The sequence below is a fragment of the Lactuca virosa genome, chromosome 5 (genome assembly GCF_052849685.1).
Source record: "Lactuca virosa cultivar CGN04683 chromosome 5, Lactuca_virosa_CGN04683_v6, whole genome shotgun sequence".
In the NCBI taxonomy this organism is placed as follows: Eukaryota; Viridiplantae; Streptophyta; class Magnoliopsida; order Asterales; family Asteraceae; genus Lactuca; species Lactuca virosa.
Window position 1 is genome coordinate 448581762 of NC_136430.1, and position 72089 is coordinate 448653850.

Here is a 72089-nt window from a genome sequence, read left to right on the forward strand (position 1 = left end):
TTGTCATAAAGTTTATCCCAGAGCCCAAAAGTAGTTGTTTGATCCACGACCTCCCTTAGTACTTCATCTGTCAAGCTCAATAGAATGGCACTATGTGCCTTCGTCAGAATGTCCACCTTCTTTTCATTTGCCTTGTCCTTTTGCAGTTTTGCTTCCCCTTCCAGTGTCGCTGTACATCCTTGTTGAACCAGAAGATCCTTCATCTTCACCTTCCACAATGTGAAGTCATTTGAACCATTGAATTTCTCCAAACCAAACTTGTGAGTAGAAATCTTCAATCATAGGAATACAAACCACAACTCTGATACCACTTCTTAGGAAGTAAAGCGGATAACTAGCAAAACTATAAGCACACAAAACACAATATTTATGTGGTTCCGTCAAGGTGACCTACATCCACGGGCAGGAGGGGGTATTCTTTTATTTCAGAGCTATCAAACAGAGGTTACAAGTACAATCTCATAGAGATTCACCTAGGGATGAGCATGGTGCGGTTTTAAGGGAAAACCGAACCACAAACCGCATGGTGCGGTTTTTGGATTCATAAAACTGTTGTGTGCGGTTTTTCAATGGTTCGGTTTTGCGGTTTTTAAATGCGGTTTCGGTTTGTATCGGTGCAGTTTCGGTTTTAAACCGTGTCTAGCCTTTGGTGCAGTTTTTTTTATGTTTAATGGTGTAATATTTTTGATACCTTGAAAACTAAAAACCATGTTCATTTAAGCTTGTATGGTGTGACTTTTTTTCATTTTTGAAACCATTTATTTTAGCCCAAAACAAAAGTACATAAGCAAAAATTGTAAGTGGCTTAAAAACAACAATGCAACTATAACTACTCTCACAAACTAATAAATTAATAAATGAACTTTGGTTGAATTTGAATTTGTTATAATCTTATAAGACACATTCAACTAGTAAGTTTGGCTAATGTCCTAATGATATGCAATTCCTTTTGCAGCCCACATAGTCTTACACAAACACAAAGTACAAACGAAGATGATTCCCACTAAACTTGTTTTCATCACAAAAGAAAAAGCTAAATTCAAATTCTCATAAAAATCCATCGAATGTTTTTTCCATTATCCACTTGAATCTTGATCACCTTAAATCATAAATATGAAAAAAAAAACATAAAAAAGTTAAGGCAAAAAGGCAAACAAAAAACCACGATAACCCAAAAAAAAATATGGCAAAACATGATATGTTACTTACGTACTAGCATGTCAACCCATATCTTTTTGAACATCATTGGAAGATTTTTTTTCGTTTTGAAAGTGTATCTACATAGAAAAATATGATGATATTAGTATGTATTTGAAATATGAAGTTAAAACTGAACGCATACAGATTACGGAGAAAAGATCACCGATTTCTATAGCCGCCAACTTCTCATTCAATTCCTCTATTTGTTTACTCGACATAGTATCAATTAGCTCAAGATCTGCTGGTGTAGACCGTAGCCAATACATATTAAGGCTTCAACAGTCTCAGTGTTAAGTGAACTTCTATACTTATCTATCACACGACCACCGGTACTAAATGTCGACTCTGATGCAACTGTGGAGATCGGCATTGCCAAAACATGTCTAGCTAGTTTAGACAATATAGGAAATTTGACTGCGTTTGCTTTCCACCACCCCAAAATATCAAAACTATCGTGTCTTTTTTCTTTTACATTTGCTAAATATATATCCACTTCACTCTTCGTCCCTTGATCTGCACTATCAAACTTGTCAAACTCGATCTCCAAGTCAATAGTTGTGTCACCAAAACTACTTGAAATGTCACTAGAAACACCACCTTGTTTGCTTTGTACTTTTTTTTCTCTAATTTATCCTTGTAATGGTTAAACAATTCTTGAAGAGTCTTCTCTACCTTTTCTAATATCTGTTTGCCATTCTTAGAATTTTTACCATAGATTGTTTCAATGCAAAAACTGATATACCGAAGTTTGAAGCGTGGATCTAAGACAACCGCAACATACAACAAAAAATTCATGTGATCAATGTCTTCCCAATATTTATCAAATTTGGTTTTCATTGACGTTGCCATATTTTTCTTTTTTTCATCCGTACTCAAGCACATTCGAGTGATAGTGGCTTGCATTTTCACAAACTTGGAAAAAAACGTATTCGATGTTACATACTTTGTACCATATATATTGGTTGGAACATCCGAGAAAATTTTCAAGTACTCAATCATATTCCTATATTAAATACAAATAACAATTATAAGTATCCAAATAATTATTAAAAACAATAACTTTAAAAAGTGAATCATACCTTGCAGTCTCCCAATCAGATTCACTTGGAGCACCAATGACTTTAACTTTTCTTTTCCTTTTTCTTGTGTTCCCTTCACAATAATCAGTGACTTCACTTCGAAAATGAGCTCCATAATTTGAATCTATCGTGTAAAGCCTATTGAGAAAATAAAATACACACTAGATATTAGTTTTATTAGTTAATGAAACAAAATAATATAAACAAATAATAGACAAATATACCTGTCAAAGGCTTGTTCATACTTCACTGCTGTTTCCAACATTAAGTATGTTGAATTCCATCTAGTATCAACATCCAAGCATGGCTTTTGTTTACATTTAATAGCTGCACGAGCAACATAATCTTTAAATGTTTATATCTAGCCGGTGATGATCTCACATACGTCACGGCGCCTCGAATTCTAGTAATAGAATCAAATTCTTCTTCCAAGCCATCTCGAACCACGAGATTACTGATATGTGCACAACAACGTAGGTGCAAATATTTACAGCCCAAAATATCGTTTGGTCCTTTTAACATCCTCCTCAAAAACCGGATAGCTCCATCATTAGAAGATGTGTTATCCACCGTGATAGTAAACACATTATTAATGCCCCACTCTCTTATGTATTCATATACAAGACTCCCAATGGTTTCACCCCTATGGTTATCTATTGGACAAAAATTAAGTATCTTTTTTTTAAAACCCAGTCATCGTCGATCCAATGTGTCGTAAGGCACATATAATTATAATTCTGAACCGATGACCAAGTGTCGGTGGTTAGACACACTGTCTGGCCTTTAAGTTTGTCTTTTACCTCTATTGCCTCTTCTTCATAAATGGATAAACAATCCCGAGCTAGAGTCCATCTTGATACAAACTTGAAGTTTGGATTCAATTCCCAAACAAACTCCCTGAAACCCTCGTCATCGACCACACTAAACGTCCGATTGTCCTTAATACACATTTTTGCAAGGGCTAGTCTACACTTCTCTTGGCTAAATGAATGTGTAGCCAATGACCCACTACCACTTGCCCCCTTATTTGTTGGCTTAAAGCTCAGAGTTGATTGTTTCTTTAAATCGGGCTTTTTATAAAGAGGGGAGTTCTTACATACATTTGTTAAGTGACTGAGCAACGCTGAAGTACCATTTCTAGTATTAGATGACATTAATGTACCACAATATTTGCATTTTGTTTTCTTCACGCCTTCTACATTTGGAAAATGATCCCAAACAATGGATGTTTTCCTATTTGTAGGCGTATTTTCCTTTTCCTTGTCAACTTTATCCGCTGGTGATTCTTCAACTGTAACAGGTTCTTGGTTATCCGTATCTAAATCAATTACAGGTTCATCACCAGACATTGCTACTTGCTAGTCCCAAACTAAAAAAAACGAAAACCAATATTAAACATATTGCATTGAAATAGAATGCCACCAACAAAAAATCAAACACATTGCATTAAAACAGAGGTTTATCAGCAAAAATTAAACAAATTGCATTGAAAAAAACAGAGTACTAACATTGCTAACTTATACCATGTGATGCTTATTGCAAAAAATTAGAAACACATACAACTTATTACGTTTCACTAATTACATTGACAAATTTAACACACTGATCTGAAAAAAAAAATCAACAACAAAAATCAAACACATTGCATTGAAATAGAAAGAAACAGATCACTAGCCACTACTACTTTCTACTATATGATTCAGAGAACGACAAAAATCCATCAACAAAAGTCACGAACTAAAAATTCAGAAAAAATACATTGAATGATAAAGGGTTAGGATCGAGACTTTAAGTGCAAGTCGCAACAATTCAGCAAAGAGTTACGGTTCATCAAAAGATTAGTGAAATTAGAAAAAAAAAACCTGTGGACTGTGATGAAGTCGTGACTGTCGTCGGAGCTTGGAGTCGTGATGGAGAATGGTCGGAGGCTGGGAGTGATGTCGCAACTCGCAAGACGCTCATAAACTATTATGATTTCGTGTGTAACAGAAGCCAAAAGGTAGGAGGCTAGGAGCGAAGGTAAAAAAAGAGTAAAAAACGACAGGGATTGGGCCTAGTCGGTAGTCGCCTGAAGGTAAATTGAATTCCTTTTCAATATGTGGAATATGGATTAAATTTTGGGTTTAAGTTTTAACCTAACGTCAATTCGTCAAACTCAAGTCAACATTTAATATATATATATATATATATATATATATATATATATATATATATATATATATATATATATATCACTTTATACACCTACGGTGCGGTTCGGTTTTGGTGGACCGGTTTTTGGATAAAAACCGCACCGCACCGTTGACCTTCGGTTTTTGCAAAAACGAAATCCACACCATTGGTTTTTGCATCGGTTTCTGTTTTTCGATTGCGGTTTCATCGGTTTTTTTTAGTCGGTTCGGTTTTTGCTCACCCCTAGATTCACCTATCACTCTAGAATACAAGATACAAAATGACCTAGCATGCATCCCTATTTATACTTGAGGGATCAGACCTAAAACCCTAATGGCCAAGCCCGTTGGCACATGAAAGGTGTCAACCAATCACAATCCGCCATGCAGCATCTTCTGGAACATTCATCCATGTCATACAACCCATGAGCATCAGTAACACACATGATGAAGCACCTTGTGCCATAGTGGAGCAACATGATGTATAAGTGGCGCATCATGAACACTAATGGCCCAAAAACCATCATGGTGGCACAACATGGAGTAATTCTTGTGCAATACCAACTTTTGAGCATCCTTGAACTATTTTGAGCATCATAGAGGACTTCATAGTATACTTGGCTCATCAAGGACCAAGATGGTCCAACCTGCGCCATCATGGTGCAACATGAATATGGATTGTGCAAGAGACTTCAAGTGTGGCGCAAGAACATCAATATTGGAGCAAGAATACCACCATGGCGCAACAAGAACATGCATGGTGCAACAAGGCCATGCATGGCACAAGAGCAATCACCATGGCGCAAGAGAAGTACCCCTTGGCGCAAGAGGGAGTATCATGGCGCAAGAAGAGATGCCATGGCGCAAGAGCATCGTTCTTGGCCCATCCCTTTAACATATGGCGCAACAAAGTTCCCTTGTTTCTTTATATAATTACCAAGTGCTCCAAACCTTTTCCAGTTGCTCTAAACCCCCTTATGTATGATCTGTTCCTTTGTCCGACAATCTATTCCTTTCTTAGATTACTCGTTCCTTTTACACATGTTTCATGAACCCCAAGTGCTCCATTGAGTTCCAAGTGCTCCAAATGCTCCATGAACATGATCCAAATGATTGAGTCACATTTAACAGTTTCATCTAACTAAACGAAAGTCTACTAAATTAGCTACTCATGGTAGAAAGTAAACACACAAAATCATAAAAAAGTGACATGATTGAACTAATGCAAACCGATTACGATGTGTGATCATCGAATACTCAATCTTCAAACGTTCTTTCTCCCAAAAGATTGTTTTTCGTTCTTCTCTGGCATCCGATTTCGACTATTACTCCAGAAAATCAGATCCCAACCTCTCTAAAAAACTCCCAAAATAGATTGTGCAAAGGAGTATTTATAGTTTCCTTAAATCGTCCCTCACATCGTGAAAATAAGGGTCTCACGTCGTGAGTTTAGTATCAATCCTTATCTGGCAAGGAAACTTGGCTTCCACATAATAGTCTTCTAGAATTTTTGCTTCTCGCGTCGTAGGGTTATAAGGCTCACGTTGTCAGCTTCCTTCTTTCGTAAATGATCAGGAATTTCCTCATAAACACGACGTGTTGCTCTATTGTCATGTCGTGGGAGTGTCTTTGCTTGGTTCTTCTTCTTTTTAAGCTCCATTAAGCTACCGTTTCAGCTCCGGTCCTTCCAGGTTCCAGTATTTGTCACTTCTGGTCATTTTTCTTCAAGAATGTCCTATTTGGCTGCAAAATGTAATTTAATTCAATAAGTATCAAATATCTTTTCAATTATCCAAAATATTGATGGGTTTTGAGCATAACAACATATGCTATGTGTCCATGCAACCCTAAATTAATTGGATCTAAGTTTTCTCTAATTGAACATGCAAACAATGAACACGATACAAGAAACCCTAGGATCTATGTATTATAATCGGAATTCACAGAATAACAAGGTTAGAATTCATACATTTATTGTTATATTGTAATAACAATGATTCCTTGTAGATCTCAAACTTTGAGAGCAAGTGTCACAAGTGTCACACCTCTAATGGCTCACAAACACACTTAACTAGAAGATGATTGTGAGAAGGAGGAAGAAGGAGGAGATTTTCGGATTCTTTCTCTTAGAATTGAAAATGCCAAAATCCTTAATGGTGAGGTCTTTATATAGTGCAACAAGGATGCTTATGGATAACCATAATCTGAATAAAATATCATTATTTCAAATATGGTAATTATCCACATCCTTTAATTATCCATATATGATAAGATATTCTAAAATTCTAGAATTATCTTACATATATCTAACAATTTCATCCACCACCTTCCCTAGGAAGGTTCTGGACTCTTTTGTTCAACTATTGAACAATTGCACTTTAGTCCCTACATTTTCAATTAATTCCTTTAATCCCAAAATTAATTTCAAATCAATTTCTGATTAAATATCAATCAATAATATGATTTCTAATTAATTTATTATTTCCATAACATATTAATAAATCATCTATATCAATTTATTATTCCAAACAATAAATTCTTCCCCTTTCTCAACTAATCATCATGTCTAGTTGTTAGTGTGAAGGCAGCCCAAAAGGACTTTGCTACTATTAATTCAAGTACACACCAAATATAGTTATGGGCTTAGACACCTAATCCAATAAATATAACTTAAAATATATTAAAATAATGCCTCAATATATGTATAAATATGACAATATCAGCAGCACCATCAACGGTCAAGAAGTCTAAGAGCTAGAAACTCTATAAAAAGACATGAGAGTTACGGTTATCACCTACGGTGGAAAGGTAACATGCAAATTCATTATATAAATCCTTGTTTTGTTAATGATTCCAGGACGTAATCATCCTAAGGGGAAGATAATTGTAACGCCCGCAAATTTCGGCCAATCAATTTAGAGATAATAGGTGTTAAAATTGACTTTTTGATAGAAGATTATTTAGGATAAATAATCCTAACCAATTTATAGTATGCGTGGCACATGTTCTAAACATGCATACTATGCTTCTCTATGGTCCTTCCTTTGTGAATATATCGATTGGACATTATTCCAATGATACTCATTTCACAATTCCAAATTCTTATTAGAACATATATGAATTCCAAATTCTTTTCACTTCTAAATGTGTTAGAATTCAACCTTACATGCAATATCCTTTTGTGATGACGTGGCATCAAAGTCACCGAGACTTAGCCAATGATGTCACAAAATACTCCACCAAAACTTTGTTACTTAAAAAAGTTTCATGGTTATGAAGTCTCAAATTCAAGATACAGTTCTTGAACACCTTCCTTGCATTAACGTTTCTATCTCACATGTAGATTCTAATCATCAACTCCCATTATGGAAACATTTCCATATTCCCATATGACTATTAATTATGATCAGAATTATCCCAATCTGAAACATGTCACTATGGTCCTTCCAAATTTATACTTCCAACTGTCCACAAGTAACCAATCTTTAGCGAACCTCAGATTGTCCTTTAACAGTTGTTTAACAACTCTAGTCATATCCAGTTCTAGTCATTTTCCCTCTTAATGCTCTAGGAATTTGAAAAATCAGAACAAATGAATATTATATCATATGTGATCAATCCTATATCTGAAGCATATGGGATTCGATACATAATGTCTTACATAAAGACATGATACTTGATCAGTCTCTTGCTATAATATTTCCGTATATCGAATTTCCTATGTTGAATTATTTCAACACGATATTCATATATGTACAAGACTAAGTTTTATTAAACCTTTCAATCTAAACTTTTAGATTTGAAATGAAGTATAAGTGCCTTCTCCCCTAAATCCTTATGTAGTGAAACAATTACCAAACTTTGTAATTTGCAAATTTTCAAACTTCATTTCCTGCAAATAGTATTGCTAACTTGCAATACTTAGCATAACAATTATGCTCCCACTAGCATAACAATTATGCTCTCACTTGCATAACGATTATGCTCCCACTAGCTTTGACATATACCCAGAAATCAACTGGACTTTTAGAAATCAATACCCTTTGACATTCTTACTAAAGTTCAAATTTCTGATACGTGATGTTTCGATTAGTCCTCGACTAGACTTCTCAAGCTTGTACACCTTTCATTAGATAGCATATGTGTGTGTTTAAACCCATTCATAACTTACAACTATAAGTCCTGAATGTTCAAACTATTTCTTGCCATTTCTCACAATTCGAACTATGAAAAGAGATGCTGTAATCATATACGAATTTTGAGAACACAATTATCACAACTGCTAACCATAACGATAGTAATCATATATAAAATCTACTATCGAAAGTGTTTCCTCATGATCATTTTCATGAATTAGAGCGAAACCTTTTGCCACCTAGATTTTATGGTGTATATGTTCCCATCCATATGAATTTGTCACTTCAAACCTACAATCATAAGATAAGGTTGAGGACAAAACCAAAATCAAATTTAGGTTTTCTTTCATGGACAAAACTTTACTAGTTCTTAATTTATTTCCTTCTGGTAGCACAAAGGCCTACCAATGCTTCCATGTTGTTAAGCAACTCACTTCCATTGAATAATGTACCATTACTGACCAATGTGCATGCCTTTTGCAGTCTAATGAGAACCATAGAACTCACAAGCTTTGCCAACTCAACTGGAAGATGCACAAAAATAATATTGTGTCAACTTAACACGATAGTTTATCAACCTCAGGTCGTGTGCTAGTGATAACTAACAGGTTTATTCTTGATTGACTCTTGAAACCTCTCTAAGATCAATAAGACTCCCACTGACTTCTTGACATATAAGTTTCTTTCTTCAAGAAACATTCCTTGAAAAACAAAAACAAATATTCAAAAGTTAGTGTGGATTCTTGTCAAGAAAACACTTCATTGAATTGGTCTTAGTTTATCTTTGTTTTAACCAAAACATCACAACTACCACTTTCAAATGTGCTAGAGTAAGAAAACATTTCTACTCCACATTTCATGAGGTGTTATAAACCTACTTAGTTTGAAATAAGGTTCAAGATACGATTTGTATGACTCTAAATTCGATTAGAAAACGAAGTATGACTCATCTCTCGATTAAACCATTTCAACAATATTTGATTCCTCTTCTTAGTCGAATCAATCTCACTAAGATGTTCTTCGAGGATCAATGGCGACAAGGTTCCACAATCATTAAGATGATCATAAAACATGATACTAAAGTATTCTCCTTTCCTTTTAGATTGGAGAAACCTTTATCTTTCTACCTATTAGATTCCTCATATTCGTTCTGTCACTCTTAGAAATCTTTTCAAAGTATCAGAATTATGTTTAATCTTATAAACATAACCATAATTACTAAACCATCAGTAAATCATGACGAATAGACTTATCATCTTTTGTGGTGGATCTTGGATAGTCCATATCAACATGTACTATATCCATTAGTCCTTCACTTTGACTCACATAAACATATGATCAACGAATCAGTCTTAATCTTCCAACGATCAAGATTCTCATACATCATACAATTCAAATTGTATGACTCCAGGTTTCTATCCCACTGAAACTTGGGTGATGAGAATTCCTTTTCACTAGGTTGATTATGACATTTCCATAAATGATACAAATAAGAATCAAATCCGCATTTAACATTGCTAATAATAGAAATATAACCACCAATTTTCATAAATTCCATTGCAAGGAAATATAGAGTAAATAAATTAAAAATTCACTTTATTGATAATAAGCGGAAAATTTTTGTCTTTACAATGCAAATATATGAAAACTATGTTTCTACATATTTCCTAAGCAATCTAATAACTCCTAAGCAACAGCTCTTCTAACTCCGTAAGCAATCACTGCTTCATTCTGGTCAGCGGTGGAACAAATTCATGGATTATGCAAAAACATTCATCTCGTCTAGATGTACTTCAAATGCACAACATTCCTCCAAAGGTATTATTATTTCATAAAACATACTTTGAATGTACAACACCACTTTATAGGTATTAATACACTATTTGCGATATCACTTGATATGTATTATTTTACGATATACATCGATCGTTATTTATGAAGTTATCAATGTCAACTATCGTAAGTCTCCTTATCACCCCGAAACATTACATGCTAGTTCTAATATCGTAGTCATACGCTTAGAATCCTGAACACATAAGGTTTCAAGATCCGGTCGGCAACAGACCATAGATCCGCACAAATAATGGCATATATGTCAAACATATAGCATTTAGCACATAAAAGCATTTTAGGCATCTTTCCTAAAATATAGTAGTGCTCGTGTCTAAAATATGGTAGACACTCATCTCACGATCATCGCTTAGCATTCTAAGTTTAAGTCTAGAAATCCTACAAATTCCTAGTTCGCTTAAACTAATGCTCTGATACCAACTGTGACATCCCCATTTTCACGGCCAGGAAATACCGATTTTGTTTATGCTTTTATAATAAAATCAGAGTAATCTTTCAAATAAAAGTGATGCGGAATTTGTTCCCAAAACAAAATATGATAAAAATTTATCAAAGCATTTCTTAAAGAAATGTATTTTCATTTCATTACAAACTTGGGATGTCAACATCGATACAGATCAAAAGCATAAATAGTACAATATAGGCCTTACAACATTTACTTACATCTACTGGCCTATAATCCAAAATCCCTCATCATCATCCAATTATGCTCTTGTTCCACTACCTGTAATAAAGAAAGCTGAGCACATAGGGTTTTCAACCCACAATAAATAAATTTATTAATTTCATCAACCAACAATAAATTTATTAATTTTATCAACCAACAATAACCCTGATTATCCGTTCCCGTTATCCTCACTTTACGTCCCTAAACACCTATCATAAGGGACCTAGCCTAAGGATCATCATCGGGATGGACAATACTGCTAAGGGGATTCCTCAGCCATATATGTCCTTAAGGCAACCATGAGGGGGATGGAGTACACCGGTGAACACATCGTTCACAAACACCTACAAGTTGCGAGCCTACTAGCGTTCCACTGGACTGTCTAGAAAGGTTCGTGGTCGTCATCTATACTCCACTAGATGACTGGAACATCAACAACTTCGAGGCCTCTCATCATTTTTATTTCATCACACATCAACTATTTCATCTACCCATGTTTTACCCAACATATTTGTAGATAAAAATACATATACAGTTTAAATCATTCTAAACATGTATAAAACATCCATTCAACATCTATCTCAAATAAACAAACAATATATATACACATAGCACGTATTTAATATAAAATACTTCATATCTATGTGTAAGATAAAAGTGACTATACACTCACTCGATAAGATGGTGATTGGACGTCACTTCGTTCCTTAAAACAATCTTTTTCGATGAAACCGGGAGGTTTGCTCAAAAATCGGACTCTGTGCGGGTAGAGTTTCAACTCGAAAAACTCTTTTTCTCGCAGACTTCGGGCTCTCCGGGGCTTTCTTCTAGTGCTAGGAAGGTACCCTAGGCTTCGGGGGGTGTAGTGTAGCTTAAGAGAAAGTATAGGGTGAAAGGAATGAAAATTTTGTAAAATAATTCGGGGCAGGCTCGCACCCCTTTTATAGGTGGCCGAAGCCTCTCATTACGTCGGGCGTAACTTTGGTACGCGGGGCGTACTGCTGTATGCTGAGCGTACCTTCGTACGCTGCGCGGAGGAGCGGGGGTACTTCGGACGTGTCATCAACGTGTGAAGCATGCGAAGGGTGTGTCGTGGCCACTTCTGGACCAAGCAAAATGTGAAACCGATGGGCGTAAGAACCTCGTACGCTGGGCGTACCCCTTCGTACGCTGGGCGTTCCTTCGAATAAGCTTTAAAGTGTGTGCCTCGAACTTCAAAAATTCATAACTTTCGCATACAAGCTCCATTTTCGACGTTCTTTATGTCCACGTGTAGGTAAGACCGTGATCTACAACTTTCGTTTAGACTCCGTCAGCTAATTTTGACTTTATTTTTTAAGTTATATTTTTAACAGGCCGGGACAGGAAAAATCCGTTAAAAATTCATAACTTCTTCATCCGACGTCCGTTTTTGTCTGTCTTTTTACCGTTGAACTACTATCGACGAGATATTCGATTCTCGTTTAGGTTGTGTCGCCTAAAAATCGCTTGATCTATAATTCGAATTCTGGGCTGCTTACTGTTAAGCCAAATCTCAGAAAATTCATAACTTCCTCATACGAAGTCAGATTTGGACATTCTTTTTATGCACGCTCTCGGTTTAACGTATACTATGACTTTCATTTAGATCGCTAAGGCTAAAAAGCACTTTATCGTAAACTCACTTTTTACGTCACACAACGTCGTGTCGGTTCTGTCGCGAAACTTCGACAGGTCATAACTTCTTCGTTATAACTCGGATTTCAGCGTTCTTTATATCTCCGGAATCCTTGTTACGACCACTACAACTTTCTTTGTAGATATCAGGTTTGTTTAACATTTTACTTTTTACGCTTATTTTTATCCTTAATTTATTATATCATCATAATTAAATATAAGGTACATAAATTCACATAATTCATTCTTATTACTTCAAAACGCGTTACAATAGTTGACCCAGACTATTACATCATCTTTAATGCTTAGCCCAGAAACACGGGCATTACAATTCTCTCCCCCTTAGGATGATTCCGTCCCCGGAATCATACATCAGCAAACAAATGCGGATAGCGACTCATCATGTCACTCTCTATTTCCCAGGTGAGATTTGGCCCATTCATATGTTTCCATCGCACAAGCACTAAATCGACCACCTTGCGTCGCAACTTCTTAGTCTTACGGTCAACGATTGCCTCTGGTTCTTCAATTAGCCTCTTGCTTTCATCCATCCTTAACTCAGAAATTGGAATTATGCCGGGAACTTCTCCCGTGAACTTCCTCAAATAACACACGTGGAAAGTGTTATGAATACCATCTAGTTCTTCTGGTAGTTCTAGCTTGTAAGTTTGGTTCCCAATCCTCTGAAGAACTTTAAACAGTCCAATAAACCTTGGACTCAACATTCCCCTTTTACCAAATCTTATAAGTCCCTTCCATGGCGAGACTTTAAGTAAAACCGAATCTCCAACTTCGAATGTCATCGGTTGTCTTTTCTTATCAGCATAGCTCTTTTGACGATCCTGAGCTACTAACATCCTTTCCCTAATCACTTTCAGCTATTCAGCAGTCTGATGAACTATCTTGGGTCCCATAAACTTCTTTTCTCCAGCTTCAAGCCAACATGACGGCGTTCGACACTTTTGTCCATACAAAGCTTGATAAGGTGTCATCTTGATGCTCGAGTGAAACTATTATTGTAAGAAAATTCTACCAGAGGTAAATGTTCATCCCAGTTACCTTGGAATTCCATAGTACATGCTCTTAGCATATCCTCCAATGTTTGAATCGTTCGTTCGCTCTGACCATCGGTTTGCGAATGGTAGGTTGTACTTAGACACAACTTCATACCCAATTACTCTTGTAGACTTCTCCAAAACCTTGACGTGAAATGACTATCACGATCTGATACAATCGTTAAAGGAACACCGTGAAATCTTACTATCTCCTTCACGTAAGCATTTGCAAGTTTATCCATAGACCATTTTTCATTGGCTGCTATGAAGTGTGCACTTTTATCATCTAATTAATGTGTTGGTTAACCATACACACTCCATTAATCAATAATAATTTACTAGACACCCATTGCCAACAATATTAATCCCATATTAGTGTGCCGGTTAACCACACACGCTCCACTAATGACCAATAAGGTGCAATGTGCAATTTCATGGGTTAGCATCAAATTTACATTTTTTTCCAAAAGTAACTAAGAGTGGGATTTTAGAAAATAGTTTAGTTACTTTATCATTACACTTTTAATGAGGATTAATTGTCCTATCAAACCCGTTCGACTAACGAACCTCCACCATACAAGAGAGCGGTGGGTAAGAATGGACACCCAATGACGGTCATTTTACAGGCCACTTCCTTAAACTCTTCTTATAGTGTGACTTCGTGAATGAGGCGTATTAGCGATTCGACTGACCTTTTCTTATACATATAGTAAATATTAAACTTTTAATCTTACATATAGTATAGGGTGTATTTTAAGCATTTTAAAATACGAAGGGTTTAATCTTTTAATAAATTAAATTTAAACAAATTATGGATTTATTAATTATCCTTTAATTAATCAATTAATTAAATTATTAATAAAATCCATAAGGATCAATTTTAGGGTTTGCATTTTAAATTTAAAAAAAAAAAACCCTTTTAATTTTAAATTTCAAACAACCCCAAAAAAAATTATTATTTAGTAACAAAGTATGGATAAATTAATTATCCTTTAATTAATCAATTAGTTAAATTACTAATCATATCCATAAGGATAATTATAATAAAATAAAATAAACATTATCCAATTCATAATTATCTCCTAACATTAAGGTTATATTTAATTATCTAATATTACCAAATAATTGAATTATGGCGGATAAAATAAGAGAAAATTACCAAATATCAACCAAATAAATGAAGTTAGGCAAGAAAATCCGAAATCAGGATCTGACAGTGCAACTCGTCGAGTTGCATGTCAACTCGTCGTGTTCAAAGACCAACTCGACAAGTTCGATGAACAGAATGTCGATTATGTTCCCTTCTCCTTTGAACAAGTTCACAATTACATCAATTCAATAGAAAACTAATCCTAGAATCTGATACCACTGATGGGTTTTGAGCATAACAATATATCATATGTGTGCATGCAACCTAAATTGATTGGATCTAAGTTTTCTCTAATTGAACATGCAAACAATGAACACAATACAAGAAACCCTAGGATCTATGTATTATAATCGAAATTTACAGAATAACAAGGTTAGAATTCATACATTTATTGTTATATTGTAATAACAATGACTCCTTGTAGATCTCGAACTTTGAGAGCAAGTGTCACAAGTGTCACACCTCTAATGGCTCACAATCACACTTAACAAGAAGATAACTATGAGAAGGAGGAAGAAGGAGAAGATTTTCAGATTCTTTCTCTTAGAATTGAAAATGCCAAAATCCTTAATGGTGAGGTCTTTATATAGTGCAACAAGGATGCTTATGGATAACCCTAATCTGAATAAAATATCATTATTTCAAATATGGTAATTATCCACATCCTTTAATTATCCATATATGATAAGATAGTCTAGAAATTCTAGAATTATCTTACATATATCTAAAAATTTCATCCACCACCTTCCCTAGGAAGGTTCTGGACTCTTTTGTTCAACTATTGAACAATTGCACTTTAGTCCCTGCACTTTCAATTAATTCTTTTAATCCCAAAATTAATTCCAAATCAATTTCTGATTAAATATTAATCAATAATATGCTTTCTAATTAATATATTATTTCCATAACATATTAATAAATCATCTATATCAATGTATTATTCCAAACAATAAATTCTTCCTCTTTCTCAATTAATCATCTTGTCTAGTTGTTAGTGTGAAGGCAACCCAAAAAGACTTTGCTACTATCAATTCAAGGACATACCAAATATAGTTATGGGCTTAGACACCTAATCCAAAAATATAACTTAAAATATATTAAAATAATGCCTCAATATATGTATAAATATGGCAATATCAGCAGCACCATCAACGGTTAAGAAGTCTAAGAGCTAGAAACTCGATAAAAAGACATGAGAGTTATGGTTATCACCTAGGATGGAAAGGTAATATGCAGATTCATTATATAAAGCCTTGTGTTGTTAATGATTCCAGGACGTAATCATCCTAAGGGGAAGATAATTGTAATGCCCGCAAATTCCGGCCAATTAATTTAGAGATAATAAGTGTTAAAATTGACCTTTTGATAGAAGATTATTTAGGATAAATAATCCTAACCAATTTATAGTATGTGTGACACATATTCCGTACATATAAAGAACACTAAAATCCGACTTCGTATGAAGAAGTTATGCTTCATCGAAGTTTCACGATTAAACTGGCATGGCTCTGCGTATCGTAAAAAGTGAATTTTCGATGGATTACTTTTTAGACTAAGTGATCCAAACGAAAGTCGTAGTAGTCGTTAAACCGAGAGCCTGTATACAGATAACGTCCAAATTTGGTTTCGTAATAGGAAATTATGATTTTTTGAAGTTTCAACGCAACAGTATACGGCTCAGAAACCTCGGCTGAAACCCAATCATGTAGACCTGTGACATCCGATCCCGATCCTTAACCAATGTTCTGCTTCATAGGGGTCCCTATTATATTAAATATCACATAATCGTCATCACCTATCCCAAAAGTCCTTTGATGCAAACAGGTTCCTGATAAACTAAATCCTTATCTTTATGAGACAACACCTAACATAGAAGGCACCTTCCTTCGTGTTCTAATGTGGTATAACCACCTTATTGTGGGCATCATTTCTAGCTATAGGGTATTTAATCTTAATAACGGTTTCAAACTGTTTGTCGATTGCCTTGGTCATCTTCTTCTTCAATTTGACAACTAAATTCGGATACTACATCGAGCTTACTTCACAAATTTACCTTAGTCGGACTCGATTTGTTATGACCAATGAGGTTGGAATAACATGTATTTTCTTAGTCATCACCGAAACAATGGTAATAACAGATGTACCGGAAAACAAATTTATAGTGTTATCCATACTATCAACCTAACTATCAGTGCCTCAGTAACTTTGTGATTCTTCCTGATCTAAGTGTAAGTCATGTGCTTCGGGTAGTATAGGCCTTTACTACCTTTCACACCTACTCATACTTGTCCTAAAAATTGTCTCGCAGTTTCGAAGTCACTTCCGAAACTACACACGATAACCACCAAACACACACACACACACACACACACATATATATATATATATATATATATATATATATGTGTGTGTGTGTGTGTGTGTCCCATGTGCACATACAACAGGTTTCTTAAACTTACTAGAGCTTTGCATCTTTATCGATGCTTCATCTACGAATATATGCCCTATCAAACATATATTAAATTTACTAAATTCTCTTTCTAAGATTCCTTCCTACTTTACCATACTATTAACTGAGGAAGAACTTCTACAACTATTAACCAACTATCGGACGAATATGATTACATGCCTCTAAAATCAAACAGTATGTCGGCTGAAAGATCCGACACTACGACGGTTAAACTCAGACAAGAGTTGCGCAATAGCGCCAAATCAGACAATAAAAAACTATTAAATTGTGGGAGCACGTAACCTAATGTATTTATCAGATAACTAACTAATATCAATATAGGTTTTAAGCAACAATTAACAAGCAAATTTCCTAGGATATAAGGCATCTTAAGTATTAGGCAATTCTAATCTACAATTCCTGAAAAGATCCATAGTTTATATACTAGCACAAATTTCACATATCATAACAATATGGATATTCCGGGAATCACTTTCCTTTATGAGCTTTGGCTGACTGTACATATCACATTATTTTCTTTTGAATAAAGTTCTTTTTCTAAACATATTTGTTAAGATATTCAGATCCTTGGTTTGAGTCTGGAATCATACGAGTGTTCATCCAGTTCACTTAAACCAAAGCTCTGATACCAACTTGTTACGTCCCGATTTTCGACCCAAAATTTTCATTTTTATTTATTCAAAACTGTCACACCCCGTTAAAGCGAAAACATGAAGGGTGACAGACTAAGGTCTCATAGCACAAGGTAAATAGGAGTACCAACCATAATCATTGAGCATTTTAAGTTTACATCATATTCGAAACAATATTACATTTTAGTTCCATACTACATAGTCTAGTACATAACAACAACAATAAACATAAATCATTGTGGCGTCTTAAATTGGCTCACTGAGCGTTTCCTAAAAAGCATGCAAAAACGAGGGTCAACTATAAAATAGTTGGTGAGTTCACAGGTTTATAGAGGAATATCGTCTCAGGAAAATAGTTTTGTTTAATGAAAAGTTCGAACTCAGAAAAATAATGAATGCCAATGCATTCCAGTTCACAACCAAGCCTAACGATCGTTGTTTCCCCGTCCTATCATGTCAGCGATTCTCATGATATGTGTTCACGGAAATATGCACTTGCGGCTCTCAGCGAGTGAGGGATGTCTACCCCAAATAGTGTTATCCATAAGACCGTTGGCTCGAATACTAGTTAATAGGTTGTATCGGTTCTCCGGGGACTTAACATACAAAGTTCATAACATAGAGTTCATATCACAAAGTTTAATAAACAACATCGTTCCAAGTTCAACGAGTTCATAAAACATAGCTCAATAAGTTCATAAAACAAAGTTCAACAAGTTCACAAAACAGAGTTCAAAAGGTTCATAAAACAGTAGCATGCTTTCCACCCCAAAACATGAAAACAGTAAAAAAGGGGTTGTGAATGCTCACAAGGGAGAGTTCGCGGTTCGAGCTTCACAGTTCGATATTGTAGAGATCGATTTTACTAGTGCCCTACGGAACAATAGTTTCTAATGAGATATAATTCACTAAACAATTATCTAAGAACTACCTATCCCAACAGTGGTGTCGCAAAGTGGTTGGAGTTTGTTCAATTCATTAATGGTAATATTGAATTCACGGTGCCTTGTGTTCAAAAATCCACGAAGGCATGAAAATGAACTCCAATAATTGTAAACATTTTTTTTGGTTCCAACAGAAGGCATTAGTGTCCAAAAAAATTATAGAAAATTTTGAAGGTCATTTGTTATTTATTTGTAATTTAAGTCAAAATAATAGGAAAAATTCAAAATAAATAGCAAACAGTTGCAAAAATTCCCAAGTTAATTTTTACAGGTTCTCACAATGTTTCCAAAGTTAGGAAAAATTCTAGTTCGGGCCCTTGAGTCCTATGACCCAGTTTTGTAAATTCATGTTCTAATTCAAAGAAAAATATGAATAAAATATCAAACAATGACTAAATCGTATAAAAATTTATATGGGATTCTTATTTTGTGAGTACATTAGTTCTAAAGTTTTTCAGATTTTTATCTCATCCGTAAATGATTATTTTGAATTTATGGCCATTAAATTTTTATTTTTGTAGAAAAATAAGGATTTGGTTTTAGCACTTGGGGTTTCACAGAACATCCCTTAAAAACACGAGGTTTCAGAAAAAAATTTTGGTTCAGAATTAATTCGGAGCTAAGTGGAGGTATTCAACCCCAACACGTTATTAAATATAGCACTAACTAGTGCATGAGTTCCAAATGTAGCTGGAAGTTCGAGAATTCGTGTAGACACTTCTAAAACATTTTAGTTCATTAAGTTTTTGGTCTTCTGAGATTGATGTTTTATGTTTTTTAAATATTTTTCCCCAGATTGTTTGTGGGGTTTAAGGCACTCGATCACTCAATATAAAACTAGTGATCACAAAAAAAGTTCTGATTGCGCAACAGTTTTGTAAAAAATTTCAAAAATCGAAATCTTATATATTTCCAGTGAATCCATATAGATTCAAAAGACAACTCAAAATAGTACATCTCAGAAAAATAATCTTACCATTTGGCCAAGAATCAAGTGATATATGACTGTTCAAAGTCGGGTAAATAATTCTATAAGAATGCATGCCTTTCTTTATTTGATTAAAATGGACCTTTGGGTCATATGCTCACAAGAACAACATGCATATTCTTTTTGGTAGAAAATGAAGGATAACATACTATCATTTACATGAGAATAAGAAACTTTGGTGCACATGAATCCAAGTCATAGATTTAGGTTTATCCAAGACCCAAAAAATGGGTGTTTCTTTCTTGTTATAAAGAACTTCTTGGAACCGAATCTTGCACTAGGATTGACACCAAAAACCCGATTTCTATCACATGCATGGAGTTAATATACACCTAATATGTAATAGACATGGTTTTTGTCATGTGAAAACACAAAAAGTGAAGAAGAAAAAAGTGTTGAGCTCGGTTTTGAAATCATATGAACATGCATGCTTCTTTTCACTCTTAGCATATGTTTGTTTCCAGATTTTCACCATTTCTAACACATGGCATGTGTTATCGTGAGAATATACAAACACCAAGAGAGAAGCAAGGATTTCTAGCCATTACAGGGCATAGAATCCGAAAATCAAAGAAGAACATGAAGAAGAAGAAGTAAAGTTGTAAGATCGTAAGGATATGTTGTGTTTCTCACCTTGATTCTGATTTTTGTGAAGCAAGAAATCCTCAAGGCCTTCAAGAATCCGAAAATAAGGAAGAAGATGGATGATTTTACAGATGTTTAAGATAGTTTGGGGATGGGAGAGGTTCCTTGGAGAATGAGAGAGAAGTTGAGTGTTTTTAGAGAGAAGAAGGAAAAAGAGTGATGTTCTATCTCTCTGGATAAGATATCTCTCTCGTCATCTATTTGGGGATATACTTTATCAAAATCGGCCACAAAACTCCAGAAATGTGAGTTAACTTACGAAAAAATGAAATAGAAAAATCTCTCCCACAAAATATGTCTCTAAGGTCGGATTTTCTCTCTCACAATGACATGAAAAATCTGACCTCGAGATTTTGCATAAAGAAACAATGTATAATAAGTGAGAGAGAGAGAGAGTGAGGGTTGTGTATGGACAAACTTTTGGGGAGAAGAGAGGCTTTATGAGGCTCTTGAAAGTTGAAAATCTTTAATAATTGCCTCTTAACCATTTTAATAGAATCTATCTTTAGTTTTTTATAAAAAAAATCTGTATATTTTTATAAACTCCAAGGGTTTTGTTCCTTGGTTTTTATTCAAGCATTTTGTTTTTAGAAATAGATTCATAAAATTGTATTTTCTTGAATTAAATTATAAAATGATAACTTATGACTTGATTTTTATAAAATCAAATTCTATTTTTTCAAATAAATGAAACAAGGGTTCATAATATATGAATATAGGATTAGACAATCCTTGAGTATATATTTTGATTTGTAATTCAAATCATGAGTCTTATGAACTTTGTCCCAATTTTGTAATTAAACCATATTATGATTTAATTTGTTCACATTTGTTTAAAATACTTAAACTCGTTAAGCATTTGAAATGTTCCAATTGGGTATTTGGGGTATTTAACTTACCCTTATGTAACATCCGTTTTCTTGGATGAATCGAATTAGGGTTTCAGAGGGTCAAAGGTTGGATTTTTGGAGAAAAAGGGATCCTCATGACGTGTGGCATGAAGGCTCACAACGTGAAAAGAACTGCATGAAGATTCTATCCGGGACTGAGCTCACGACGTGAGCAATAAGAGCTCACGACGTGAGCAATAAGAGCTCACGACGTGAGGATCGCTGCAACCCAAGCTGACGAAGTTTTAGGTTTTCAACCTCCACCTTCCCCTAACTCAGAAAAACCCTAACCCTAATCCATCTTGGTGATTTTGGATCCATTTTAGTGTTTTGGTGGCTAGAAGAAGAAGAAGAAAAAGAAGAGGTTCTAGAGTGTTGGTTCAGCAAGGAGGCTTCATCATCATCTTCTTTTCTTGTTTTTGGGCCCTTGTAAGTAGCAAAAGCTCCAACTTTATTGCTTATCATGGATAGATCTTGACTTTTGTCCATCTTATTGATGTTAATGCATGATTGAGTGGGGTAAATCCATAAAGTTGGCAACTTTATGGATTCTTAGAGTCCCTAGATCATAATATTGTTCAGATTTGAAAGTTTGTATGGATTTGAGGCATGCATGAAATATTGAAGCTCATTTCTTCCCTTTTTGACCTAGAAAGTGGATGATCTTGTTTAGTGCATGCATGGCCATAAAGGAAACATTTTTATGGACCTTAGGGGTCCCCTTTAACTTCTGGATGAAGTAGACTCAAAGACTTAATGGAAAAGGGATGGCCGAAAATCATAACCCTTAGAGGGTTTATATAGGTGACTAATGGATGTTAGGATAAGGCAGTTTCCTTAGATAAAGCCTTTATCCCTTTACTCCCTCCCTAAGTCATCCAAGGTTCCTTAATGCCCAAGGAAAACGCTAGCACCCCTTCTAGATTTCGTCCACCCCCACTTTGAGGTTCTAGAATTGATCAATGTTCAACTTTTGAACATTGTCACCTTTAGTCCTTCTACTTTTAATTAATCCAATTAATCCCAAAATTAATTCCAATTAATTTCTGATTAATTATTAATTAAATAATACTATTTCTTATTAATATATTATCCTCAGAACCACTACTAAGCCTCTAGACACTCATTCTAGTCTGCTCCCTAGCACTGCTCTAACTAACAAGATCTCCATTGTCCTTGTCATTTTCTTTGCGCAGGCCAATCGTACACAATACGAGACTCAATAGACATTCAAATAAATGATTCTTACTCAAATACACAACCAAACAAGGAACATGAAGAAAGGTTAAATCAAACATTCTAAGGCTATAAAATCCTAACTATGTACAATTATACAACATACACCAAGCAAATAACAATGACAGATTCAATCTCATAATAACTAATTCCTAGGCTAAAGGCATCACAAATCAGGCAACCCTATCATACCATTCCTGCAGGATCCTTAGCCTACCACTAACTAGCATGCAGTTCTTGCAGCTTATAAGATATCAACTTGTCACACCCCCAAACCAGAACGGCGGAAACGTTCGGGGGCGGATGACGTCATGTCCAGTATCACAACACATGCATTATAGTAATCAAAGTAAAACAACCATTGCATTAATAATGTATAAGTTTTTACATAAGTGTTTATACATTAGATATTCGACATCAAAAGTAGGTACAGTAAAAGACAAAAGACGCAACGCGGCACTAGACTCTCTTCTCAAAAGCTCCGGGTATGTACCTATTTACTGAATTCCCTGAGAATACAAGTTATTTTGAAAGAGTATATCAGAATTTAAGCTGGTGAGTTCATAAGTATTTTTATTATAAAAAGTATACTCTAAGTTCTTTTGGAAGAGTTCGTCTATTCCTTCAGAAAATCCTACATTTTATGATGGGACGAGAGATAATTAAAAATGACTCTTACAATTCCTTCTATGAGTACTTAACGAATACAAGTTATATATAATCCAGATCAAACAGACAATCGATTGTGTGAATCTGCCCTAAGCCCACAACCAAACAAGGAACAGGAAATGAGGCGGAAGTCACACATTCTATTGTTTGTTAGATCCTCATTGTATATAACCCTGACGTATTCACTAGGTGCTTACGGAGTTAACTGTAATAATTCCTTGACATTTGATGAAAAGTTTCTTTAAGAAAATCATATATTTTCTTAAGTAAATTGGTAACCACAATAGTTCCATCTATAATCACTTAGTTTATACTAGCTATATATAATTTAATATCGAACATATAGTTAAATGTGTGAATCTGCCCTAAGCCCACAACCAAACAAGGAACAGGAAATGTGGCGGAAGTCACACATTCCACTACCTAAGTACGGTGTGGTCGGTGTTGGGATAGCAGGGCTGATAGGGGTATTGACTTCCCCAGTTTGTTGCCCTTTAGTAGATCCTTGAGTTGAACAACTCCCTTTTTCATTCTTGAATTTTAGTTTTAGGATATAAGGTTTGAGGTCCGGAGTGTCTTTACATGTAGTCACCTGTTGTTAAAATTGGTTATCTCCACGATCGGGATTGCCGATAACATTTTCGCTAACATTTGCATTGTTAGCATTTAGGTGAGCCATGACAGCTGCTACGGTTGCTGTGACTGCAGCTTTCAACGTAGCCGCATCTATCTGAAGGATTGGTGTTTTGCCGGTGGGTTGGTTACGTTTCTTTGGAGGCATGATTCTGCTACATGAAGAGAAAACAAGCTCGTGAGCAACAATGGTTGCCTCTAGATGTATTCTAATCATTTATATATACATATAAATTTGTCGTTTTGTTAAACGGTTCTCAATGTTTCGAACTACATCCCTATGATGCATTCCTGGTAAAGAGCATAAATAAGTTTCTAGAATGTTTATGAACCGAGGGTCATCCGAACTAAGTTACCTTCGATTGGTGGATATCGTGTTCCAACTTTCGAAAAGATTTGAAAATAATTCATAATAGAGTCTACATGGATTAGACTTATGAATTTGAGAAAATAATCACTCTCAATTGAGATTTCGTGATCCGATTTTCTATTATCAGCCATGACGGGAAAAGATGATAAGCTTAATACCTAATGTGAGTAATGTAATCACTAACTCACTAGATTGTATCAATTTATTAGTAATTAATGTGACGTAAAAGGCACTCAACCACATCGCATGCAATACGTGTGGTTTCCCTTTGTTCTCTGATCTAATCTGGGCGGTAATGGTTTGTTCTATCATGATATCTATATAGTGTACTTCTCCTCTTTAGGTATATTGAATTCCTGTGCTGTCTTACTTCCGATTCTGCCACTGATCCCCATTACTTCATAATGGAGAGTTCGAATCCTGGAAGTTCATGTGAACCTCTCATTGGTGTCCTTAATATGGTAAGGGCACTTGGTGGGTTCTATAGTTTCTTTACTCCTCATATGTTTCTTTCTCGGAATCCTCCTAACGAATCTCTTCTGGATCTTCGTTGATTCCTCTGTTGGTTGTTGTGGTGAGGTGGTTACATCTACCTATGTGGTTTACACGAGAATGGGAATGTCTAAAGAATCTATGAAATTAATAAAAATTTAAATCTTTACGAAGATGATCCTTTCCGGTCTTTCTATAATCACATAGTGTGTACCGATTATATATAATCTAGATCAAATAGACATTCGAATAAGTGATCCTACTCTAAAACCACATCCAAACAAGGAAAAGGAAGTAGAGTGAAAATCACTTATTCTAAGTCTATAGAATCTCAACTATATATAACTTTAATGTATACACTTAGTAATTATAGACCTACCAGAAAGGGTCTTTTTTTTTAAAAAATTTTCCCAAAAGTTTATTTATGGTACCAAAAATACTCCTGTAGTATTTTAATTATATGATCGATTCTTGAACTTCTTGATATATGAAGTTAATAAGTTTTCAGTTTTGTTGCTATGGCATCATAAAATACTCCTATAGTATTTTAAACTTTATGTTTGCTTCTTGAATTCTTCTGGTACCTAGGTAAGTTTTAGACTTGTTGCAACACTACAATCACTTCCAAACACATGTTGGTCATATCTCAAATAAATATAGTTGATCAGGCTATATTGATCCCAGATATGATTACATAACTGTCCAGGTTTAATTGTAATGTCCAACATCCAAATACTTTTGTTTTGTTCTTCTTGTGATACTCGTTCTAGTATATATATTTTGCATGTACTTATAATTTTATAAAATATTGTTATATTTTAAAGTATAATTCTTGGTCAGAGTGTTTTTATCCCAATGTGTTTATAGTTGTATATCTTTCATGACTGATATACTGAGTTCACTATAAACAATGTTCTGATACCAATCTATCACACCCCCAAACCAGAATGACGGAAACGTTCGGGGGAGGATGACGTCATGTCAAGTATCACAACACATGCATTATAGTAATCAAAGTACAACAACCATTGCATTCATAATGTATAAGTTTTTACATAAGTGTTTATACATTAGTTATTCGACATAAAAAGTAGGTACAATAAAAGACAAAAGACGCAACACGGCACTAGACTGTCTTCTCAAAAGCTCCGGGTATGTACCTATTTACTGAATTCCCTGAGAATACAAGTTATTTTGAAAGAGTAGATCAGCATTTAAGCTGGTGAGTTCATAAGTATTTTTATTATAAAAAGTATACTCTAAGTTATTTTGGAAGAGTTCGCATGTTCCTTCAGAAAATCCTACATTTTCTGATGGGACGAGAGATAATTAAAAATGACTCTTACAATTTCTTCTATGAGTACTTAATGAATACAAGTTATATACAATCCAGATCAAACAGACAATCGATTGTGTGAATCTTCCCTAATCCCACAACCAAACAAGGAACAGGAAATGAGGCGGAAGTCACACATTTTGTTGTTTGTTAGATCCTCATTGTATATAACCTTGACGTATTCACTAGGTGCTTACGGAGTTAACTGTAATAATTCCTTGACATTTGATGAAAAGTTTCTTTAAGAAAATCATATATTTTCTTAAGTAAATTGGTAACCACAATAGTTCCTTCTATAATCACTTAGTTTATACTAGCTATATATAATTTAATATCGAACAGACAGTTAAATGTATGAATCTGCCCTAAGCCCACAACCAAACAAGGAACAGAAAATGAGGCGGAAGTCACACATTCCACTGCCTATCGGATATTATTTATATATAACTTTAATGTATAAACTAAGAAATTATAGAATTAACCACTAACGGTCCTTTATGTTATTCTAGTTTAAAGAAAGTGACTGAATACGTTCCAGAAAATCCTATATTTTCTGCTTTACAACTGATAAGTAGTCTTAATCCCATAAAACCGTTCTATTTAAGTGTTAATGTACTTATAACCTAGTATGACATAATTTTAATTCACCATAAAATTATAAGAAGAATGTTTTCCTTTTTGCTTATGGAAAGTGATTGGTGCAGTAGTAATTCTTAAAAATACACTACTGGTGTAATAACTACATAATATTAAACTAGTTAAATAGGGTTAAAATGTGATAAAGTTGTAATCATGCTGGACTAGAATGAACATGACGACCTTCTGGCGTCGAAACTGAATATGTGACATTTGTCACCCCAAGGCTTGTCTGCCGGACTGTAGCTAGCAGTCGGGATGTGGGATTGTCAGTCCCGTATAGATCTATACACACAATGCCCGCTCTCCCTCCAAGAGACTCTGTTTACAAGAATGTAACATAGCAAGTATATTGCTATGTCCTGAATACGTACCATCACATTTTAGTTTGAGTAAAGATCGAATTATACTCTTTTCTTGACAAAGTAGTTTAGATCTCGTATACTTATCTAGAAAATAGATTTCTCGTTTGTTTCATAAATTATACCTAATTTATACGTTCTATCTGATTAGCATGATTTCTCCTGAATGTACCCCTTTGCTAAGCATGATACAAAGGTAATGATACCGACTGAAGTAACATTTTATATCCATATATGTATAATATACATAATTAAGAAGGAAACGACATTCGGACAAATAACACCACCTTAACTCCACATCCAGACAAGGAAAAGAAAATAAGGCAATTCATTAGTCCTAATCCCTTTAAGTCTTATTTATATACTTATACATATATAAATATGATTTTTAGAATTATAAGTTTAAAAAGTTATACAAACATTTAAAAGAGTTTACCGGTATTCTAAAAAGAGTTTATGTGACTTTTAAAAGAGTTAACATGACTTTAAGTCATTATGGAAGTATTTGGTAATCCTTAAAAGCATAAGGAAATCCTTTGTGTGATTGATATCACATGTAATTATTAACACAATTAAATTGTGTTCAACTTGTATTCCCCCCCCCCCCTTAAAAGCATTTAAAATCATTTAAAAGGTAAATTAAAGGGGTATGAACTCACCTTATGTTGGAGATTTGATTGAAGATATGATATAGGATGATTGATATCCCAAGTGAAGTCTCGAGCAAAAATAGATCCTATTTAGCATATTATTACACAAATATGTGTAATGTTAATGAATATAACTACAAAGGTGTTTAGGAAACAACCTAGGATGCAAGAGTAACTCACCAAAAGAGTGTTAGAAGAAAATTAGGAAGCTGAAATGGAGTTCACGGCCAAGAGTGAAGGGTTCACGGTCCAAGAACATGAAGAACACTTGAAGTGTTCACGGCCAAGATGATGTGTTTACGGCCCTGGGATGTTTCACGGCCCAAGAACACCTGATGATCTTGAAGAAAAGGTGATGAATCAAAGATGGAATCAAAGGGTTTCACATGAACAACAAGAAAATGGAAGTGTTTCTTACACTTTTGAGGAGAAAGGAGGGTTCATGGTTGATGATACTTGAGAGAGAATGGGAGAATTCATGGTTTGAAGATGAGAAATGAGGAGAAAATGGCTAACACCCATATATATGCGATGGTTCACGGTCCGAAGGGTTCACGACCGTGAACCTCGTTTGCGGTCCGAAGGCGGTGGTGGCCGAGAAGCGTTCACGGTCTGAGGTTTTGCGGCCCTCGTTCACGGCTGAAGCCTGATGTTCTCGGTTGCGAGGCTGCTGTCCGAAGGGAAAGAAAGAATGGTCTTCGGACTTCAAGCTTTCACCTCTTAAACATATAACACCTTGAATACAAGGCGTAAACACTTACAAAATATTAATCTAATCCATTTAAGATGGATTAAGATTTAAGTTGACTTTAGTTGACCCAAGTTTGACTATGATTGATTAGGGTTGACTTTTAAAGAAGAAAATAACGGGGTGTTACACAACTCTACATTACTCATAATATAAATTAAGATATTTTGGGAAACTACCGCTCAAGCTCTGGTTGATTGTACACACTGCTTCATTACGTTTTCTCCTGTAAAAATCTTAATTTCTTTGAAAACTTTTTATAAAAATCTTCAGATACTTAGTTTGAGTTTGGATTTACCCTAGATTTCATCCAAATCCCTCAAACCAGGGATCTGATACCAAATTGTAACACCTCAAATTTCAAACCAACATTTTCATTTTTAAATTGCCCAAAATATTGTTCATAAACCAAGTTATAGGAAAAACACAAGTATCAAATACAAATCATCATAACAAAATACCAGAGTGCCACAAAATGGCCAGTAACAAATCTCCCAGCGAGTGTGTACAATCAGACATTTGCCTTCCCGTGATCCTTAGAAGTATCTGAAACACATATAATCAACAACTGTAAGCACGGAGCTTAGTGAGTTCTCCAAGATATCACATACAACACAACATAAATAAACAACTATGGGTTATCAGCAACCCTGGGACTATCAGCAGTCCTAATGGGTAAACAGCACGCCATGTGGGTTATCAGCAACCCTAGAGACTATCAGCAGTCTCAATGGGCAAACAACACGCCCTGTGGATTATCAACAACCCTGAAGACTATCAGCAGTGTCAGTCACACATAAACAACATATATAACACAATAATAACAACTAGACCCAGTTGGTCATCACAGTTACAACTATTCTACCACATAGGTAAGAATAAGTGAGAAGACTCACATGACATTGATAACAGATAAATCCTGCACCCGAACTGTCGGAACAAGACTCCGCTTAAGAACACAATAATTAACCTTAATTAATAATTAAGGTCCATAACTCAACTCACAAGTCCAAGTCCTACAATTATGCCCTTTAAGGGAAAAAAACCATTTTGCCCCTTCCATGGTCCAAAACCCTAAATCTTGACCAAAAGTCAAAAGTCAACAAAATTCAACTGCTCAACGCATATGTTGGGCATACACCTCCTACGTGGGGCGTACTCGAAGAATCAGGTGGGGTCGGGGTCAGGACTGGCTACGCTGGGTGTAGCAAGAAGTACATTGGGCATATATCGTCTGTTACCAAAATCACTCCAAAATGTCTTAATCATTAAGACATGCAATCCAAACATAGATCTGACCTCCATAGAACGTCTTAATCCATAAAGTCCATAACTTTAAGCCTTTGCATGGCTAAAAATAACTTAAACTTTAAAACCCTAACTTAATCCATAACCACCAAACTCTTGCATGGCTGGAAAGGGACCATCAAGCAACGATTTTTATGAATCTAAGCACTCTAATACATCTAAAAGGACGTCCAAAATGTCCTGAAGTAATCCATACTCACAAAGGTCCAAGCTTTGGGACAAAAAGCTCATAAAACCCATCTAAAGATATCTAAGAAGAACATTGGCAAGGTATGGACTTTATACCTTCAAGAGATACACAAAGTGATGTAGTTTTTGGATCCACAAGTTTGCAAGCAACACCACATTCTTCAATAGTCTTCTTCTTCAACAAGAAGGCACCAAAATCACAAAGAAGCTTCAAAATCTTCACACACAAGGTTTATACACGAGATTAGTTTTGGAAGGAGTGGAGGCTGATTATGGGAAGTCCAAGGGTGAGTTAAGGTGTTTAAATAGGGGTGAAACCAAAAAATTTAGGGTTTAGAGGTTGAGCTAGTACGCCCTGCGTACCACATGTACACCCATCTAACTAGCATGGCTTCCGCGTTCCATGTCTCTCACAAGTACGTTGCGCGTACCTCACATACGCCCAACATATGGGCTGAAGTGCAAGTCTTTTAACAACAAGGGACCAATGATGTAAACTTTAATTGGGCCAAGGGATAAAATGGAAATACCTAAAAATCGGATGTTACATTTTGTGGGAAAAAAATTCAATTTTGACACATCATCATGTCATGTCAGCATGCCACATCATCAAAAGTGACATGTCATCGTGCCACGTCAGCAGGTAACAAGGTTGACCGGTCAAGTGGTTAGAATTGTAACAAAGTGGAAAACACAGTGTCAAATTTGAGACAAAAAAACACTGTGTCAAATTAGAATTTTGATGTAAACTTAATGTCTTTTGTGGTATTTTCCCTTTTATATTGTCAAAACTCTTACGCAATTAGCAAAATTAGGGGGTGTTTGGATAAATAATTTTTAGCTTATTAGCTTATTGCTTATTTGTTTATTGTGGTGGGAATAAGTATTTTTTTAAAATGTGTTTGGATTAGCTTATTGTGGTGGGAATAAGCAATAAGCAATAAACATTTAAGTGTTTGACAAAATAAAACAACTTATATGAGTAAAATGACCAATAAGCAATAAGCAATAAACATTCCCCCTTGCTTATTAAAATCAGCTTATTTTACTTATTCCTACCACAATAAACTGATTTTTTAAGCATCCTATTCCAACACTTAAATTAGCTTATTGTGGTGAGAATAAGCAATAAGCAGCCATTTTAGTACTCTGTTGTTGATTGTGGTTTGCATTTCGAGTATCTATGTATGATGTGGTTTCATAAAATGACAGGATGAGTTGGAAAGGGACAGTGACTTGACGTTGGTTCATTTTAAGTCGCTTGTATTTGAACTCTCAAAGCTAAATCACACCCTTTCGAGAACCAAATCATTTCATGCTTTGCTAATCAAGACCTGCCTTTTCGATGACCCATTTTACGCAACTAAAATCATCAGGTTTTATGGAATCAATAATGACCTCACATCTGCCTGTAACCTGTTTGATGAAACTCCTAACAAAACTGTCTACCTCTGGAATGGAATTCCAACATAAGAGCTTACGCCCAGACCCATTCTTTTCTTGATGCATTTACACTCTTCAAACAAATACTAGCCTCAGAAACAAAGCCCGATAATTTCACATTTGCTTGCATTTTACGTGCTTGTTCTGAACAACTCGATCTTGAAGCTCTTAAGCTTGTGCATGGGCAAGTAATTGTTTCTGATTTGGGATTGGACTCCATTACCGCTAGTGCACTTGTGTCAGCTTACTCTAAACTTGGCCTCGTTGATGATGCAAGAATGGTCTTTGATAGGCTAAAGAACCACGACTTGGTTTTACACAACACAATGATTACAGGTTATGGATCTTGTGGGTACTGGAAGAAAGCTCTAAATTTGTTTATTATGATGAGAAGAATTGGAAATCAACCCGATGGGTATACAGTGGTAGGGTTATTATCGGGTTTAACATGTTCTAGCTTGCTGGAAATCAGCCAAGGAATCCATGGTTAGTGTTTGAAAAGCAGGTTTGATTCTAACACATACATAAGTAGTGTCCTTGTTAGTATGTACTCAAGATGTGGTTGTATGAATTCAGCCTATAAAGTATTTAGCGGTTTATCACATACCGATTTAGTAACATGGTCAGCTTTAATATTTGGGTTTTCACAATCTGGAGAGCATCATAATGCCTTAACTTCTTTCAAGAAAATGAACTCCTATGGTAAAAAGCTAGACTCCGTTCTTGTCTCCATTTTACTGGCTGTAACTTCACAATTGGTCATTTTGGCACCAGGTGTCGAGCTACATGGCTATGCCATACGCCATTGCCTGCATTCATAGGTCATGGTGTCTTCTGCATTGATAGCCATGTACTCAAAATGTGGTTATTTGGACATGGCACTTAAAGTGTTTGATGAAATGCCTAAAAGAAACAAAGTTTCATACAATTCAATAATAGTATCGAGGCTTTTGAAGTGTTTCATGAGGTTCTTGATCGAGGTCTAAACCTGATGAATCTACTTTCACTGCTTTACTATCTGCTTGCTCCGATGGTGGTCTTCTTAAAGAAGGTCGAGACATTTTCAGAAGATTGAGGGGCGATTTTGGCACTGAAGCAAAGACCGAACATTATGTTCATTTTGTGAAGCTTCTTGGTATGACTGGGGAGTTGGGCGAGGCTTATGAGCTTGTTAACGCGTTGGGATAACATGTTGATTATGGTATTTGGGGTGCAGTTCTTTCTTGCTGTGATGCACATAATGATTCAAAAATGGCAGATATTATGAGGCAGGGACTCCTTGAAGGTGAGAAAGAGAGAAGCAACTATGAAATTATGGTTTCTAATATGATTGCTGGAAATGGGAGGTGAGATGATGTGAAAAAAATTTAGGGATGGATTAGATGATGTGGGTAAGAGGAAAGTTTGTGGGGTTATCTGGATTGAGATATAACCGAAGGAAATACCAAAGTCCAAAGGGCCTGTAACTTAGCAGTATCAGGAATGTTGGAAATGTGCCTCTTAGCCAATAAATTCATGGTTCAAGTTTCGATGTAGTTTAGGAGCAGATTAAAGGGTGTTTAAGTTGGTTGTTCAAAAGAAAAATAACAATGGAAATGATTCATATCTATGTTAAATATATGAGATTAGTGGTTGCGGTTTTTGCTGTTTTATTTAGTAAACAAGTTGATTTAGGTTGTTTTTATCTTTAACAAATTAAATGAATAAAAAAAAAATTGTTGTAAAAATTTTAGGTATAGTAGTTAGGTTTTCTAACAACATACTTGAGATTTTTTTTCACTTAATTTAGGGTCAATATAATGGTTGGACAACAAACTCTTTCGAATTGTTTTAAATGGTCCATCAACTTATTTTCTAGCTTTCTGGGGGTATACAATGGCTTTTGTCAGGTTTAAATTGTCCCTTCTGAAAATTTGAATAGGTAAGCCAATTACACATTTGCCATGTCATACTTGTTGGTCAACAAGGCTTTACCAAGGCGACATCCCTTGTATGGATTCCTATTCTACTCCCTTCCCGTTCCGAGTCGAAGTTATCATGTCATTTTATCATTTCCTCTCAATTCCACACTTTAAACATCAATATGAATGCTTTTGCACAAAAATGGCTCATTCCATCCTCCATCTAATTGGGTGTATCAGGAAACTCATCACAATTGACGTAATGGGATTGTAACTCCATTGACAACTGCTATTTCATATGACAGATGCAAGTTTAGTCTTCAACAACCCTATAGAAATGGGCAACAAACATGGATCATTAGAGAACATGGAGAAAGAGAAACTAATTTCTTCATCATTAGAACAAACATATGGTGTGTACGATGATAATGGTGAGGTGAAGGCTTGTGGGTTTCGTTTCAATCGGAAAGAAATTCAAAGGTTTATGGAGTAATTTACGAGGGATGGTAGTTAATTCTTGGGAAATTGGCCGATCCCGACCCTAGAAAGGTTGTCATACTATTGTGGTTGTCTTCGAATTCAATATAGGTAAATATTAGTTTCCATACTTTTCATCTTTATTTAATACCCGTTTTCGTTTTCATTGGAAGCTTAAGAAGATTTCTCTCAAAACCTTATTAATACTACCCTCTGTATACATATCTCGTGATTGTTTGCTTAGTTTTGCTGGAGTATGTCAAATACCCTCATTTCATTGGAAGAAAGTAAGTGAAATCCGTCATTTCCCTCTTAATAAAGTTTAGGTCCAAGTGGACAACCATGTATCGGCTAAGTCATGTTGACTAGGCATCCACATTTTCTCCAACTTATTGTATGACATAGTGGGCATGCTATCTTAGGTTAGAAGGACAAAATAAGGAGATATGCATCCACATTATCTCTTTGCCAAAAAATAAGTTGAGGGACCATTTAAATCAATTTAAGAAAGTTTGTTACTCTAAGAGCGACATTAATCCATTAATTTATTTAGTCAAGCTTTAATTTGTTATGCATTAGTTGTATAAATTGGTTGCGGATTGAAAGTAACTACATAAGTTGAAAAAGAAAGCTACTTCCATGCATTCATAAGTGATAACCCAATATATTGGCAACAAAGTAAGTAGATGAGAATGGCTCAAGTTTATTTTGATGCTTATAACTTATAAGTGTTTTATTGAGAATATTAGCACATTTTATAATATTTTGTGTCGATCAATCTAATACGTACAAAAAATATTTGTTTTGTTCTGCTCATTTTTCTACCACCTTTCAAGTAATAAAATTAATTTATAAAACTTAGTTAATGATCTTGTTGTATAGTTGTATTTATATGTTAATAGTCATCTAACATGCCAGGTAGGGGTGAGCATAATAACCGAAAAACCGAACCAAAACCAAATTAACCGATATAACCGAACCATAATAACCGAACCATTTTAAAAACCGTTGGGTCGGTTTCTAATTTTTGTTAACCGATAACTAACGGTTCGGTTATGGTTTTATAGGTTAACCGAACCATTATTAACCGAACCGCTAACTTTATATTTTAATATATAAAAGTTATAGATTATATATAAAATAATATAGTAAAAGTTATTTAAGACCCATTAAAATTCCAAAATATAATTCATTAATCCTCACTAATCAGGAGACGAACGAACAATCAAACCATAAAAGGCTGATCACGCAGACACACACAATCTTCCAATCATGCCAATAGTTAGATTATTCATTAATGTTGTAATTCCTAATCGGTTAATTCTACAATTTGTAAGCATTATTCACAATTAGTTTAATCTTCACACTCATAATCCTAAATGGATGCTTCTCACACCGTTAATCCTAATCAAAGATTGCTTTGACTTTATAGACCTATTCGAAGGATTTTTTTGACTTAATCACATTGAATGTATATGAGTGATTGAATTTTTTTATCCAAATAACAAATAATATAAATGTTTGGCTATTTTATTTTATAGTTTTTGATTTAATCGCATTGAATGTGTATGATTGTTTGACTTTATTTTAATGTTAATATCAATTATCAATATATGAAATTATTAATGTCATTTTTTTAAAGTTTTATATTTTTATTGAATGTTTTTGATTTTGAATGTGACTATGTGTTATCTCACTCTGAGTATCAAATGTATACATTTTATTCTATTACTATAAGCTAGGTTACAAACATTGGCGTCGATGACTTTTTTGTATTCCGTTTTCAGTTTTTATGTCAATATACTTTCGTCATTTATATTATTTTGAAGATTATGGTTAACCAATATTAACCATTAACCAAAACCGTTAACCGACAAAAACCATTAACCATAACCAATATTAACTATACCCAATGGCTACCAAAATACATTAACCAATCATAATGGTTATGGTTCGGTTTTGACCAATAACCGAACCAAACCGCCCCATACACACCCCTAATGCCAGGAAAGGAAATCAATTGTTTTTCTTTCTACGCAATCACAAATTTAAGCTTAAGTTTTGCTTTAGTGTTTGTTTCTAAATCTAGAAATTGTGACTTTCCAATTTTTTCATTTAAAGGAATGGAGGCCTTCTAGAGATTAATATTGCTTTATTAAAAAAATAATAAAAAAATAAAAAATATTGCTTCGTTAAATAATAAATAAGTAAAATATATAACTTCCATTGTTTTTAATTTAAACTTAATTGTAATTTATGTTGATTTTTTTTTTCGATCAAAATTCTATTTGCCACATAACTTTTTCTATACCAGTAGAAACATGTTTTAATTTATAAAAAAAACATGTAACATAGAAAATAATTAGAAAATTTAAACCTAAAGTTAGAAGGGCAAGAAGTGTAATATAGAAAATATTATGTAGCAAATGTTCAAAATCACAACATAACATATAGAAAATTTAAACCTAAAGTTAGAAGGGCAAGAAGTGTAATATACAAAATGTTATGTGGCAAATGTTCAAAATCACAACATAACATATAACGACCGCCATCACTTTTATCCTCTTGTAATTCTCTAAAGGGATAATGACTTAAAAGGATAATATATTTTTCGATTTGTACACGTTTGGTCACTGCGTTTTTTTTTCGTCTACATTTACCCCTTCAACTTGTTAAACTGTATACATTCAGTTCTTATGACCGGCTACTCCAGGTTACCCGGTAAAAATGACTTAATAGGGTAATATATTTCTCACTTTGTATATATTTAGTCATTAATATTTTTGTACATATTTAGTCTTTATTTATTTATTTATTTATTTATTTTTTGCAAAATAAGTCATTTTTTTGTACTCATTCGGTACTTATGAATGATTTCTTTAGGTTTTTTTCACGAAATCTTATGTGAGACATTCATTAATGAGGTATATGTGGCTTTTGATGCTTATATCTATCGTGATCTCGACTACTTGGTTGCTTAGGTCATGTAGTCTGAACGTCATAACTTCTTCATACGATCTTGAATTTTAACGATCTTTATATCCATGCGTTCATATTTTAGTCTACTTTTCATTTAGATTACTCACATTAAAAAATAATATATTTTTACTTACGATTTTTATATCCATACGTCGGGGCGGATTTAGCATGGTCCCGGTGTTGCACCGACAACATCTGTTTTTTTTCTTTTGTTCGCGGTGGAAAAAATTTTGATTTTTTTTTCGTTTATACCTATTTTTCATATATCGGCAACATCTATTTCATCTCGGCAATACCTACTATGTATTTCTGCGTCTGCTCCTGTCCATACCTTTTTTATGAATGCATGTATGCATGTTTTTTTTTATAAAATCGTAAGTAAAAATATATTAGATTTTAACCGGAGTAATCTTAATGAAAGTTGTAGTAGACTCAAAAAAATGAACACGTGGATATAAAGATCGTTAAAATCTGATATTGTAAACGATCTTCAAAATACAAGACCTAAGCCAAACCACAAGACCTACGCAACCAAACAGTCGAGATCAAGTTGTACATAAACATCAACAACCCCAAACACCTCATCAATCATTTTCCCACGTAAGATGTCGTGAGAAAAAACTAAATAAATCATTCATAAGTATTGAATGAGTACAAAAAATGACTTATTTTGAAACAAAAAAAAAGTTAAGGACTAAATATGTATAAAAATATTAAGGACTAAATGTGTACAAAATGAAAAATATATTACCCTATTAAGTCATTTTTCCCGACTAACCTGGAGTAACCGGTCATAAGGACTGAATGTGTACAGTTTAACAAGTTGAAGGGGTAAATATGGACGAAAAAAAAACTCAGTGACCAAATGTGTACAAATCAAAAAATACATTACCTTTTTAAGTCGTTATCCTTCTCTAAAATAATTGGGAAAAAAATACCTTAAAACCTTAATTTTGACCCCGATTTGACGTTCTTTTCCACCACTTTCATCATCTTCTCTATCTATCCTAATCTTTCCTCCCAAAACTCCAATTGAAGATAAGAGATAAACCTTTCGTTTCTTTGTAGGAGTCCACCCTAATGTTTCGTGGACTCTTTTCATACAAGTAAACCCACCCACCCAATCCTCCGTGCGTCTACTCTACAATCATTCACACAAATTCGTCATCGCTTCTCAATTAAGACAATTTTAATCATCAATCCTAGCAGCTACTGCTACAAGTCGTTTCTTCTGCATACAGTTAGCTCTCTTTTGCTCTATGATTTCAAGTCGGTCAAGTTGTAGGGATTTTGACGCAATTCGTAAAATTAATACTCTCTGGTTGATTGTGTTTGGCTAGTTTCTCGTTTTAATTTCATGAAGGTTGGTAGGTATAGCTCGATATTGCTGGGTTTTGGGAATTAGTTAAATTTTCCATGTTTTATATGGAAAAAGGTAATATAGAAGGGTGAAATTTCTTTGCTTTGCGACTCTATTTTCATTCATTCTAATGAAATGAATTAAATGGTAACGCTATGTCCCCATTTTTTATTTAGTTTGACAATTTTGGAACTAGTAGGATGTTCTTTGATTAAATAGGTGATTCGTGCTAGAGTTGTGTTTTATTGAGCATGTACCTGAACAGACCTCCAATGGTTTCTTGTGGATTTCTTCAACTGATATTAGTCAATTATTGCATTTCCAGGTGCTATGTATGATGCTGCTGCATAAATGATAGGGTAAACTGGAAGGGCATAATGGCATTAGTAACCCACCAATTCAGGTAAAAGAAATTCTGACTACTTTTTATACTGCCTGCATATGTTAAGATTAGGAATTGGATGTATGAATGAATTGTTTGTGAGAGTAATGAATAAATAATGGATACGTTATATTTGCCTTTGAAGGGTTCATATGCTCCTCCAAGACCTTTATCTTTGAAGAAAGGGATCGATTTTTAGCAGCATTTCCAATTGTTAAGAGAACAGATATTATATTGTTGAAGCATAGATGTTCTTTATGGTGAGTACTTATCTCTACACGTTCATAATATTGACCTTTCAAAATTTACACTGTCTATGCTGGATATGACTGCTAATTGTAAAGCTTTTTTCGAGCCACATCAGTGCCAACTCAACAACCCAAAAACCTCAACATAGTTCCACTAAAGCTTTTTTCACTAAGCTTATCTATGGGTGCTACGGAACTAAATTTATTGTCAATTTTATTTTTCTACACAAAATAATATAATTGAAATTAAATTTAAATAACTGAATCAATTCTATCTGTATGCTCCATATACCTCTCTTTCTTTCTTCTATCGTTTCTCTAATTCTAACTATCTACTGTTGTTATCTACTGATATGCATTTTGAAGATTTGGATTGAATAAAAAAATAACATACCTGATACAATCGGTTATTCAAGATGAGGAGTGAATCAAGAGATAAATGGCATAAAACAATGGTGTGATTGAACGTAAAAGACCCGCACTTCTTCTTTCTTATTCTTTTTATTTTTTTAAAGAAAATAAATACAAAAAAAAAAAAAAAAACTTACTTGTTTAATCAGCAGGAGAATCGATGGAATACTAGAATAAATTGTCGGTTACCTGGAATATTTTCCAGTTATCAAAACTTCAAATTCAGAAATTTAAAAATGCGTTTTGTAGATGATTATCCTATAAAATATTTATCTCCTTAATTAAATTAATAAAAGATTGATTTTTATTTATGTTTCCAATCCAGATTATATTTTTATTGATTTAATACTGTTTCAGATTATCTTGTTAGACTATTATGATTTTACCACTTAACATTTTCCCTAACATATATATGTCATTATTGCTAAAGCTAAACGAATAGTAAACTTACATGATAGAAGAGGAATAGTAAACTTACATGATAGAAGGGACATGGATATCTGAAAGTTGATATTCTAACTTGAAAGTGAATAGCTGATTCATAGGATCCAAAACCATCACAGAAACAATAGAAATGGTCCTAACCAATAATTATTGTAGCACTTAACTCTTTATATGTAACTCTAATAAGATTAAGTGTCAAATATTATGCTTTTGTATATGTGATATCAAATTTGAGTCTTATATTGTGAACCATGATTTGGTTTATTACCCTGTAGTGCCTTGAGCATTGATGAACTTTGGGAAGCCATTTGGGAAACCCCTGGCAAATCCTAGATTTGTTTGGACACGAACCTCAACTGCTTTAAAAGGGCAAAGGGCAATATTGGCAATAAGTTCTGTAGATGCAGAACCAACAAGGTAGATCAAAATTTTATACTTTGCTGCATTTTTTGACTGTTTTAGTCGTACTTTCCAAGAACAAATTTCATAATATTGCTTTTTAACAAGTAAACCCACCCACGCGATCATCATCCGTGCGTCTAATCTACAATCATTCCCACTAATTAATCATTGATTCTCATTTAAAGTTCTAATAATATCATTTGTTACACGCTACTGCTACAAATCGTATTTGAAGCATACAGATAGCTCTCGTAATCTCTATGATATTCAATTCATTTGAGTTTTAGTATAGGTAAATAGCACAAAACTGACAAAAGACAGTAAGTTTACACAAAAATTCTAATTTGACACTGTTTTATTTTGTCTCAAATTTGACGCTGTGTTTTCCAATTTGTTATAATTAGAATTTTGATGTAAACTTAGTGTCTTTTGTGGTATTTTCCCTTTTAGTATTGTCAAAACTGTTAGGCAATTAGCAAAATTAGTACTCTGTTGTTGATTGTGGTTTGCATTTCGAGTCTCTATGTATGATGTGGTTTCATAAAATGCACAGGTTGAGTTGGAAGGGGACAATGACTTGATGTTGGTTCATTTTAAGTCGCTTGTATTTGAACTCTCAAAGCTAAATCACACCCTTTCGAGAACCAAATCATTTCATGCTTTACTAATTAAGACCTGCCTTTTCCATGACCCATTTTACGCAACTAAAATCATCAGGTTTTATGGAATCAATAATGACCTCACATCTGCCTGTAACCTGTTCGATGAAACTCCTAACAGAAATGTCTACCTTTGGAATTCCATCATCAGAGCTTACGCCTAAACCCATTATTTTCTTGATGCATTTACACTCTTCAAACAAATGATAGCCTCGGAAACAAAGCCCGATAATTTCACACTTGCTTGCATTTTACGTGCTTGTTCCGAACAACTCAATCTTGAAGCTCTTAAGCTTGTGCACAGGCAAGTAATTGTTTCTGATTTGGGATTGGACTCCATTACTGCTAGTGCACTTGTGTCAGCTTACTCTAAATTTGGCCTCGTTGATGATGCAAGAATGGTCTTTGATAGGCTAAAGAACCATGACTTGGTTTTACACAACACAATGATTACAGGTTATGGATCTTGTGGGTACTGGGAGAAAGCCCTAAATTTGTTTATTATGATGAGAAGAATTGGAAATCAACCCGATGGGTATACAGTGGTAGGGTTATTATCGGGTTTAACATGTTCTAGTTTGCTGGAAATCGGCCAAGGAATCCATGGTTATTGTTTGAGAAGCGGGTTTGATTCTAACATACACATAAGTAGTGTCCTTGTTAGTATGTACTCAAGATGTGGTTGTATGAATTCAGCCTATAAAGTATTTAGCGGTTTATCGCATCCCGATTTAGTAACATGGTCTGCTTTAATATCTGGGTTTTCACAATCTGGAGAGTATCATAACGCCTTAACTTCTTTCAAGAAAATGAACTCCTATGGTAAAAAGCCAGACTCCGTTCTTGTCTCCGTTTTACTGGCTGTAACTTCACAATTGGTCATTTTGGCACCAGGTGTCGAGCTGCATGGCTATGCCATACGCCATTGCCTACATTCAGAGGTCATGGTGTCTTCTGCATTGATAGACATGTACTCAAAATGTGGTTTTTTGGACTTGGCACTCAAGGTGTTCGATGAAATGCCTAAGAGAAACATAGTTTCATACAATTCAGTCATAGCAAGTCTTGGTTTATACGGACTTGCATCCGAGGCTTTTGAAGTGTTTCATGAGGTTCTTGAACGAGGTCTAAAACCTGATGAATCTACTTTCACTGCTCTACTATCTGCTTGCTCTCATGGTGGTCTTCTTAAAGAAGGTCGAGACATTTTCAGAAGAATGAGGGACGATTTTGGCATTGAAGCAAAGACCGAACATTATGTTCATTTTGTGAAGCTTCTTGGTATGGCTGGGGAGTTAGATGAGGCTTATGAGCTTGTTAACTCGTTGGGAGAGCATGTTGATTCTGGTATTTGGGGTGCACTTCTTTCTTGCTGTGATGCGCATAATGATTCGAAAATGGCAGAGATTGTGAGTAAGCGACTCCTTGAAGGTGAACAAGAGAGAAGCAACTACAAAATTATGGTTTCTAATATGCTTGCTGGAAATGGAAGGTGGGATGATGTGAAAAAATTGAGGGATGAATTAGATGATGTGGGTAAGAGGAAAGTTCGCGGGGTTAGCTGGATTGAGATCTAACAGAAGGAAATACCAAAGTCCAAAGGGCCTGTAATAAATTCATGGTTCAAGTTCCGGTGTAGCTTAGGAGCAGATTAAAGGGTGTTTAGGTTGGTTGTTCAAAAGAAAAATAACAAAGGAAATGATTCATATATATATGTTAAATAAATGAGATTAGTGGTTGCGGTTTTGGCTGTTTTATTTAGTAAATGAGTTGAGTTGGATTGTTTTTATCTTTAACAAATTAAATGAATAAAACAATTTTTTTGTTGTAAAATTTTTAGGTATAGTAGTCAAGTTTTCTAACAATTTACTTGAGATTTTTTCACTTAGGTGCTGTTTGTTTTTCCGAAGTCAAACTGTCTAAAGTCTGCGGACCACTTTTGCAGTCATCTGCAGCAGAAGAGGTGGACCAAACGGCTGTAGACTGTAATGAGAAGCGTGTTTGTTTTTTTAACATCTGCAGGCTGCTGCAGATATTAAAAAATTTAAAATAAAGTGATTTAATAAACCGAAAATAGTTTTTAATACCAAAAATTTAATAATTGTAGTCTTAAAATATTGAAATAAAATTCAAACAACCAAATTAGTCTTACAATAACATTTTAAAATAAAATTCATACAACCAAACTTTAATAATTCTCATTCCATATTTTGCATCAATTGTTCGGCAATTTCATCCTGTAACTGTGTCATATATTCACGGTCCGCTGCAGTACCATGTGTTGGAATCTCATCTTCATCATTATCAATGACTGCATTGTTATTCCGAACCGAGACATTTGGTTCATCATATCGTGCAAAATACTCATCACGTAGTCCCTCTCTTCTTATAAAATTATGAAGCGCGAAACATGCAAGGGTAATGTTTCGTTGTGTAACAAACGAGAATGGTGACATCCTCTTCAATATAGGGAATCGTGCTTTCAAGACACCAAAAGCACGCTCAATGACATTCCACAGTTTTGCGTGTGCATGGTTAAATTTTTCTTTATTCGTTAATGCACATCTTCGACGAAAATCTCCAAGCCAATACCTCACATTACGATACCGTGCCATAAAACCTCGAATGTTTGCATAGGCGGCATCACAAAGATAATATTTATCTGTAAAAAAAACAAAAAAAATCATTTATTTTTCAAACTAAGATAAAACTATTTAAATAACCATAAATTTACCTGATGGTGGAAACGGGAATGGTGCATGTGGATTTGCTAATGCTTCTGATAAAATTCTAGAATCATGTGTTATCCCTTCCCAACCGACCACAACAAACGTAAACATCATGTTGAAGTCAGATATTGTCAATACGTTTTGGTAACAATCGCCTTTTCCCCTACTTCTATATAAATCCCGTTTGTTTGCGGGGACAACAACATGTATCAAAGTGTCATCAAGTGCACAAATTGCTCCTTTGAACACCCGCCGTAGCCTCCTATTATGTCCCGTAATGTTTGGATTCGGATTAAAAGAAGTTGGTACTATAATGTCATGTGCGAAAAGCAACATTTTGTCCAACACTTCATGAAAAAATTTATGAATTGTTTGCTTTGAGTGTTGAAATCTCCGCTTGATAATCACGTATCGTTGGTTATGACCGATTATCATAAAAAACATAGCCATCTTTTCCTCAACTGATACATGTTTGCTATCCTTTAACGCGTAATTTACTCTAAAATGCGCACATAGTCGGACAAATGATTCACGAGACATGCGTAGTACTTCAACACATTGTAGAGGATTACGCTGAAGTAACTCTAACGTAAATTCATGTCCCGTCATTTCCGAATCGTTGTCCCGTACTCGTTTCACACCCCTCTTCCAAAAGCAGCGGACGTAAAAGTACATTAGAATTATGAGAAGTATTTTTTTGTCGTAGTCCATTAGGAACCTATTAATCAACACAAGTACCAAATAAAAAAACATAAAACTCAGGTACCAAATAACATAAAATAAAACTCAAGTACCAAATAACATAACCAAATAACCAAAATACATAACCACATAGTTCAAGTACCAAATAAGGAGATGCATCCACATTATGCCTTTAGAAAGCCAAAAAATAAGTTGAGGGACCATTTAAATCAATTTAAGAAAGTTCGTTACGCAAGAGTGACATTAACCCATTAATTTATTTAGTCAAGCTTTAATTTGTTATGCATTAGTTGTATAAATTGGTTGCGGATTGAAAGTAACTACATAAGTTGAAAAAGAAAGCTACTTCCTTGTGTTCATAAGTGATTAGCCCAATATATTGGCAACAAAGTAACTAGATGAGAATGGATCAAGTTTATTTTGATGCTTATAACTTATAAGTGTTTTATTGAGAATATTAGCTTATTTATGATATTAGCATATTATATACTATTTTGTGTCGATCAATCTAATTCGTACAAAAAATATTTGTTTTGTTGTGCTCATTTTTTACCGCCTTTCAAGTAATAAAGCTAATTTATAAAACTTAGTTAATGATCTTGTTGTATAGTTGTATTTATATGTTAATAGTCGCACCATGAAAGGAAATGAGTTGTTTTTCTTTTTACACAATCACAAATTTAAGCTTAAGTTTTGACTTAGTGTTTGTTTCTAAATCTAGAAATTGCGACTTTCCATTTTTTTAGTAAAAGGAATGGACACCTTCTAGAGATTAATATTGCTTTATTAAAAAATAATAATAATAATAATAAATAAATAAATAAAAATAAAAGATATTGCTTTATTAAATAATAAATAAGTAAAATATATAACTTCCATTGTTTTTAATATAAATTGAATGTGAAACTTTATTATATCATCTTACTTATAGCACTTAATTGTAATTTCTGTAGATTTTTTTTTTCAATCAACATTCTATTTTCCACGTAACTTTTTCTATACCAGTATAAGCATGTTTTAAGTTTAAAAAAAATCAGGTTACATAGAAAATAATTAGAAAAATTTAAACCTGAAGTTAGAATGGCAAGAAGTGTTGTAAGACTAAAATTATTAAAAATTTTGTGTTGAAAAACTATTTTAATTTTATAAAATTAGTTTATTTAAATTTCAGTTTATTGCAGCAGTCTGCAGAGGTTAAAAATAAACAAACTTCTTATTACATGCTGCACTCGTTTGGTCCACCTCTTCTATTGCAGAGGGTTGCAGATGTGATGCGCAGATTTCAGAAAGTTTTGCTTTGAAAAAACAAACAACACCTTAGAGTAAAAACATAAGAGATTTATAAACTTAAGGGTTTTGTTGCAAATTTGAAAAACATACTAAGGGTAAAATACAAAAAAAAATGTAAAAGGGCAAAAATGAAAAAAAAAAAAAAAAAAAAAAAAAAAACTTGGCAAATTTTGAACATTAACGAACAAAAATTCGTCACATCAACAATACTAAGAAAATTTGCCAAACTTAAAGACTTTTGTGTCAAAAGCCTTATAAAAATAAGTGTCATGCTAAATACTATTACTATCAGTAAGAAAAACATAAGTATGTCGCCATTTTAAGTAAAAACATAGATTGCTGTTATGGGAAATACATACTTGTAGAATATAAAGCATGTTGCTATTTCCTATGGTTTATACCAACTAAATCTAACATCAAATATTAAACGATATGATGTTTCTTTGAGTGACATTTATGTTATGTTTCTATAATCAAAATGAACATTCTTTATGTATTTACTGACATTTACTAAAACAATTCTTTTCAAAAAAAAGTTTAAACTGATTGTGACTGATTACTAATGCATAAAGAAACAAAAATAGCAGATAAGAAACCATCCCAGTAAACAAGAAAACGAATTCAAAAAGCCAAAGCATATCCCATGACATCACATTATGAGAATACAAAATCTGTGTAAAAAATGGTTAATCTCAAAGACTTGGAATAAAACCCAAATACAATGTGTTGAGAGATACAAAATCCAACCTGTTTTCACTTGTAATCCTCCAAGATTGAGAGAAAAAGCTGCCCTATTCCAATTTCCAAAACATTACATGAAAAGCTAGATGAAATTGGCCTTCTTCAAAAACCTTATCAGTTTGCAATAATGAGGCCATATGGATTCAATGTAGTCCAAATACTTATCCACTGCCCATTCTTGAAATTTTTTCCATATGCCTTTCCTAAACTCCACCACAGGCTTCCATTTATGGCTTCTTTCAGCTTTTCATGAATCACATAATCATAATAAACAGGCAAATCCTTCACTACTTTCACCGATTGCTTGAAGCTGTAAATGTAGAGCAAGCATAGCCCATGAAGAATCTTGATGTAAAGAGCTACAAGAAGGGGCCCACATATCCACAATGGAGTCAGTTCCTTTGCAACTTCCGGTCCATACTTGATGTTCACTGCCAGATACATGGGTATGCTGCAAAATGCAAATTCACCCAAAGACATCAGAGATATATTTATAGGGGCAAAATAGTCATTATACAAACAAGGGTGTCTTTCAAACTTACAATATCATAGCAGGTATATCTTTATGGTTGCATCTAAAGTCTAAACCCAAAAAGTTTCTCCAAACTGCTTTCAAAATGAGTCCTCTTCCACTAGTTTGATTTTTTTTTTTTTTGTCATCTGTTTCCACAATTTCATTCTCAGATCAGATGTCTCCTCCAATGTCCCATTTGGAAGTTGAGTTGGTGAAAAGAAGAAGCAGAGTCAACCAGCTTTTAAAGAGCTACTGTATGGCTTGAGACCCTGCTGTGATATTAGATGTTGGGGTTGCATGATTGTTCTTCACCTTTGGTGATTCAGCCAATGTTTCTTTGCGATCCTGTGGGAGATAACAGAGTTTGACCGGATTTTTTGTGGACTTTGACCCGTTTTCTCTAAGCTCCTGATTCATCATTCTGGATATTTCCTTTGAACGATGATATTTTTAATGGTTTTCTCTTTGATTGAGGTGCCTTTACACTGTTTATAAATGAGCGTGTATCAATATACAATTGAACAAAAAGTTAATGTTAATCATCTCTTTTGCATCTTAGCTAATAAAGAAGTCAATATAACTAATAGATGTCACAAAAAGTTCATTCAAAAAAGACAAATTTAACATTTCAATCCCAGGTATGGTTTTCATAAATAATGATTGTTAGACACCCTGACACAAGTATATTAGGCATTATAACACGAACCTTAGAACATCCACAAGAGGAGCTTTTTTATTTTAAAGAAGCAATTAAACACTTGGACATCTTAAATCTATTTTTAGAAATAGTATGGTTTATATTATAATATAATAAGATATAACTTTTGATATATACTTTATCTATTTTTTATCTAAGTGGTCACCATTGAGATTTAACTATATATTTATCTCAAAGTAGTATTTATGGTAAGTAGTTGAAAATAAAGTCTTTAACATGTTAATCTTTTTTCTATAATTGAGCCACCTCCATCCATAGATATAAGACCTCTAAATAGAATAAATGTTATTATAAAAAGGTGAAGCGTCTAATCATCTATTTTTGGTTTATCCCCTACATACTTACAAACGTTTCAAATTTCATTTTTAAAATTTGGTTATTTTTATTAGATATTATTATCAATTAATTATATCAATTGAATTTATCAAGAAAAGAAGTAATATTATACTTTTTTTTAACAATCACCGAAAAGATCATACAAAATGTCTAATGTAATATAAATATTGATTTATAAGTGAATAATATGTGCTCAAAGTTATAATTGAACATGGTTAATTCCAAAATAACTTAACATTTCAACATGTTTAAAAAAAATTACACCACCACATGTTTGTCTTCTTCAAATGGGTCGGGTTAATCGAGTTTTGGGTTAGGCGGGTTGAAATGTAAGATAAATTTAAGTTGTGTCATTTTAGTACATAACCCACATGTAGAGGGGCTGAAAATGAAAAGTTAGTCAAAAAAATTAATTTGTGAAGTTGGTTTGCCTGCTATAATGGCATATATATATATATATATATATATATATATATATATATATATATATATATATATATATATATATATATATATATATATATATATATATATATATATATATAAGAGAAGCAATTCAGTCTTTTCTTTTATTTTGGCAATACACCTGCAGTAAGTTTTAGACATATTTTTGTCATTTTTGTTTCATTGTTTCTTGTATCTCATATCATATGCCTCTTGCGTGATGGAGAAATGTATATTTGGGTGTTGTATAGTACAACATAAAGAACATAAACCGTATAAAAGTTAAAACCATGGGGACAATAATAGCAATATACTTTCATTAATTCATAAAGTACGTTGATATTTAATTAAAATGGTATTAACCCAAAAAGTATTGCTTCACTCTCTCTTTTACTTTTGGTATATTCACTAAAATCATTATCTAGGCCAATAACGTAGAAAATGTAATGCATTAAGGAGCTTCATGCTTCATGGGAATCGGGAAATGGATTTGGGTTTGGAAGCAACATTAGAATACCAGGTTAAAATTGCCCACTTCAAGAACAATTAAGAAGCAGGGGCAAGGGTAAATATGTCCAAAAACAACATACTTTCCAACATTAAGGGCATGCACAGCTTGACAAGCTACATATTCTCCAACATTAAGGGCAAATCTGTCCGAAAATAGTTAAAAATCAAGCTCAAAATCATGTTGATGTCGATAGTCCTTGTTCATTGGTCAAGTAGTGCTAAAAAGGAAACAAAATTCCATTCACATCAAAATCAATATAAATAGAAGCACGTCTAAAAATCTAAATATTCAAATTTAAAACTATAGTTTAAATAATATAATGATCATATGGATTTGTTTTTGAAATCCAAAATAATGCAAAAAAAAAAAATCTAAGTTTAATATGTTGTAATACACACAAACATTATTAAAAAAAAAAAGTGTTTACTTAGCAATTTAACCCAGGAAGTTATTTTAAGGATTATGAAACCTGCTCTCTGTGAATCAATATCTTTTAAAGGAGAAAAGTTTGGACTTTTAAGTAAAGTTTGTTGATATTATGTTGTTCAATGTATCGGTTCCAAAAAATAATTTTTAAGGTGTTTGTTTTAATCCCCAAAATCTATAAGTGAGACAAAATATTGGGTTGACTACAAAAGTCAAGACAAATGTACTTACATAGTGTTGACCACTTTCATCCAGGATGCCACCAGCATTAGAAGCATAACTGACAACCACAGGATCCTATTTCCAACGGTCATGGTGTTTGAGAATGGAGGTGAAGCACGTGTTCGCAGCCAATCTCCTGCACAATTAACATCAAACGTGCAAACTGCAATGAAATCATACAAGAATTGTCTCACGAATGAATGCTTTTATACAAAAGAATACATTTAAGTCCTTTATAATTACACATTCAAAGTGAACATACTTAGAGAAAAAAGCTAATAATAATTGACCTAATTAACTGATTTTGCGCTTAAAAATATAATATCACAACCAAATAAAACAAACAACAATATCACCTCAAACATTAAACCAAATCAGAATCACTAACATGTTTGCTACAAGATTGAACATGCTGAAAGTAAAAGTAAACAATAGAGAAAGCATACACAAAGACCACTCATTTAAGCATAGTCTTGACAATTGAGTTACCATTGAGCTTTATTAGGTTTGTATAAAACTGCCCACACCCTACAAACATCATAGGTGCTCCCGATATATAAACCATCAACAGTGCAACTCCAACCTAACAAAATCAACCAATATTTTATTTTATTTTTATAATATATATATATATATATATATATATATATATATATATATATATATATATATATATTCCAGTATTACCTTATCATTTATGTTATCAAACTTTATTAGCAAGATCCCATCAATCAACCTGGGGATGGGTGAGATGAGAGGTTAGCTACTTTCTGATTAAACTTTGGATACCTGGTCCACCACATCATTCAAGTCTGTATAAGTTTGTCCACACCCTACAAACAGTTCTAGGTAGCTTCCTGAATTGCTTTTTAGCAACAATTGCAGGGTCTTTCTCGTAACCCTTTTGAAATATACGAATCTGAAAACAGAATATATGCAACAACTATTAAGAAAATTAGAGGAAAAAAAAGGTCAATTGCATACCTGAAGCCAAAGGCAAAGGGCATGAGTGAATTGTAGTTCAACTAACATTGCACAACATAATCACATTGAATCATGTTGTAGAAGATAGTAAGCCACCTACACATTTGTGTTTAACATTATTATTTTTATAGCAAGTTCTAGTTGGAAACCCAGATATTGTCATGTTCCTGCAAACACCAACACATAAAATCTGTCAAGATGCAAAGGAAAACCCAAAAGCATTCAAGCTCTAGTTGGAAACCCCCAAAATCAGCAAACCCAAAAACATAAAAACCTAAAATCAAAAAGAAAAATCATTCCTATTTTTGTTGACATACCATATTTGTATACATCCTCCAGTAAATCAAAAATAGGCTAATATAAGTTTATGTTCCTGCAAAACATCAGCACATAAAATCTGTCAAGATGCAAATAAAAAACCAAAACCGTTAAAGTTCTTAATGGTGATGGTGGCACAACTGCATCAAGCTTCAAGTAGTGCACGATGGTGACTGAAATAGATGAAGGGAGAGAAAGAAAGTGATTGAAAGAAACCTAAATTTGAAAACCAATGAAAGATGAAAGCAAAAACAATCCAAAATTCATATCAAACAGCTCAAAAATCCATATTAAGCAGATGAAATTACAGAACCAATGACAACTGGATCACAACTTTCATTTTTCTAAATTGTTACAAAACATAATAATAAAACATTCCTCCAAGATCCAACCCTTTTACCTGATGTAGTAAATGAATTTTTTCTAGTATGACAATTGTATGGTATAGCAATTGTATAAACAATTGTAGTATATCAATTGTATAAACACAGAAGAATATATCAAACTAACTCTTTGATTAAAATTGGAAATATAACTCAAAACCAATTACATATATATGTCTGTGTATGTTGCTGTGTTTTGTTGTGTATTACCCTCTTGGTAATTCACTGAATATATAGGATGGACTTAATCATTTCAATCCTATATTAATAAGTATGAGACCCAACCAACTTGTTGGTGTCCCCTCCTTTATTGTGGGTGGAAGACATGGGTGGAGGGAAATGAGGACTTATGATTCCAACAATCACCCCCGAATCTCTAAGTCCTTCTAGAGATTCCCGATCACCGCCAATCTTTAAGTCCTTCTAAAGATGTCTTCAATCCCGATCAAGTCCCGCATTGTCTTGAACTTGGTTCGAGCCAATGGTTTTGTGAGAATGTCTGCCTTTTGTTCTTCACCTGGAATGTACTTCACCTCCACTTGTTCCTTTTCAACACACTTACGAATGAAGTGAAACCTCGTGTGAATGTGTTTGCTTCTTCCGTGAAAAACAGGATTCTTCGTGAGTTCGATAGTTGACTTGTTATCAACTCTTAGGACCACCTTCTCTTGTGCTTTGTTCATGATTTCGCCTAGCAAATCTTGAAGCCATATTGCTTGACATGCAGCCGCAGTTGCAGCCATGAACTCCGCCTCGCAAGATGATAAAGCAACAGTATCTTGCTTTTGAGAACACCATGTTATTGGAGACAACCCATAGTAGAAAATATGACCAGTTGTGCTTCTTCCGTCATCTGGATCAACATTATGACTACTATCACTGTAACCAATTATTCGATTTTGTCCCATCCTCTCGTACTTGATTCCGTATCCCGTTGTTCCTCGTAAATACCTTAGGATGTGTTTGATTGCAACACCATGTGATTCTCTTGGATCTTGCATGTATCGACTAACAACTCCAACCGCATATGCCATATCGGGTCTTGTCTGCAAGAGATATCTAAGGCATCCTACCAACTTTCGGTATTGTGTCGGGTCGATTTCGGGTTCATCTTCGGCCTTCGACATTTTGGTTCCTGGATCCATGGGAATGTGGGTAGGATTGCAATCATGTAAACCGGCTTCCTTCAGAATGCGTTGTGCATACGCTTCTTGGTTTATTGTAATCCCCGATTCATCCTGTTTGACTTCAATGCCCAAGTAGTAAGTTAATCTTCCAAGATCAGACATCTCGAAGTTCTTGGACATTTCAAATGTGAACCTTTTGATCATGCTCAAATTTGTACCTGTGACAAACAAATCATCAACATAGATTGCTAAAATTAGCAAGTTGGATCCTTCGTTCTTCCGGTACACCGATGGTTCTTTCATGCACTTGTGAAATTTCATTCCTTTCAAAATCCCATCAAGTTTTGTATTCCATGCTCTCGGTGCTTGTCTAAGACCATATAGTGCTTTTGAAAGACGGTACACCTTGTGCTCGTCGCCTTTCCTTATGTAGCCTTCCGGTTGATACACATAGACGGTTTCTCTCAACTCTCCATGTAAGAAAGCCGTCTTGACATCCAAGTGGTGAAGCTCCCATTCATTGGTAGCGGCTAAGGCAATGAGAAACCGTATGGTTTTGATGCGAGCTACCGGAGCAAATACTTCTTGAAAGTCAATACCAGGTTGTTGTACGTACCCTTTAGCAACCAATCTTGCCTTGTGTTTGTTTATGGTGCCATCTACATTTTTCTTCAGCTTGAACACCCATTTGAGTCCAATGGGCTTCACCCCCATAGGCTTGTTTACGAGAGACCAAGTATTGTTCTTATTGATCGAATTGATCTCTGTATTCATGGCTTTGACCCACTCTGGTTCTTTCTTCGCCTCTTCAACCGATACCGGCTCGTCATTGGTTGCTAGGAGAAGTTCTTCAATGTCATCAACATAAAGTACATAATCTCGTAATCGAATTGGAAGCACCTTTTGTCTTGTGGGCCTTTGGTTTTGAACATTGTTCACGTTGTTGTTGATCGGACTTGGTTGCTCATTTTCTTGTACCTCCCCTCCGTCTTCAATCTCGTGATCCGATTCGTTTGGTTCAATTGGTTCGTTGTTTACATCGTTTCCTTGGTTGTTGTTCGCCTTATCTTCCGGTAAATCCCATGGTACTATGAATGATCCTGGTTCTTCATTGTCAGGTGTAGCTTCGTTAACCCAATTCCATCCTTTGGTTTCATTAAAAATAACGTCTCGACTTACGATTATTTTTTGTGTAACCGGGTTAAATAACCGATAGGCTTTTGTACCCGGTTCAGAACCAAGATGAACCAATGGTCTTGATCTTGCATCCAATTTTTTCACGTTTACCGGTTCAACTTTTGCATACGCTAAACACCCAAAGATGCGTACGTTCTCCAAATTAGGTTTTCTTTTATACAACTTCTCGTACGGAGTTGTATCACCAAGTACTCTTGTGTAAACACGGTTGATCAGGTTTGTGGAATGTTTTACCGCTTCTCCCTATAGGTAGTTTGGAACATGCATCGCCTTCATGATACTTCGTGTCATGTCCATAAGTGTTCTGTTTCTTCGTTCCACAATACCGTTTTGTTGTGGTGAATATGGGGCGGTAAGATGGCGTTTGATTCCATTTATATCACAAAAGGAATTAAACTCAAGCGAAGTAAACTCACCTCCTCGATCACTTCGAAACACCTTTAAAGACTTTTCGAGCTCATTCTCCGCCAAAGCTTTAAATTTTTTGAAGTGTAAAAACGCCTCATTTTTCTCTTTTAAGAGAAAAATCCACATATACCGTGAAAAATCGTCAATTAGTGTGAAAATGTATCGATTTTGACCCTTCGTTGACGGTGTTATCGGACCACATAAATCACCGTGAACTAGCTCCAATGGTCGTGTTGCTTTGTACGTCGTCATTAATGGAAATGACTTTCTTGTTTGCTTGCCCACCAAGCAAGATTCACACCAATTCTAGTATGACAATTGTATGGTATAGCAATTGTATAAACAATTGTAGTATATCAATTGTATAAACACAGAAGAATATATCAAACTAACTCTTTGATTAAAATTGGAAATATAACTCAAAACCAATTACATATATATGTCTGTGTATGTTGCTGTGTTTTGTTGTGTATTACCCTCTTGGTAATTCACTGAATATATAGGATGGACTTAATCATTTCAATCCTATATTAATAAGTATGAGACCCAACCAACTTGTTGGTGTCCCCTCCTTTATTGTGGGTGGAAGACATGGGTGGAGGGAAATGAGGACTTATGATTCCAACATTTTTGGGTGTGAATTTTACTCATGATGTTCATACATGTTGTATATCTAACATGCTTCCCCTCTCTCTACATCTAAAATTACACTTGCATATCATTAAAGTTCTTACCTCCATACTTTCCCTGTTAAAAGAGACAAATGAAAAACTTGAAAAATCCCAGAATAAATCAGCAAAGAGAAGAATAAATAAACAAAGAGAAGAGTAATCAGTATTGCTAACTTCTTAAAACCTTACTTCAATCATCTTCATTTTTGTAGTGATTATCGTCTTCTAATCATACCAAAACCTGCAAGAAAGGAATAATGTGGTTGTTAAAGACACATTAACAGCAAGAATAATGACTTCTCATCTATTAGAAAATTACAAAATCAACACAAAACCCAAATCAAATGAAATAAGAGGATGATGGTGAACTTTTCAAACAAAAACCAACCTTTCAGATTTGGGTTTAACGCCTCGTTCCCGAGTTTTAGCAAAGAAAAAGAAAAGAAGAGAAAAGAAAGTAGGAGAGAAAAGAATAGAAAGGAAAGGAAAATAAATTTGTCTTTCATGTTCCCGAGTCGGAGAGAAGTGAAAGGAATGTTAAACATTTTGTTCTTTCTCTCCAAATCCGTCCAAATCTGAAGGAAAGTTAGGAGGGAAAGTGATCATTCCATTTCCTTCCTTTAATGAAACTCGGGAACACTAATTTCTTTTACTTTCCTCTCACTTCCATCCATTTCCTTTCTTTTCTCTGGTTAAGTTGAACTCCGGAATGAGGTAACTGTTGAAAAAACGAAAAATTAATTACAATATAAGTGATCGAGATCCGAAAAGCGTAAGGGGCCTTTTCCCTTGCTGGAGGCCGGTTCATCATTCGACAGAGTTGGATTTCCGGTGGCAGCATTATAAGCTGTGAGATTGAAATAATAAAAATCCTTAACCCAGCAGAAAGATTGCGTGGTGTGTGAATTTGAAGACATAAAGATGTAACTTTTGATACCTTTTAGATTTTGAAGAACTGAGTTGAGGTCGAAATCTTTGTTGTATGTAAAAGAAAGGTTCTTGTAGAAGTTTGTTCTCGTTACCATTTCCTCTCGTCTACTGCAATATTGGTTCATCATCAGCGCTAGGGTTTGTATTAGGTGACGCTAGGATTTGTATTAGGTGACAGAAAGGCAAGTGAAACGGAATCTAAATGAAATCTTCATGCTTATATTTTTGGTTTTCCGGGCTGAGATAAAGGGGGAGGGAGGGATTGGTTATGGGGGAGCTGTACTGGGGCCGAGATTGGTGGGTAGGATTAAGGAAACCCGTCTACTGAGTTCTTTGACTGAGTTTCAAGTGGGAATTCAAATGAAAAAAAAAAAGACCAGGTGAAGATAAGATAAGGAGAGATGGGAAACAATACGCGAGAGTTAAGGTGGTCTTATACTAATAAGAGATATCATGCATTAGATACTTGTATGTTGTGTTTAACCTTTTGTACTACTTAAATTTAAGACTTTCTTGTCCTAAAAGAGCTAAATGCTTTTTAAGGTATATAGATATATTCAATTAATATAAATCAAACCACACTCTTAACAATTTACACACACAAAATATCATATCTCTCACAAACTCTCTCAATTCACCAAGGAAACATGTCTTCATCTCAAACAAAGAAAACCCCAAGAACCAACAAAAAAAATCTTCAAACCTTCCATCACTACACCTTTCACCTCCAAACACTCAATCACCAAGCCTTCCATCCCCAAACCTTCCATCACCACAATGTTATCGACCATCATTTGATCAACCAATTCACTCTCCCGCTGGCTTCCACTTTCCTACGTATCATCAAATGATGTCGGTCTATATTTTGTATGGACTAGTATATAGTATATTTATTTAATTACGGACTTATTTAATCATATATATATGAATCTTATATGTTTTATTTAATTGTTATTAATATATACCGAAACATTACTTATTTGTTTTGTATTATTAAACAAAAAATGTATAAAACAACAAATATTTATTGTAAAAGACTTGGAAGATGACATTTATGAAGAACATTTATATCATCACAACTACCATCAATTTATATCATCACAACCACCATCAATTCAACCACTATATATAATACTATACTTTCAACTTTTCAAACACACAAACTATCATTTCTATAATAAAACAATGTCGTCTTTGTCTTCATTATCTTCATCGGACAATGTTTTTGATAACGTAGTACAGTCAGTCTCCTCCATACATAATAGGCTAGAACAACAGCTTAACAACATTGAATCAAGCAATGTTCAACGTAAACAAAGAAGACATATACAAAGATAGCGTGAAGCGGCCCACCGACGTCTCATGCAAGATTATATTGACAAGAATGCTCCGTTTGAAGGATATTGTTTTCGTTGACGGTTCAGGATGCATGAATATTTGTTTATGCATATTGTAGAATGTGTGACTTCAATGTTTGAGTATATGAGGCAATGCCCGAACGCAAGAGGTATGTTAGGCTTTGATCCAATTCAAAAATGTACTGTTGTATTTCGTATGTTAGCATATGCCACCCCCTGATGCACTAGACGAGAGTTTTAGGATGTTTGCATGTACCGCCCGAGAAAGTGTTCACGAATTTTGCATAGCTGTGATGTCTTTGTATGGTCCACAATATTTGCGTCGTCCTATTGCTAGTGACATACAAAAGTTGTATGCTCATCATGGAAATGTGCATGGTTTGTCTGGGATGTTAGGAAGTTTAGATTTCATGCATTGGAAATTGAGTATGTGTCCTAACGCATATCATGGACAATACACAAAGGGAAATTATCATTTTCCTACGGTCATGCTTGAATCTGTAGCCTCACGGGATTTGTGGATCTGGCATGCCTTTCTATATTAATGTAACGCACGTAGATTCGGGCTAGTCAATTTAGAGATAATAAGCGTTAAAAGTAACTTTTTGATAGAAGATTATTTAGGATAAATAATATTAAGCAAAGTTATAGTATATGTCACAAGGATTTCGTACATATAAAGAACGCGAAAATCCGACTAATAACGAAGAAGTTGTGACCCGTCGAAGTTTCACGATTAAACCGGCACGGCTCCGCGTATCGTAAAAAGTAAATTTTTGACAAAATAATTTTTAGCCTTAGCAATCTAAATGAAAGTCGTCGTAGACGTTAAACCGAGATCGTGCATATAGAGAACGTCCCAATTTGACTTCGGTAGAGGAAGTTATGATTTTTCGAAGATTCAACGTAGCAGTGTACAACTCGAAAATCGAATTTTAGATCGGTCGGTTTTTAGCCAAGATGATATAAATAAGAATTGAATATCTCATTAATAGGAGCTCAACGATATAAAGACAGTCGAAAGACAAAGTTATGAATTTTTAACAGACTTTAACTGTCTAAGCCTGTTAAAATATAACTTTAAAAATAAAGTCAAAATTAGTCAACGAAGTCTAAATGAAAGTTATAGATCACGTCGATAGATACGTGTGGATATAAAGACCGTCAAAAATGGAGCTCGTATGCAAAAGTTATGAATTTTACAAGATAATTAATTTTTGGATTAACCAGGGCGACACGTGTCGCGATCTAGCACCACACCTTCTTCCCCAAGGCTTGTGATATGGTGCTGACACGTGTCCCCCAGTATGCCCTGCGTAATTTGATTACGCCCTGCGTACTGGACCACTTCCAGCCTATAAATAGAAGTCGAAATTCACTCTATTCTTTACACCATTCCATCCTACTCTCTCCCACCCCCCCCCCCCCCAAAAGGCCTTAATGCATTTCTCTAGCACTTCCTAGGAGTTAGTAGCGAACCTACGAAGCGCCAGAAAGCCCCAAGAAATAGAGCTTTCGGTTTAGAAGTTCTGCCCGCGTAGAGTCCGGTTTCTCGCTAAACCACCTGTAAGTTGAGTTATGCTTATTGTACTTTAAGTATAACTTATGTTTAAGTTCATTATCATTATAATGAACCTATTAACAAGATTTATCATTGATTCCAAGTTGTTATACCGATTGATCTACTTATGGGGATGATGTCTATGTTGAATTTAATGAGATATTTAAAGTGGGATTTCCAAACAGTATACTTTGTATACCAAAAGGACCCTACCTTCGATATTAACCTACCGGGTTGTCCCTTATCAGCTCTAGATCATTATACTTTGAATTAATGATGAATCTAGACTAATAATTAGTCGCAATAAATGCTAGACTAAGACTTAGTGATAATGGCACTAGGTTACGTCAAAGGAAAAGACAGTTGCTAGAAGCGAAGCGCTGTCCAAATTTCGAGTCGTCACTCTAACAAGTGAGTGCATAGTTACATTCATCTTACACATAGATATGAAGTATTTAATATTAATACATGCTATATGTGCTTATTATCTATGTTCCTGATATCTATGCTAGAATAATGATTTATACATGTTTTACTTGATTTAAACTGTATATGTATTTTTATACCTATAAATATATTGGGTAAAGATGGGTAGATAAAAGATGATATAGATGATGCGAGATGAAAGATGATATAGATGATGAGAGATAAAAGATGAAATAGATGATGAAAGGCCTTGACTTTAAAGATGACACCATCTAGCAGAGTATAGATGACAACCACGGACCATTCTAGACAGTCCAGTGGAACGCTAGCAGACTTGCAACCTGTATGTGTTTTTGAGCTAAGTGTTCACCAGATGTACTCTAAAAACCCATTGACATGTATTGTGGGTGGACTCCCGAAAATAATGTTGTCAGTAAAGGAGATAAACCCTAGCCGCTATGGACTTAGTGCCTAATGGATAAACACTGGCAGCTATGGACTTAGTGCCTAATAGATAAACACTGACAACTATGGACTTAGTGCCTATTAGATAAACCTTGGCAACAATGGACTTTGTGTCTATTCCTTAGGACAAATCCTTAGGAATAAATATAGAAGGATACCTACTGACAAGTTTCATGGAAGAATCCTTGAACTAGTATTGTCAGTATAGATGATTCTTAGGGTAGATCCTTAAGAATAAAGAAGATAATGGGGATGGAAAATTGGGTTAATTGTTTAATGATTAAACATATTAATTATATTATTATGAGTTGAAAACCCTATGTACTCACCATGTTTCCCAACCTAGCCCACTCAGTTTATTGTATCACATGTAGCGATATTAAAGATACATTCTGTTGAGAGATTCAATGAGTATTAGGCCACTAGTTTAATTACTGTAAGGCTTGTAATATTTTGTTATGCTTATGTTTTTGTATTGACGATGACATCCCAATGTTTTAATATAAATAAAATACATTTCTTTGGAAATGCTTTGATAATATAATTATCATGTTTTCTGGGAACAAATTCCGTAATGTTATTTTCCTCAAAAAAGATACTCTGATTTTTAAATATGAACAAATCGGTCTTTTCTGGCCATGAAATTGGGGATGTAAAAAATGAGGTGACACTCCAAAATCTGATGTGACAAGGTGTTAGGAATGTTAACACTCCCCTTAGCCTTATAACTTTACAAGCTTGACCAAATAGATTTTTCATAAACTTTTTATCTTTTGTTCTTTTAATTTATCCATACAAATAAACATGTTATTTTGTTTATGTAAACTTGATAGATAAAATATTCTAAAACTTATAAAATTGAATTTTATAAAAATATAAACAAGAGTTCAAAACTTGGTAACATTTAGTAATATCCAAATATTAGAAATTAGAAATTTTGTAATAACTAAAAGCTTATGAATGTTAATATATTTATTAGTGTTGTAAGATTCTGCGCTACAAAGATGATAAAACTACCACTTCATAATATATTATTCAGTTATTTAAATTTAATTTCAATTATATTATTTTGTATAGAAAAATAAAATTGGCAATAAATTTAGTTCCGTAGCACCCATAAATAAGCTTAGTGAAAAAAAAGCTTTCTTGTAGTGGAACTATGTTGAGGTTTTTGGGTTGTTGAGTTGGCGTTGATGTGGCTCGAAAAAAGCTTTACAATTAGCAGTCATATTCGGCATAGACAATGTAAATTTTGAAAGGTCAATATTATGAGCATATAGAGATAACTTATAAGTACTTACCATAAACAAGATCTATACTTCAATAACATAATATATGTTCTCTTAACAATTGGAAATGCTGCTAAAAATCGATCCCTTTCTTCAAATAATAAATGTCTTGGAGAAGCATATGAACCCTTCAAAGGCAAAGATAAAGTATCCATTATTTATTCACTTTCTTCGACTGAATCTTCGATATTTGTAACTTTTGAACTTTTCTTCATAATTCATGATCTTCATATTTTGTAAGCTCTTATTCACTCAATAAACTTTTTGCAATTTTTTTTTCACAACTCACTTTTTTTTCACTCAAAACTAAAAACCTAAAAAAACATATGCTTAAGCAAGGGAACTTAACTTCAACCCTTATTGGTTAAATATATTAGTATAAAGTGCAATGACTACATAAGTTTTCATGGATACATTTCAACTACATGAAGCTAAACTTTTTATGTCCCTTAAACTACACAAGGTTGTGTTTTTATCTCATGATTTCACTTGGAATGGGAAGCCACAAATACACTATAACATATTGGCTCAACTAAATCTTAGAGTTCGCATCGAATCATCCCGCATAAGACTAGCATAATAGCGCAAATTTAATAATATCAAATTTTAAAATGTACTAGATTTTCCAAATTAGACTATTTTTGCAAGTCCTTTATAACTTTTGTGCTTGAAAATCCTTTTTTTCGACCCACTACCGCACACTTAGTTCATACAATGCCCTCACTGTATGCATAAAAACAATTAAAAGCACATAAAAACAATAAAAGGGAGAAAAAGAACATACTCCCTAGGGTAGTAGTGGTGAGATCGAATCTGATTATGGTGGAAAAGCTTGAACATCTCAATAGATTGCTAAAAAGTGGATTCTTGCTGCTTCTCTGAATGTGCCGACAAAATAATATCAAGAACTTGAACTCTGAAAAATATGTTGCGAAAATCTCCAAATTTATGCAATGTACTATGGCTACGATGTGAATAAGTAGGAGCCACGTCGTGACGTCGAATGAAAGATTATCATAATCACAATCATCTCGATGCTTCATGACATGACAATATAGTCACCATGTCGTGAAAACGTATGCTGTAAAAATTGGTTCGCGTTGGAGATCAACGTCACGACGTGATATGTGAGTGGTCACGTCGTGAAAACTGGGACTTCACATAATGTGTTTATGCCAAAATGCATTTTATGGATAATTCTTTAATTCACTTCCAAATGTCACTAGGATCTTTCTAATCTCCATTTTCTATAAATACTCTCTAAATCTCTTCCTCACTCCATAATCACCCCACACTTATCAAAGTTGTGGTGCTCGATATCCTTTAAACGTGCACAACTTTTTTTTTTCTTTCCACAAATCATTTAAACCTGCGACATAAAAAATAACAAAAAATCCTAGAGATGAAACAAGGAAACAAAAACAATCATTTGGTTTCAAGTTTTAACAACTAAATAAAAACAAACCAAAAATAAATAAAATCAAAATGATAATCAATCGTCCTCATCATCTCGGGCACCGCTCGTTTTGGCCCAAAAATCTCCGGTAGCCCACAATTCTTCCCAAGAAAGAATGTATGGCAATTGCGGCGACGTATTCTCCAGGCACTCAATGTGGAAATAGGAGTATAAGTTATCCATATATTGACTGATGTAGTTAACTCATCTGCGAAGATTGTCCAAGTAAGTGCCAACCCAGTTTTGAAGCGGGTCCGTCGGGACTCCACCCATGGGTATGTCTTGTGGGGGTGGTTGTGCTCTTTCTCCGCATTGTCTCACGTTCCTTATTCTTCTTTGCAACATCCCAAAATTCAGATAATTTTTTTTTTAATTTTTAAATCATTCTCAAACACTCAATAATCATGTCAAATCAAACGAAATGTATCATAGTAAAATCACATAATGCGGAAAACATGGGCGAATGAGTTGCGATCATGTCGAGCTCTTCCCTTTCGAGCTGGAAGTACCTGAAACATAAACTGAAAACTGTAAGTACAAAGCTTGGTGAGCTCCCACAAAATAACTCATACCATACATACATAACAGTCAAAACATAATTGGGTCTATTTCACCCCTTTCGGTATCTTTAAACCGATATTGAGTCTTTTTCACCCTCTTTAGTATCTTTTAACCGGTATTGAGTCTATGTCACTCCCTTCGGTATCTTTCAACCGGTACTGGGTCTATTTCACCCCCTACGGCTAAGCATACAATCATATCGACAAGAGTCATAAAGACAACAAGCTCATGCAGGCATAACCGTAAGTGTCACAGAGACAACTATCATTCTACAAACATAATCCATTGGGCCGACATTGGTTCCTTCGACCCACGAGTACAATGAATGAAAACTAACCTCGCAACACATCTTAAAAGTCAACATGCCCTCAAAATCCCACAACAGGTCCTAAACGCCACCTAGATAATCACAGAAGGTCGGACCTTAATCTACCTATTAGAGCATTAACAGTTGAACAAAATTCACAAGTAAAAAGTTAACCCTCAAGGTCAATGGTCAAAGTCAACAGTCAATTTTGACTCCAGCCGACCGCCACGACGTGGTCTTCCTTGGCCATGTCGTGGCCCACATACGACCAAACAGTTGGGAAATTCCCAACTGTCATGCCGTGGTGACCTAGGACCACGTCGTGGTAGTCGAGATTCCAACGGCTTAATGCATTAAACTATTTTCTTCGATTCCAAGAGCTCCAAATCTCGGATCTGGTTCAAAATGTGATCTAAAAGGATAAAGTTTCTAACTTTATCCATTAGGACCACCCCTAAAGGTCCAAAACCCAAATCCCTAAGTCCCAAAAGGCTTAACCATGCAAGAACTTAACCAACAAGCACTTATTTCATATAGTCTGAAGTCCATCCTTTCCAGAAGTGATTCTAGCACCATAACTAACCTAAAAGTTAGTGCTTTATAAACATGTATGTCCAATGTATGTCTTGAACCCATAGTAGATTAAAATGAGGGTTTATGATCTAAATCTCATGCATGGATTGAAAACCCAACCAAACTCCAGATCCAAAGCACAAACTACACCAAATGCCCCAGAGATTCATAAAGTTGCCAACTTTAAGGGATCTTACCACTCCAACCAACAAGAACAAGAATTTTATGGGACAAAACTCAATATGTAGCAACCTAGCATGATAGAAATTGAGTCATGGACACTTACAAAGGTCCATAAGAGTGCTAATGTGAAGAATAGATACTTGCTTGCTTGATCTTTGCTTCCTTCTCCTTCTTCATTCTTTAGCTTGAAGGAACACCAAAACTAGCTTAATAATGGAGGAAAGTGATTAGGGTTCTCTTTAGGGCTTGAGGGGGATGATGGAGGTTGAGGATGAGCAAACCCTGGCCTCCTTATTCCTTTAAATATGGAGCGAACTCGGAAAAATAGGGTTTGCACGCCAGCCGTCCACCACGTCGTGGTCAAAAATACCACACCGTGGTGGCTTAAATAAAACACACGAATTCTTCTCGCCTCGCCACGTCGTGGTGGTGTCTCCACCACGCCGTGACAGTCCTCAAAAGGACAATTTAATTACAATTAAAGTACCTCATGATCCGGGCTTTACAACTCTCCCCCACTTGAATTAGACTTCGTCCTCGAAGTCCGCCACCTCAAACAACTCGGGGTAATGCTCTCTCATCTTGTCCTCCAACTCCCACGTCCATTCTGAACCCTTACGGTGCTACCATTGCACCTTCACGAGATCCACAACCTTGTTTCGCAGAGTCTTCGTCCTCTTGTCAAGGATCACCACTGGTCTCTCTATATAATTCATACGATCATCCACCTGAATGTCGTCCAATGGAACCACTACGAAATCATCAACCAAACACTTCCGAAGTTAAGAGACATGAAAAGTTTTCTGAATCTGAATGAGCTCATCGGGCAGATCCAAACGATACGCAACCCTGCCCACCCATGTTAAAACCCTGAAAGGACCAATATACATGGGGCCTAGCTTGTCCCGCTTCCTGAATCAGATGACACCTTCCCAAGGCGACACCTTTAGGAGTACCATGTCGCTAACCTGGAACTCTAAGTCTGACCGGCGTCTATCTGCGTAAATCTTCTTTCGGATTTATGTTGTCTGAAGTTTGCATTGAACCTGCTGAATCAGTTCGTCGTCCGAAGTTCCACCTCCGTATTACCCATGACTCGCTGACCCACCTCACCCCAGCATATCGGGGTCCTACACTTCCTCCCATAGAGCATCTCGAAAGGAGGCCGATCAATGTTGGTATGATAACTATTGTTATACGAAAACTCCACCAAAGGAAGATACGTATCCTAACTCCCGCCGAAATCCAGTATGTCCTCCGATGTCCAGATAGTCTGCTCACTCTGACCATCAGTCTGCGGGTGAAAATCCGTACTGAAATGCAAATGAGTACCCAACTCCTCGTGGAATCTCTTCCAGAACCTGGAAGTAAACTGAACATCCTTATCAGAAACCACGGAAACCGGCACCCCATGTCGTGTCACCACCTCTTAAATGTAAATGTAGGCCATCTTCTCAGCCGAAACACTCTCATGGATTGGATTAAACTGTGCGCTCTTAGTCAATCGACCCATGATGACCCATATCAAATCCACTATGCGTGTCGTTCGAGGTAATTTCATGATAAAATCCATCGTAATCTCTTCCTATTTCCAAACGGGAATTCCCAACGGCTCCATTTTGTCGTGTGGTCGCTAAGGCTCAACCTTGACGTTCCTGCAAGTCAAGCACCTCTCCACATACTAGGCCACATCATTCTTCATGCATGACAACCAATAGTCAGGGCGAAGATCTCTATACATTTTTGTTGCTCCGGGATGAATAGAGAACCTCGACTTGTGCACCTCCTCCATCAAAACCTAATGCGCTCCACCCCAATATGGAACCCACACCCTCCGGTGAAGGGTCAATAATACCCGACTATCATAATCAAAGGAAGCCACTTGACCCACTATGCGCTCACTCTACCGGGTCAAAGGAACCGCTATCTTGGAGAAATTCTGAATGAATCTCCGATAGTAACCTGCCAATCCAAGGAAACTCTGAATCTCAGATGGAGACCTCGGAACCTCCCACCTCATCATCGTCTCAACCTTGGTCGGATCAACCAGAATACCGTTTCTGGTTGACAAGGTGTCCCAGAAACTGCATCTCGCACAACCGAAACTCACACTTGGAGAACTTCGCATACAACATCTTCCTCCTCAAAGTCTCCAATACCTCTCTCAGATGCTCCTCATATTGTTCCTGAGTCTTGGAATAGACCAGGATGTCATCGATAAACACAATCACAAATCAGTCCAGCATAGGCCTGCATACGCGATTCATGAGGTCCATGAATGCGGCTGGAGCATTGGTGAGCCTGAAGGGAATCACCACGAACTTGTAATGACCATAACGAGTCCAAAAGGATGTCTTCGTTACATCCTCCTCTCTGGCCCTCATCTGGTGATAACCCGGATGTAGATCAATCTTAGAGAACCAAGATGCACTCTGAAGCTGCTCAAATAAATCGTCGACCATAATACCGTTTTGGTTGACAATGTGCCCCAGAAACTGCACCTCGTGCAACCAAAACTCATACTTGGAGAACTTCGCATACAGCATCTCCCTCCTTAAAGTCTTCAATACCTCTCTCAAATGCTCCTCATGTTGTTCTTGAGTTTTGGAATAAACCAGGATGTTATCGATAAACACAATCATAGACTGGTCCAGCATAGGCCTGCATACTCGATTCATGAGGTCCATGAATGCAGCTAGAGCATTGGTGAGCCCAAAGGGTCACCACGAACTCGTAATGACCATAACGAGTCCAAAATACCGTCTTCTGCACATCCTCCTCTCTAACCCTCATCTGGTGATAACCCGAATGCAGATCAGTCTTGGAGAACCAAGATGATGAGTTTTAGACATTACAAAACAAACATAAAAACCTTAAGTGTGCATGAAACCTAAAACAAGATATATGTTTTCACTATTAAACCTATAAATATGAACATCAAATAAGAACCCTAGGAACCCTAAAGTATTTTCGAAAATACTTAAGAAAGGGTTACATACTTTTTAGTTGTTATAGTAAACAACTAATAATCCTCTTTGGAAGCAAGCACCATAAGCGTCGTACCTCTAATGGTTCACACCCAAGCTAGCAAGAAGGATATTAAGGAGAGCGGAGGGAGGAGAGATTATTTTCGGCCTATGCTTGATGTAGGAGTGATGGCCGAAAATCAAAGGCTTAATGGCCTTTATATAATGCAAAAAGGGAACCCTGGATAACCCTAAAACCAATATAATAAATCTTGACTTGGTAATTATTCAACTTCCTAATCATCCACATGGGATAATCTAGAACCCCAAAAGACCTCCAAAACCGTCCACCCTCTTAGTGGAAGGTTTTGTAGCCTTTTGCTCAATTATTTAATAATCATTGCTTCCGATATTTGATAAGCAAATGCATCGTTTCAAGTGTTCATCGGTAAGTGTCTTGTTGTTTTGTAAATTCGTAATGCGTGAAATTATTGCTTTGTGATTACGTATCTGCGTAGCCAAATTGAGACAATCACCCTCCGGTTTAGTTAAACACATGCAAACAAACAAATAAATAATGTAATTTTAGGCATTACAACCGAAAAGTAAAATAAAATGGCATACAACTAGTGGTTACTAGATGCATTCCAGATTCTTCACGAATACCGGCACTACGACTGCCATAGTTTACGCTTGTGCAAATCTCTTCATCTTTTGCGGTGGCATGAGATGGTACAAATTTTTTAAAACCTAGAAGATGACCTGAAACAAATATTATATATATTGACGTCAATAGTCTCCACCAATATTTGATCTTGACTAATAAAAATGTCAACATGTATGATATTTAATTTAGAAAACCAAAAAAATATGATATCATTAATTACAAGATATATATGCAGTAAAATGAGTTTCTCAGAACTTTCGGTTAATCAAATAGCATTCTTATAATTAATTTGAAGTAATGAAAAAAAGTAAGTTTTGAATTTTGATTACAAACTAAAATATATGTATTTTTCTTGTATAACAAAAAAGGTTAAAGGCTTATATTTCCTTTAACCATTTTTGCAATTTATAAAGTAAAATAGTTTTTATATGCAATCATGTTTTAAAAAAAAGTAAAATATGGTTGTATAAAGACAAAACAAGACTGTCTTACATATGTTGTTAGAATTAGAGGAGATTTTATTGACCATGAGCAAAATATTTATCCCTTACAATTTCCAAATTTGTGGACAACAATTTAAATATGTGATAACTTTTGTAACACCCGATTAACTAACGTGAATGAAAAACACTTCCATTTAAGAAAACCATACCATTTATTTTACATATTTAAGTGTAAAATAAAATTACATCATCTAAAATTATAGTTCATTTCTGGGATAATTGAGAACTTGCATGCAGTGCAAACTAGCAGTGTTTACCTGGTTTTCAAACAATTTCATATCTTAATTAGACGGAACACATTATCAGTCATTTGCACTCGTTCTTTTAGTGTTGCACATGTCCTACGTGCTTCCTCGATGATGTTCCTTGTACTCACAAACCGTCGTATATCTTCGGACATCGTAATGAGGATCATTTGAATATTATACAACATTAGTTTTCCATGCTCCTCGGTTGCAGAATAATAATATATTAGGATTTCTAGTATTGCCACTCACTCTTTCGCACGTTGATAATCACGAATCATTTCTTACATAATCGTATCAACAAGACGTTGTTCCTCATCCTCAAGACGTATTATGTTATATTCTATTGACAACACATCCTCACCACTCGATTCGTTGGATGTCAAAGTTTGTGATTGAAAATATATAAAAACGTATTATAAAAGTAAAGTAGTTCCAAAAATAAAACCAAACATTATAAAATGTAACCATAACAAATGTTATAAAATGCAACTAGTTTAAAGCAACATGTTTGTTTAAACTTAATTCGATCCGATCTTTTAGAGTTTTTTTCTGCTTTCAATCTAAGTTTTAACACTCTTTCTGTTTTTCTTCTTATTTTTATACGTGTCCTTGATGGTTAAGTGTTTGATTTTTTTTCCTAATTCAACATCTTTTTTTATCTGCAAAAAAAAAAAAATCCAACACGAATGAACTTTTTGTTTAATTAAATTTACTTATATCGATGACAATTCTGAAAGCTAGTATAGATGGAAAATAATTTATTTGTTCAACAACATCCATTGAAATTGATCTTCGAATGAACTGGTTCTTACTAATACGGGGTATTGGTTTAAAACAATCAATTTACAAATTAATTTAACAATATCACAAAAAAATAAAAAAGTCTTTTAACCCACATTTCGAAAATGATATTTGTATTACAGACATTCCGAAGACTCTGTTAGTACTCTTATGAAATCACTTTTAATAGATAACCTAGACTTATTTTCTCTTTAAGAAATGATACTAACAGATTTTAAGATAAATTATATGGTTATAATGGCTAAAAGTAAAAATAATTACAAAAATTAAGTTATTCCAAACTTTTTTTTTCATATTTCGGAATTGTTTTTCACATTCCAAAATATAGAAAATCGTTTGTAAACAAAAATGCAAGTAAATTAAACATTAGAAATCACCTGTTTTATTGAATTTATAGTAGATAGGTTTAAAACTTTGTGTTGGGTTATTATTTTTAGGTGTAGGCCTTGTATATATAACATTCGGCCATAATAATGAGTTTGGACTGCTCCGGAATGCATCTTCCGAAGAACTATACTTTAGAAAAATTATGTTCATTATTTATAGAAAAAAAATCATAAAATATGATTTAGATTACTAAATCCCACATTATTGAGATTATAAACCAAACAAAATTTATACTGGACTATCAATTGACTTAGATGGGCTTAAGCCCAAAACCGATAAAACCCTAGACAACTAATCTCTCCCGTCATATAAAATCATCAAACCCCTCTTTCTTTCAGCCGTAGGAGAACGCACGGCGATCAACCATGTCGAAGCGAGGTACTGTAATTTCACACCTACAACTTTTATCGGTTTGGAAGTTTAAGAAACTTGGTGTAGTTTCGTTGATTTTTATGAAAACATCAGCTAATTTTAATATGTGATTCTTGTTTTTCAGGTCGCGGAGGTTCCGCTGGGAACAAATTTCGTATGTCACTTGGTTTGCCGGTGGCTGCCACTGTGAATTGCGCCGACAACACTGGTGCCAAGAACCTGTACATCATTTCAGTCAAGGGAATCAAGGGTAGGCTTAACCGTCTGCCGTCGGCGTGTGTCGGTGATATGGTTATGGCCACCGTGAAGAAAGGTAAGCCAGATCTCAGAAAGAAGGTCATGCCTGCTGTTATTGTTCGTCAACGCAAGCCATGGCGCCGAAAGGACGGTGTTTTCATGTACTTCGAAGGTTAGTTTCTTTGATATTAATTTGTTTCTTAGGTCTTAGATGTTTATATAGGTTAATTTTATATGATCTGGCTTCATTGGATTATACTTTTTTTTATATAATTTGAAGAGAAATTTTATCGATTTCAAAGGTTCAATTACATTCAGGCTTGAAATATAATCAATTGCCATCGAGTATCATGTCCAAATAATAATCGTATTATGATCTTGCTTGTTTAGTAGAGTACACTGAATGTGTGCTTCTGATAATATTTTTGATGTATATACAAAATGGAACTTCTAAGATCTAATGGGAGCGACAAAGATTGTTTTTTAGGGTTACTTCATAAAACATTTTGATAGATACAAGTGTTTACCATACACGAAGCTGGTAGAGTTGTTTGTTGCAGATTGATTTTTCAATTCGTCCTATTTTAACTTTATCCAGATCTTGAAAACGATATGTTATCTTCTAGTATTATTGATTTAGGTAAAACCCTGTTTCAAAACCATGTGTTAAAATCATGTAGGAGTTGAGAATGTATGATTTTTTATTGTTGCTTCTAAAAAATTAAAATATTGTGACCATTTTGGTACATGGCCATTTCAATGAAGAAGCATAAATCAAAAATGTTGAACCAGTTTTTAACAGCATGAAGTCTTTTTCTTGTTGCTTTGTGTTACCTGTCTGCTGGTATATATATTCCTACATATTAAATTCATATTTGTAGTTAATCTTGTTAATAGAAATACAGTCTTTTTCCTGATGATTGATATAAACCTTTGTTTCTATTAATGCAGATAATGCTGGTGTTATCGTCAATCCTAAGGGAGAAATGAAAGGTACATATTTATTTGCAAAAAAATGCATCATTTTGGTATATATTTCAAACCCTTTTTTTTAATATAACATGATTGCATTATCATTGTATGTTGAATTTAGGATCTGCTATCACTGGACCAATTGGAAAGGAATGTGCTGATTTATGGCCAAGGATTGCGAGTGCTGCTAATGCTATTGTTTAAGACTATTTCAAGTTGAGTGTCTGGTTTTTGTTCTAAGCTAGTTTTTATTAAAATAGCTGTTTTTTGTTTTTTTGAGAATATTGTTATAAGACCTTATTTGCCTACTACTCCACATGTGGATTAACAATGATTTTCCTTCTTTTGCTGTCAATTTTGCTTTTGTTAATTTTTCTACGTATATTCTATCTACAATTAAAAGTAGTCAAGATTTCACAGTATGTTTTTTAAAATATAATAACTCAGTGTCAATGGCTATTTTATACAACACAGTTTGTATTCGTTAATTTAATGTAAATACAACTGATTAGGAAAAAAAATGTTATCATAATTAAAATATTAAAATGTTTAGGATAAGCATGACGAACATAGCTAGAAATTTTGTGAAAATTAGTTAGAACATTGAATATGATATTATGTTCGTAAAATACCGTTAAAACAAGCAACACAATGGCATGTTGCGAATAAAAAGAATTTTTTGCGAACAATCGGTGAAAAAACTTTAAAGTGGTGTAATAAAACCTGAAGCTGTGTAGGCCATCCGAATAAGAAAAAAAGTTTGGTTTACTCAGTTTTTGGGTAATTTGTTTGTTTAACTAGGAAAGAAAAAACTTATATGGTTTGTTTTTTGGTTAACTGAATAACCTGAACAAGAAAATCGATTACTAGTTTTTTTTTTTTTTTTTTTTATTTTTTTTATTTTACCAATCAGTCTACAATTTTTTAAACTCAAACTTGTGTTCAGTTTCGGTTCTTTTTTAGCTAAACAAGAGGCTTAACATGACGATAACACCAGCATTAAAAAATGTTATTTAGATTGTAGGATAGTACCCAAGTGAACAGTATTTCTTACATAAATGAACAAAGGGAAAATGAAAGCGTAGCGCAACTAAGTTTTTGATTTATCTCATATTGGTCATTGAAGTAATTTTTTCTGTGCAATAGATCTTGGCATTTACTCATCAATTACATTATTTACATTATTTCGCAACTTATAAATTTAATTTGCTAAAGCGACATAGTTATTTCTACCTAT

At 34.6% G+C, this 72089-nt stretch overlaps 4 protein-coding genes, 1 long non-coding RNA gene, 1 other non-coding gene and 1 pseudogene across 6 annotated transcripts; 4 read left to right on the plus strand and 3 right to left on the minus strand.

Moving 5' to 3' along the window:
• Positions 1–1426: 1426 nt before the first annotated feature.
• On the minus strand, positions 1427–3628 carry LOC145114256 (zinc finger BED domain-containing protein RICESLEEPER 3-like). Its single transcript, XM_079050258.1, has 6 exons — positions 3030–3628; positions 2665–2922; positions 2504–2563; positions 2280–2417; positions 1943–2203; positions 1427–1823 (listed from the first exon to the last, which is right to left on the minus strand). Exons 1-6 carry the CDS (start codon positions 3626–3628, stop codon positions 1427–1429), a joined length of 1713 nt encoding a protein of 570 aa, XP_078906384.1.
• A 1459-nt stretch (positions 3629–5087) lies between these two features.
• On the plus strand, positions 5088–33232 carry LOC145114257 (putative pentatricopeptide repeat-containing protein At1g64310 pseudogene; annotated as a pseudogene).
• A 4704-nt stretch (positions 33233–37936) lies between these two features.
• LOC145114399 (putative pentatricopeptide repeat-containing protein At1g64310) lies at positions 37937–42702 on the plus strand. Its single transcript, XM_079050388.1, has 4 exons — positions 37937–38726; positions 38851–38965; positions 40084–40225; positions 40764–42702. The coding sequence occupies exon 4, from the start codon at positions 41073–41075 to the stop codon at positions 42444–42446; it is 1374 nt and encodes a 457-aa protein (XP_078906514.1). The 5' UTR covers positions 37937–38726; positions 38851–38965; positions 40084–40225; positions 40764–41072; the 3' UTR covers positions 42447–42702.
• Positions 42703–43067: 365 nt separating this feature from the next.
• Positions 43068–44207, minus strand: LOC145114258 (uncharacterized). Its single transcript, XM_079050259.1, has 2 exons — positions 43604–44207; positions 43068–43531 (listed from the first exon to the last, which is right to left on the minus strand). Exons 1-2 carry the CDS (start codon positions 44205–44207, stop codon positions 43068–43070), a joined length of 1068 nt encoding a protein of 355 aa, XP_078906385.1.
• A 2447-nt stretch (positions 44208–46654) lies between these two features.
• Positions 46655–49633, minus strand: LOC145116531 (uncharacterized). Its single transcript, XR_013712149.1, has 3 exons — positions 49512–49633; positions 46874–47330; positions 46655–46782 (listed from the first exon to the last, which is right to left on the minus strand). It is a non-coding gene; the product is annotated as an uncharacterized LOC145116531 (long non-coding RNA).
• Positions 49634–69513: 19880 nt separating this feature from the next.
• LOC145114400 (large ribosomal subunit protein uL14) lies at positions 69514–71207 on the plus strand. The gene is made up of 4 exons (XM_079050389.1): positions 69514–69649; positions 69768–70052; positions 70832–70873; positions 70974–71207. Exons 1-4 carry the CDS (start codon positions 69637–69639, stop codon positions 71054–71056), a joined length of 423 nt encoding a protein of 140 aa, XP_078906515.1. The 5' UTR covers positions 69514–69636; the 3' UTR covers positions 71057–71207.
• On the plus strand, positions 70587–70732 carry LOC145118189 (small nucleolar RNA snoR137). The gene has a single exon (XR_013713163.1). It is a non-coding gene; the product is annotated as a small nucleolar RNA snoR137 (small nucleolar RNA).
• Positions 71208–72089: the final 882 nt, after the last annotated feature.

Coding starts and splice junctions, on each gene's coding strand:
- LOC145114399 (XM_079050388.1), top strand. CDS start 41,073: ATGATAGCCTCGGAAACAAAGCCCGATAATTTCACACTTGCTTGCATT.
- LOC145114400 (XM_079050389.1), top strand. Junction 70,053..70,831: donor TGTTTTCATGTACTTCGAAG/GTTAGTTTCTTT, acceptor CTATTAATGCAG/ATAATGCTGGTGTTATCGTC. Junction 70,874..70,973: donor TCCTAAGGGAGAAATGAAAG/GTACATATTTAT, acceptor TGTTGAATTTAG/GATCTGCTATCACTGGACCA.
- LOC145114258 (XM_079050259.1), bottom strand. CDS start 44,207: ATGACGGGACATGAATTTACGTTAGAGTTACTTCAGCGTAATCCTCTA. Junction 43,532..43,603: donor ATTCCCGTTTCCACCATCAG/GTAAATTTATGG, acceptor TTTTTTTTACAG/ATAAATATTATCTTTGTGAT.
- LOC145114256 (XM_079050258.1), bottom strand. CDS start 3,628: ATGTCTGGTGATGAACCTGTAATTGATTTAGATACGGATAACCAAGAA. Junction 2,204..2,279: donor TCTGATTGGGAGACTGCAAG/GTATGATTCACT, acceptor TATTTAATATAG/GAATATGATTGAGTACTTGA. Junction 1,824..1,942: donor GATCCACGCTTCAAACTTCG/GTATATCAGTTT, acceptor AGGATAAATTAG/AGAAAAAAAAGTACAAAGCA.